The sequence below is a fragment of the Dipteris shenzhenensis genome, chromosome 16 (genome assembly GCF_047967505.1).
Source record: "Dipteris shenzhenensis isolate YYH24624 ecotype China chromosome 16, Dip_SZ_1.0, whole genome shotgun sequence".
NCBI lineage: Eukaryota > Viridiplantae > Streptophyta > Polypodiopsida > Gleicheniales > Dipteridaceae > Dipteris > Dipteris shenzhenensis.
In genome coordinates, this window is record NC_141611.1 from 45105359 (window position 1) to 45177447 (window position 72089).

Consider the following 72089-nt stretch of genomic DNA (forward strand, 5'->3'; position numbering starts at 1 on the left):
TTTTTTGTGCTCTATGCGTGTAGTGTATATTTATGTTTCAAGATGGTCAATTGATGGTGCTTTGCGGTGACCGAGTGCGAATGAGTATAGTGTAGAACAATGTATAGGCACAAGAAAGGGGAGGTACTCAAATTAGAAACAAATGAAAAGCAATGAGGAGTTTCCATGACAATTTTGGAAAAGAAACTTCTTGTATTAACCAAATCAAAAATCAAGATACATCTGGCATTAACACCGCACTCTATGCACATGACTTGCTTTGCCAACAAGACAGCTAGACTCTAGGACCTTATATACATGACATTCTAACACTATGAGGCAAGTACTACCCACCTACAATGATAATCCTTTTCATCCCTTTTATAAGGGTAGGTGCCATTACTTTGTCACCAAAATAGCCCTAGGATAGAATCACCTACATTATTGATAGAATCAGCTAGAATGAGATCACCAACCACACTTCTGGCACCCATCAAATCTCCTAATGATTGCACCCCCACCATTTTTCCCTTGTCATCTTGCAATGATGGCTACCTTGGATTTTGTGAAGCGAAGAGCATGTTGACTTGCAGGAAGGAGTTGCCTCTCACTTCGCCCTAACCATTTCCAATCCTTCGCTTGTCCATCGACATTCACTACCTCCTTTTCATCTATTCGTTATTGGCCTTTGCAGACCACAATTTGGTGGTATCCACTCGTCATGCAAGTAGAGAGGTGGAGTTGTACAAAAGTGTTGGGCAATACCTCATCTGACTGTGCATTGATGGAGTGGTGGGTGCCTTACACGCTCATCTTATAGTGTCATAGACATGATTCCACATTTACGCATAGAGTGCATAAAATTTTCAAGGTGTATAAAAAAATATCAAATAAAAGGGAAAGAGAACCATCAGAACCCATTTCCTGTTACACAGAGATGGAATATCCCCTTGCACCTAGAATGATACAAGCGGTGCCGTCTCTACTTACACTAGAGTATGATAGGGATATAGAAGAAAATATCAATGTGGGTAAGCTTAGCTCTATAATGGTATAGCAAGATGTTGGACAAAGGGAAACACACAGCGGAGGTAAAGAATCAACAGGGCTAGACATGGTCGTCTCTCAAGATCCAGTAAGACCATTCGCATGGAAAATGATCACATGTAAGTCTTATCCCTTAGAGAGGAAGAAGAGGACATGATGGAAGAGGTTCTACTATAAACTCTTCATATGTAATTATCGATATTCAATGTCACTAAGAGAAGATGAAGTGTTATCTACACTGTGCAATAGGGACAGCAATGTCAATTTGCTTCCCAAAGGAACGACTTATCCGATGGATGGATTTGGCAATGAGCTCTCTGAGGATCTGATCGTTTCAACATGGCAAGAAATGCGTCAAGCACCAATGTAAAAAGCCAAGTTCTGCGAAGTCCAAGCAACCCTAGAGATGGAGAGGCAAGTGAAAAAATAACACAAATCACTGCATGAGAGCCCTTTTCAACACCATCTATGAGCATTAATAAGAACTAAACATTGAATGGTAGAGGAGTTGAGCGAGAATAGAGTTCAAAACTCATATGATAACAGTCGCAACAACTGACTTCTATGTATGTCATTTTCCATTCATATGATTTGCAAGTTCTTTTCTTTGATGCATTGGATACTTCAATTATAGTCTAGTTTCATCCTCTTTCCTTTCATTAAACAATCATGTAGATCATCTAGAACATCATTGAGGACCGTTTATACTCCACCAATCAAAGCTTTACTTTCATATTTTTCATCTTTGATGTCTTCATCATAGTCACTAATAATAATAAAAGCTAGAAGGATACCATCGTATGTTCAATATTTCATGGCTTGATCATCATTATTAGTAATGATAAAAGCTATGGGTATACCAATGAGGTTGAGGTCGTGCTTCATATGTGTTTTAGTAAAGGTCAAACTTCATTCTTTTATTCATATTCCATGCTTATTGTTTATCCTTTACCCTTTCATTATTATTTCGTACTTAATTCATCACATTATCATTCACTACAAATCATCCCTTCAAATATATACGCAATTGTTAAGTATGTGATCCACCATAAAATAAATGACATGATTTTTATATAAAAAATCCCATCATGTAGAGTAAATCAATCTGGACACAAAAGATATGGACTAAAGTCTATCATCTATATTAGAACCAATAGTACACATAAGATATTAACAAATGACATCACACATGACCTTAAAGAATTTGAGGTGAATCAAAATTTTATCATCAAGTAAATATATGCTCACCACTATGTAATTTGAAGGGTGATGATGCTTTATGCCAAATGATGGACATAAAACTCTTGTGCCAAATTATGGATGTAAACATTTTAATATCTCATCATCATCTCACTAGAAAACATGCTTATGCATTGAGAATTTAGATTATTCTAATTACACAAAAAGCATCTTCATGTCCATCCCCTTTGTTATGTGCCCATGAAGCTTCATGACAACTATGCCTTTGACAATTGCAAGTTCTTCATAATCAAAATTAGGATCCTCAATAATCACATTTCATGTCCTTTAACTTAGGCATTTCATGCCTTTCGCTCTACCCATCACTCGCGCACACACATGCACATACACACACACACATACACACAGAGCATGTGGGAGTGTGTGCGCCCGTGCACGTGAGTGTACTTACAAGGTGATTTGCAATCTAGTAGATTTCTCAAAGCGATGATCGAGACATGTCATGATCTCTTCTATTTAAAATCTTATTATGTTAACACTCCTTTGATGCAATAAAGCACCTCCCTCGAATGTTTATAAAGTCAATTTTAGACTCTTCTATGGTTGCTATTCATGGGTTCACCCAACAACATAAGATCAAATAAAGTTTGAAAGGAAAAGATGTAAGATCACTCACTCTACTAACAAAGCAACGAAAGACATCAATGATAACGCGAGTCTTTTTATTTGCGATCCAATTCACAAGGCCATATGTAAGTAAAAGCGTCCAATGAAGACCAAGGCCAAGGCCAATTCTGTCCCCATGTGAAAACTACAGTAGCCTCATGAAGATATTAACACATCAACCAACTTGGTTAGCCTTCTTTAGAGCTCTTTAAGAAAAAACTACAATGTTGAGGTGTTAGGGTCAACCATGGAGCAAAGTTGAGTTCATATGGAAAACTTAGATTGAGATCAAGAAAAAATTAAAGTTAAATAATCAAAACCATGCTTTGATCATGAACACAATTCACCTCTGAGAAAGTAATCAGCAATGGACAATTAAAACTTTTTTAGTTTACAGTAGAGAGTTCAGTTGAGTTGAGAGTTCTTCCTTCTTCCTTATTCTTACCACATCCAGGTACATAGGAGATCTTTTCATTGTCCTTAATAGTAGATGGAATTTGCAGGATTCTACTACGAGTCTACTACCACCAAAAATTGCCTGCTATCCATTTACGGCTCAAATCTGTGCAAGAACAACAAGAGGGTACCACCTCCAAGTAAGCTATTCATCTAATTCCAGCACCCTGTAATTTAATTTTGAGTCTAGTATACTTACAAATTGTTTGCTATGGGTACATAGTTCATTTCTGACCAAGAACCAGAGCAGAAAATGGAGCTTTTCTTCCAAAAAACTGACCATCACAATCCATGCAAACTGAAATCGTGACAGGGATCTGAGAAAGACAGCCATGATGTTTAAATTTGGAAAGGAAAAGGCGCAATACAGAGATTTGGGAACGGAAAGATGAAAGAAGAGGGAGCCGCTGGGGCAGTTTTGGGATATTGTGGGGACGACCGGAATTGAAGGTAAGACCACGGAAGATAGAAGCAGAAACTTGCTGTCAGGTCATCTACAATCGTGTCAGCTCCTACCTGTGAACTGCCTGAGAGGAAGGACATGATGGAAGACCCACTGTATCTTGTCTTCATGCAATTATATGCCTTATCAATGTAACCTCCAGACCCCGTGCATCTGTAAGAATCTCATGAATGATGTAGTGGGTAGAAGCCCAACACTTGTATGTCCATTCACTTTTCCTAAAAATTGATCATCTTGCCTCATCAAATTGCAGCTCTCCCTTCTTTTTGTACTCCCTTCCAAAATCGTGCTCCCCTTATGGAATAAAAAGCATTTTCTTCTACCCTCACCTTTGTATTCTTCTTTACACAAATCATTTACAACATGACTAGTAGAATTAAGATTCTGCTCAGTGGAAGGTTAAATGCAAAACGTGCGCTTGTAGGTGCTTGTTATGTCAAAAGCAAGAATCTTCAAGGACTTGAACCTTGTACCAAGTATGTATCTCAGGGAAGTTACAGTAGTCTGATCATCAATGAAGCAAAATTAAGCAGTCTCAGGGAAGTTACAGTAGTCTGATCATCAATGAAGCAAAATTAAGCAGATGAGACTCCACCCCAGATACTGGTATCTGGCTCTCTTACATTCAGCAAAGATCAGCAATAATTTTGTAAGCTGCACACATAAAGTTGCAACGACTTTTGAAATTTGACAAAACAGCAAAAGATATACATTATGACAAGACAAATGCTCTAAATTGTTGTGTCAGTCAAAATAAGTGACACCATGCAACAGCGTGACCAGAGGATCAAGTGTTATGACATACTGTGATTTATTATCCAGAAGGACATGCATACCTATTTACAAATATATCAGAAGGATGCTACCTACAAAGTACTCTCATTTAGCCATAGTTCCTCACCTCATTATGTAGGAATAATGCATATGATGATGAGCTTCACTCCAAGGACGTGTGTGGCACAGATGTATAAGGAAAAAGTAAGCCGGATCGGAAGTAACTCAACAATGGAACTGCTGATGCAGGTGGTTGTATCATGGCCATGAGGCATTTGCCCAGCACTATAAAAAATAAATGTGTCCTGTCAATCAATGAGGCCACACTTTTGAGCCTCGAAAGCCCCTCTTCCAGTCTGAGGCCTGCATGTTCTCAGAATCATGCCACACGAATTCCATCTGCACAGGCCCAAAACAAACATTAGAATACAAGACGTTTTCAATTGTAAAATATAGAAACTTTGAGTACCATAGATTGTTTAGAGACAATCACCTGCCCCACGATAACAGTGTCACCCTCACGAACTCCACGTTCCTTAAGAGCCCTGTTTACTCCACTCGTACCTAAGACATGCTGGAATCGTTTGATAGCTTCAAAATATCTGCACAGATGGCTGTCAAAGTCAAACAGCTTCCAATCCAATATTCCAATTAACATTCAAGATGTATAACATCTAGTAAAATGGAACAGAAGTTCTTAACCACTGTTTCTTCCAGTAAATGGCCGAGCAACTAACCTAACGTAATACAAGAGCTCATAACCATCTGTCACTTCAGCGGGTATAGACAGATGTCCAAATCGACAAGCTCAGTGTTTACAGGACTGCACTTATCTAAAGTGCCTGGGTAATACAATCTCCAGCAAGAATTGAGACAAGAACTGGCCCTTTGGACAACTCATTACAGCTTTGCTGAGTCCTTCTAAATCTTTTTTGAGTGAGAAGAGCCTTTCTTTTAATACTTCTATTAATGCCCCACCAAAGAAATTATGTATCACAAAAATAAGAAATGGCAAGACAGCTACTGGGTTACCTTGCTATTATTTTAGCAAGTTATTTCACACATGAATGCCTCAAAGCAGCAACATGGGTAGTCAAACAATCGATGCAGAATGGTATTTGTGACGAAGCTTTCTGATCAGGACTGTAGAAGTGCATCGCCTACCAGAGGTCCCACTCCCTAGCAAGCATGCACCCGAGGGTCCCAAAATGCTACCCTCAGGTGGTGTAAGTGCCACACCATATTCCAGTATTCGACTGTGCACCCACCTGCCATATGGCAAGCTATGCTTCAATGACCACCTTAGTAACCCTCATACTGAATTGCACATGCTAAGGGTAGGACGCTCATGTCGCAAGAGTCCCACTCACCCGCATAGACCAAAATGTACGGTATATTGGTGAGAAGATCATTGGAAAGAGTGATAAACTATGGAGTTAGTTCACTAAATTACCCTTGGGATAGTTTTGTGTAAGGATTAATTGAAGGTCAAAAAGAGTTGTGGGTAGACATTAGGTCCTAGGGTTAGTGCCATTGTTATGTCAGATAGGGTTAGAGATCTTCAAGGGACCACATGATGTGGCAAGCCCCCACATACTCCATCATGGATGCAAAGTGCTACATGGCACCAATCAACTAGTCTGTCTCATGTAGCCTTGCAACTAGACACAAGTATGCACTCACCATGTCACTCACTCAAGGGCAAACAATGTTGTATCTATGCAACGTGGTACCATACGTATTGCACAAGTACGCATATGTTCCACCATATGGAAAAAACTTTAAGGTGCTCAAGGTACGCCAGCTTTGTAGATTACTTTTTTCCCCAAAGAAAGAGAAAGAGAGAGAGAGAGAGAGAGAGAGAGGACAACATACAAGTGGCTGTATATACCTAGATGAATCCAAGAACATTCCCAAAGTCATCCTCTAAAAACACAAAACAGTGCAGTTTCAATCTCACGATAGTCACTCATAAGATTGAAAACCATAAACTCCATCACTCATAGCAGGGACTAGCCACTATGACATCCCCACTTACGTCATCAACGCCTGCGGCCCAACAGTGGGTGTAGACCATAGTATAAAAATATGCTCTCACACATACAAATCCACACACCCACACATACTAGTGGCTGTAGTCCATAGAATGCAAATGATCAGTCGCATCAACAATCAAGTAGATTCTACCATAGTTGACTATTGATGTACATACATCATACTTGGAAATCAATAATTACAAAGAGATTCAATTGAAACTGAAAGTCCAAAGTTGAAACCAATTACTAGATCAAGATTATAGACCATACTAGAGTAACAACTCCTTACTTATAGTCTAACTCTACAGTCTACGAGACTGTGTGGACCATGGCAGTGACTACAGCTTGTAAGAGAAGGATGTACAGAGGGGGCAGTGTGAGCTGCAGGAAGGTTAGAAACCAGCCTTGAGGTAGGATGAGAAGGGAAGACGTGGCAAGGGTACACAGACAACTGCCAAATTGATTTCGTTCGGTATGTTTTATAAATGCAGGTAACATTTGAAGGAAAGGGGACATATTTGAACCTTCACTTTCTTAAACACCCCCCCCCTAAAAACCCCCCAAAAAAACAAAGGAAATCCTGCACGCATGACGCACTGTACCGAACACACCGTCTTGTTCCATACAAAAATTTCCATATGGTATGCATACAAAAACTACCTTGCATCTATGGCGTGTGTTTGATGCGCTTGCAAACACATACAAATTGTGCAAAAGAAAGAGCACAAAACAGGTGGTGGAATCGGCATCGGACAATACACAAGCAGTACTCATCAATGCTCTTGAATACACCTGCATCAAACTAGAAGAGCTGAAGTTCATCGTTAACAGCACAACGGCATGAGAGATGAAGCATACAAAGCCATTGGATTTGGGGTACGCATGCAAACAAGACAACTCAAAAAGAAAGAGAGAGAGAGAGAGAGAGAGATTACGAGACAGGTTACAATCACAAAAAGTAACTCATACAAGCCACTATGGACTGACACAAAGGGCTTGCTAGGACCCTTGCTGAGTGCTATGCCAAGAAACTCAAAAAAACTAGTCCTCAAAATACAAATAACTCAGAAATCCTGAGATAGCAAGATTGGAAATTCATCTATGACCTTGGTGCCATGACAGCTCTCCAATAGGATGTGTAGAAATCTCGAATCTGTGTCTGTCGCATCGTCTCTTGCTGCTGCAGTGGGGGACATGGTCTCCATGATCTTTATATTGGTGGGCCATATCGAAAGTGACACCTCAACTCTGCAGCCTGGTCCAAGTAAAGCTGAGATAGGCTGCATCCATCGTGCGTGCTCTGATAAACCTTTGCACCATGCATGGTCTCTGGCTCCACCCTGTCTCCAATGGCACCGTCACCTCATGTTGCCAAGTCTGTCTCGGTGGAGTCTCTATGTGTCACCACCGCACCTAAACCAGATAGAGACCAACGCAATCCTGGTCATGAAAGTGGATCAGTAGAGAGAGTGGCACAAAATGTGCCCTGCCTAGAAAATTGCGATGGTATCATCCACAAGTCTCATAATAGATTGGGCAAAATACATAGGAAACGCTCCTCTATCTCCACCTCCCTCAAGTGTGCATCGCATGTAAACTTGTTGCTCTCTCTAGGTGTGCCTATGGCTCAACCTGCCTCGATATTCAACTGATGGGACAAGACCAGCATCTGTCCAATAGCAATCTTCACTATATGTGAGACTCCTCCGTCCTCCAAGTACTAGCGTCTAAATAACCTAGCTCGCACACCATCTTAATATACATGCATGCCAGGCTGTGCTAACCCCTCTATTTGTTAGTCATCTCTCTGACTCTAGTGCCAACTTCGGTAAGTCTCCACCTAGACAAAGCCCAAATCTTATGGAGGTATATCACAATACGAAAGATAGCATCAATCTGGAGTGGTGTCACGGCGAACTCTGCTTGTACTATCTAATCAAAACTCACTCCAAATCATCCATGATTCCATAATCATCCGTAAAGTCGGTTGCCAAGAAATCACTTCCCTAGAAGAGTGTTGTGCACATGGTTGTCAATATCACTTCTCTATCAAACAACCATCCCTTAGTCAAAGGGTCCTAAAGTGTGCCTAGGAGGATTGTCGCTCTAGCCGGGCCAGAGCTCCCTGAGATAGTGTAACCCGTGCCCTTGCTACATAAATTATCATGAAATTTAATCCCATGAAGACTGCCCTAGGTATGTGTAGGACTGCACTCTATGCACCAACTCCCCTCTGTAAGTGAAATTGTGTTAATAAAGTACTACTGCTCATGAGGTGTCGAAAATCATGACCTTAGTCTTGCGAAAGCTGATTGTCAAGTCTCTCTCCCTTTAAAACATCTCCAAGGCTTCTAGGTGTCTCTATAAGCATATTGCTGAAGAGGACATGAGGACTATATCATCGGCATACAACAATATCTATATCAAATCAGCCAATAGTGATCCCTCATCATCAGTGTGGACAGCATCAAGGTCTCGATATTGGTTGGCGTTGCCTCTCAGGTCTTTGGGTCCGCTATACATGTGCACAGTGAGCTCTTTAGAAGCGCGTTCCGTGCTCTCTCGAAGAGTGTTCTTTGTATTTCTCAGTTCTCCAAGTATAAAGCATTCTCCCCTGATTGGGGGAGGGGACCCTGAGTGGGTAGAAGGACCCAATCGGTTGTCGACTCTACTCTCTCTCTACCCTCATCTCCTTTCTATCTCTATGGTAAACAACGCTAATTCCTCGCTAAGGTTTAAAGAAGGTCTTGCTGTGAATTACACGATCAGATTACCGTTGCATGTTACATATAAAGACACCAATGAAACCCTTGATGTAGTATTTTGGTTGGCTAGTTTACATAATATAGAAGTTCAGCAAAGAGCTTTTGAGCAGCGACTGATCCTGATGGAACTAGTTATCTCAATTTACAGCTCATGGAATTTTGTAGGTGTCTAGCCTTGAGATGTCTAGTTGTAGAGCGAAATTCAATCATTCAAAGGACTGATCCATGTCTACGTTTGAATTATCACAAATCAGCATGAACAGCATAAGGCATTAATATGTCCTTATCACAATAATGATTTTACATACGTCTTTATGGCATGTTCAACTTCTATTCAAGTGTTCTAATAGCTTGTTTGGTTGTGAAGGATGCAGTGATACACAAATAGGTGTCACCACAGGAGATCTGAAGACAGAGCCTTGATGTGGAAGTTATATCCTAGAATAATCATGGCACACTTTAAGTTTGTTGAGTGAAAGTATGCAAGTATTCTTTACAGCAATGGCCCTCATGCATGAGGACTAGAACTTTAGCATATAAGGGGTGGTTAATTCTGCTATAGACTATATCAACCAGAAGTTCTCTCTCCCTTGGACACTTGAATGTTTTCGAGTTATATAAGAAAGTATTTCACCAATAACAAACCTACTAATGGTCAAGATTGAGGTCTCAAGTTTTTCTTCCAAAAATGACATATGCAAAAAGTATGCATTGTTAAGGCTTGAAATTCAAGGATTCACAAGGATCAACCATTCAAAATTTATTGCCAAAAATGCATGCATTGTTAAGGCTTGACATTCAAGGATTCGTGGTGATCAACCTATTTCAAATATATCACCAAAAAACAAGAGGAAAATGAACCATGTACAGTACACAACTAGACAAATATTTCACTGCACATTTTTTTTACTACAAGAGTATCTAAATTAATGTCTTATATGGGTGCAGTGAAAAGAAAAAGGTTCGTAGACATACTCCCAATTCGTCATTTGTGTAAAGCGTTCCAAACCAACACCCTGAACTTGCCAAGTTCTAGAATCCTCATCAGAAAATATCTCAAACTCCTCGATGGGTGCACTGCGTTGCTTTTTTATCAGTTCTCCCACTTGTGACTTATTATCTGCAAATAAATAAGAAACTTTAATTGAGCCAATATGTTCATACAAAAAAATTTGAAGTTCATCAAGGAGGCAAACTCAAAATCTAATGGAATTTGACTCAGTAACACACCTGCATTCATTTCATCTACGAGCCTTGGTAGAGATTGTACCATGTTGTATGCTATATTGACAACCTCAGATGTGCCCACTTTAGTGGCTGCACTCATACAGATAGGATTAATTCCTTTTCTTTTGAGATAAGCCTGAAATTTTTCCCAACGTTCTGCTGCCTCTGGAATATCCATTTTATTAAAAGCCACCACATAGGGCTTCTCTGCAAGACTAGGATTGAAGAGCTGAAGTTCTAGTCGTACTGCCTCATACTCATGCTCTGGCTGTGGGCTCATGCCATCCACTACATGCACCTACAAAGACAATCGGGTCATGACTTGCCCGTACACCAGGCTCAGAGAATATTCATTCCTACAACTTTGAAATATCTATAAACTACAATATGGCATTACCTCTTCAAGCCATTATTTAATTCTTTTTCTATTGTTATCTACAACCCAATTGTACATGTGATTGCATCCACATCCATATGTGCATTTTATCCATATGTGCATGTGCATTATCAAGTATGTGCATGTGCATTATCAAGTATGTGCATGCACATGTGCATGTGTAGATACATGAATGTACTTTGCACTAGCAAGTATGTAAGATGGTGGTACACCGCAAGTTACAGACATCCCTAGATGAAAACAGTATACAGATAATCCCCATGAGGGTGGCCATAGCATTGTAGACTATGTAATATGTGTCTTGGTTTGACCTCACAAATTCCTGATCCCATAGTTCACCCAAACTTGCCTAGAGCCAATCATTCACATATATAATTTTATCTCACAAATAAATGATCTCACTATTCATCTAATCTTGCCAGGGCTCTAATCATGCACATATAGAATTTTATCTAGCCTTGCCTCACCCATTCAACCCTCGTCAACCATTTCCACATTCACATGATACCACATCTCTTTGACCACTCAATAGATCACATATATTTTAGTTACTCATCTGCACTTCTAGAAACCATAGACAGCCAACCAACCCTTAACGCAAGTTTGGTAGGAGGACATAAAAATATCCTAGGACACTTTTATGTTCTGTTAACTTAGACACTCCCTAGAATTGTTCTAAGGAATTGGTAAGGTATTTTGGGGTTTTGATTATTGACCATCATAGCTTAGGTGCACGAAAAAACTTGGAATTATTAGGGATTGAAACTCGTGCCTATGACTTTGAGTTTAACCTAAAGTTTAAACGTCAAGCTGTTTTTAACTTTTCTCTACTATTAGACAAAATGGTCATGATTCTTGATTAGAATGAAAATTTTTTAGTTTTAAAGTCTCATAGTCCAATAATGACCATAACACATGTTTATATTGCTTTGGGAGTTAGATAATCATACTTATTATGATTTATGGATTCAAAATTAAATTTTGTGAATCCTGATAACAAGGCAAATTTGATAACAAGCTCCAAAATCAACCATACTTTGTATATGTCCCGTATATGTCTTTAAGATCATATTATGGAGTATCATGAGTTTTTAGGGGACCTAACATGATGTAGAATATCAAAATTAAATCAAATTCAAGCCTTATTTTGATTATTGATTATGCTTCAATTTGTGCTAATTTTAAGATACATGGATTAATTGATATCATGCAAACCTTCAAAGGTCTAAAATATTTTTATAGAGTGGCTCTAGTCATGAAAGAGTGATACCAACAAAATGTTTATATATATAACACTTATGGATACTTCAAAATTATAAACATTAGACTTGCTGTGAAACCTGTTTTTAATCCTACCTGGCTGAAAAGTTGTGTTACTTTACTTTTGTGGGCACTTTGTAATCACATGTGATGCTATTTTTTGTTTCCTATATTTTTTACAAAGTATTATGAGTCTACCTTAAGGCCAAGAAAGGGAATTCTCAAAAGATATACATAGATCAAGCTGTGATTTTTTTGTCAAAACATCAAAAGGACACTTTTATGTCTTGTTTTGCTACCAAACTAGAATTAATGCTAAGCACATCTTCTCACCCACTCCATCCATTTAGCCATAGACTACTCTTTACCCTACAGAGTCAAGCTTACCAAGAAGCCGCTTCAGGGGTTTGTTCCTTACAAATGGATAGTACAATGTAAAGTGCAAAGCAATTAGCAATGCAAGCAAAGATGGAATAAATTGGAAGATAAGGCAATTAAGCATGTCTTCATTGGTTAAAGTTCCAAGACTAAAGGTTATTGGTTATATCAGCCACTCACCGGCAAGATTATTGGTTGTAGGGACGTGATATTGAATAAAACTATGTTATCCCTTTGCTGGACTGTCATAATAAACCAATTGTTGGCACCTCAGATGTGATGCTCAAACTGAGCCACTTCCAATTGATCCACAGCCACAACAATATGCGGATTTTCAACCTGATTCTCCACAACTTGATCAAGCCATCACTGAAGAAGCAGTGACCGAAGACAGACTGTTATAAAGCAGAATAACACAATCCCTAGATGGCTATTGGATACCTTGAAGAACAGCAAACAAGCTGAATCTTTCCCTATTGGAGATTCCTTTGATTGCTACAGCTTGCAATGACGAACCACTGTATAACAAAGATGCCTTTGACAGTAAGGATTCGATGACTACTGCAGTAAGAAGGGATGCAAAATAATCTTAAGCTACACGCATGACAGCAACGGCCCTGTATGTTCTAGCTGACTATCCTCATCGACAGGAGGATGCTGGATGGAAAGGCTTACCCGACCTAGTAGAGGAGACCATCTTCCCCTAGGCCGAAACACTCCTGCTGAGGGCAAGAAACTCAACAAGTGAGAGGATCCCCACACCTGCTGAAGGGGAGGCCCTATCAAAAGGAATCCCCAAGACCGGGACCCCTAAGGTGGAGGGCACAAACTCATCATCATCCATGAAAGTCGCCGAATCTGCCAGTGCCGAAAAAGAGTTCCTGATAGGCAAGTCTGGCCAAGGAGTGCGAAGAAGACTTGCACTCGTGGAAGATGGAGGAGAAGGACCTACCAAGTCTCTATCAGCAGAACTAGAGCTGGCTGCTGGAGAGGCCTGTGGTTGGGCTAAAGAGGAATCTGAAGTCCTCATCTGTGCCTGCACTTTCTCGGTCGTCCTAACTATGGCAGGAACAATCTGCGCAGAAGAAGTGCCTGTAGCCCCCTCGTAATCAGCAACCAAGGTGACTTGGGCTGGTGCATCTAAAGGCCCCTCCTGATGTGGAGCTGTAGTGTCTTGGGCTGCAGCAACATCCACCTCTGGAGTCTGGAAGGTGTCTGTTTGATCAGGATCAAAGGTCTCCTCCTGAGGTAAGGGAGCAGCTCTGATAGCTCTCCACCATGGTACTGGTTGTGCTGCGGGCGTTGGGCGCTCTGTTGCCCCTGGTGGTCCTAGGGTACGCGAAGCAGGGCGCCCTACTACTCCAGGGTGCTAGGAAGGTGCGGTCGGGGTAGTACGTGAAGGAGCCGCACCAGAAGACCTCTTGGGTCTTTTCCTCTTCCTTGGACAGTCTCTAGCAAAGTGCCCAAGTCCTGCAAATCCTACACTGGTCCTGTCTACCTGAAATCTTGACTCTCCTTCGAAAGAGAGAGCCGTCTGGAAAAGAGGGGAAGCAAAAGCGGGGGGGGGGGGGAGCGGGGGAGGGGGGGGAGAGCGGAGGAGGGGGCTAGGTAGAGCGGGGGAAGGGCGGGGGAGAGGGGGCGGCGGGGGGGAGAGGGAGGGCGGGGGAGGGGGTGGGGAAGGAGAAGGGGACGGGGGGGTTGGCGGGTGGGGGAGAGGGAGGGCGGGGAGGGAGAGGGAGGAAGGGGACGGGGGTGAGGGAGGGGGGGCCGGGGGGCTGTCGGTGGGGGAGAGGGAGGGCGGCGAGGGCTGTCGGGTGAAGGAGAAGGAGGGAGGGGGCGGGGGTGGAGAAGGGGGGCTGGCAGGGAGGGGTAGGGAGAGGGAGGAGGGAGGGGAGGGAGAGGGGCAGTGAGGGGAGGGAGAGGGGGGGCAGCGAGGGTGAGGGAGAGGGAGAGGGGGCTGGCTGAGAGAGGGAGAGGGGCCGGGCGGGGGGGGCAGGTCCTCATGGGGAGAGGAGCAGCTGTCGTCTCTATTTTACAAGTTGCATGATCATGATATTCCACTACCCTTTGCCAAAAACTCTACCAAGGGTCAAAGCAAAGGGTCTCTTAATGAGCTCATTTAAATCTGCACAATTGGGTATGAGACACAATGCAACTTTTATGTTCAATTCTTTCAAGGTTGAGCCAAAGGATCTGTGCTCATTATTGCATATAGATAGCCAAAATATGTCTCAGCCCTTGGCCTTCTCCTAAGGGAAACATTGCAGGAAATTTCCAAAAAAGTTAGGAAACACTGGTTCCTAACGTTTCCAAAATTGGGGCGTTTCTGAAACTTGGAAATGTTTTGGAAACGCCTAATCTACAAGATTGCCCGTCTCAATCCATCAACAATTGGATGACATGTGCTTTCTATGATTGCTTGGTGATCCTTCATGCACGCTCACCTTGCTCACACGTCTAGCTTATATGGTGCATAGTTTTTTAAGTTGCTAGCTTTTGTATGTGAGCAAATATATACTTTATTCAGCCTACCCTTGCCGTTTCCTATTAATTCAAATGGCGTTTCAAAAACATTTCAAAACTACCACATTTCCTGCATGGAAACGTTTAGTGCAACTTTGCTAAATTATTGATGGCTCATGTTGATGCTAAGATGTAATCACAATGTGTTGTTGCAGATTGCATCTCCCTCTGAGGCAAAAGGGTACATTACCCTAAAGGAATCTTGAAGCTGCTTGGGATCTAAAAGCACTAAAGCATGTCATCATGGACAATGTCTCCCGAGTCCAAACTATGTGATAACAAGTAATATGCTGGAAGGAGTTCCATCATACTTGTTTTATTATGCATGTCAATTTCTAAGAAACAGATGCCCAAACTCATCCTCTGAAAACCCAACACATAATGTACTTTCAATCTCATGATCGTCACTCACAAGGTTAAAAATCATCAATTCAATCACGCATGGCAGGGCTAGCTACTATGGCATCCTACCAACATCACCAATGATCAATAGTGGGTGTAGACTATAGTATAAACATATACTCACACCACATCCATATCCACACCCACACAACAAGTGTCGAATGTAAACGATAGTGTTGGACGAGTAGAGTCACTACCACACCTCTAAGCCACTAAAACTCCAAACAGAAATGAAGATCTCAGGAGGTATGTACATTAATATGGACAGCCAAAATATCAAGTGTAATATTGCTCCCAAATGGGGAAGTGAAGTACTTTGAGAAGACAGAGGAAGAAACTTTTGGCAAAGGCATTTGGAGCCTTCCACTTGTTGTTGAAGAAGGTGGCATCACACCTCTGCAAAAATGTTGGTGCTAATGAAAGCAACTAACTTGAGGACTTTTCACATTGATCAAAGTCCATGATGTGAACCAATTATGTGATAAGTCCCATTGAAGACTCTATTCTAGATTCCACATATATGGGGGTAGTGTGGAAAGGCGTGGAGAGTATTTAGGTGAGAAGCTACGGTCAAAGTGAACCCTCATAAGTGGCGGAAGTGGATGGTATCATGGATTATATGATGAGGCAAGGGATGGACATACTAAAAAAAAAGATGAGTGTGAGATGCTACCAGAGGAGGTGCTGAGATGGAGAAATCGGTGTTGTGTGAGGCAAAGGCAGAGGATCCCATGAGATGGAACTACATTGGAGCGCCCCCCCCCCCCCCCCCTCTCTGCCCCGTATGGAAAACAAGTAAATCCACCAGAGGATGGCCATTGATTCCAGACACCCTTGTATATGATAGCTTATGTATCCCACCCATGTCCAAGAATGCATGCCCATATGATGTGACTCGGGCTCGACTATATCTAGAACCTCGGACATACCTGCTCTAGGTGAAGTTGGGTCACCGGTAATTGAATGATGAAGGCAATGAACACTACCAGCAATGGATACAAACCGAACATAAGGCTGGTATAAGGTAAGAATAGCCGACACATCAGCCCAAAAAAATGGTAGGATCCTACATTAAATAAATTTTAGGACACTGCAAAAGGGCCTTGTACAAGGCATGCACAACAGCAAGATTGGTCATGGAAACTATAGAGCTGCAACACGTAATTTTTCACACAGAATCAATCTATGTCCAGAGAGCCTAGAAATGCATTTGATAGCCTTGCAGACCTTTTGTGAGAGCAGGGACATGAAGGTCAACCTGGGTAGGACCAATGGTTTTTAAAACTAATGAGGGTTAGGTTAGCTTCAACGCAAAGCTTTCACACCCACAAGGAAACCGATTTAGATAGTCCAATCTTAAGTATACTTGAGATGCATTTTCCTTGGGCTTTGCTCACCATGCATAGGATAATGCCCCCAATGTTTGTAGACTAGTTCAAATCAAGAATCTAATGAAGGAGTCTAAAGTTCCCAAGAGAATAATGCAATAACCTTCCTGCAAAAAGTGATGTGCTTGCTAGCACCACTATCAAAGAACCAGGCATCACGAACATCTGAAACTACTATACAAGCATCATGAACATCAGGATTATACTGACATGTAACCAAGAAAGCCCAATGGTGGCCTTGTGCGAAATTAGCAGACTCATGTCAATCCTCTGTATACTAGAAGAACCAGATACTGAAGGACCAGACTCTTTCTTTTTCTTTTCAGATGCTATGCGCTTCCTACATTCAGAAATATCATGCCTAGGTTTCTTACAATAGTTACATCTCTTCTTCTTTTTGTGATCCCCTGAAGAAGAGGCACCATGTGAATGATCAGCATGGAAATGAGAGGGTTTTCCAACTGAAACCTTGCCTTTACCTTTGTGTTTATGATGAGCAGCAAATGCTTGATCACTAGCTATAGTAGCATTGCGAGTCACACGGCTTTGCTCCTCCTGAAGAAGAAGAGCAACAAGCTGGTCAAATGAGAAATGATTGGCATCACCCCTTGCAACCAACCTCAATGTAGTAGCAAAGCCTTGATATGAATCAAGCAACCCATCAAGGGTATTAGAAACCAGCTGAGAATCAGACATAATCTCATCAATGTTGGCCAACTGCTCTTTCAAATCCTTCACATTAGTGAGATAGGCATCCATGTTACCACCCTCATCAAGCTTTAAATCTTTCAACTGCCTACAGAGATAGGCAACCCTCGCCTCATTCCGCACTTGATACAAAGATGCAAGCTAATGCCATGCTTGCTTAGCTATCTTGCAAGACAAAATATGAGGGATAATAGCCCATTTCACTGAAGAGCAATCAAGGCATGTGCTTTGGCATCACGACCATCCCACTGAATTTGCTCCTGTGAAGGAGGCAAAGCACCTAGAGCAAGAGGTGTAGGAGTCTTGGCTGTAGCAGTAGAAGCATCACCTGAAGAAGCAAAGGCTGCAGATGTAGCACCAGTAACAGTGCGTGTAGGCCTGGCCTCAGAGCCTAAAACAATATGCCGTAGATTCTTGGCAACCAAAACATGTCCCATCATGTATGACCACATGGGGTAGTTGGTGCCATTAAGCTTTTCATCGGCCCCAATCAGCCCAAACAAATCATCTTTGCCACTAGACATGGTGCTAAAATACAAGGCAAATGCACCAACTGGCAAAGCAAATGAGAGAAAGGCAACCTCTTAGAATCAAGTGCCAAAAAACTGCCCAAGCTTCAAAGCTTATGTCTGCAAAACACTCTGCTGTCCCAAGGTGTACCTGTTGCAAGAAAATTCCCCAAAGGCTGAAAAATGCACCGAAAAACAGTTCCCTTTGCAAGAGTTACTCCAAAGTGCGGTCTTCTCGCGACAAACTAAGGTTTTTTGCGACATAAGTGCTTGGAAAGGTCTCAAACACTCGTGGAAGTGTGAAAACCAACAAGACCAGCAAGAATGAGAGCTCCAGAGGCTGCCAAACAGCTTGTGAAAGCTGTCAATGGCTGAGGGAATGGATTCCCGACCTGCTCTGATACCACTGTTGGGTGTTGGAAGCAATGGAAGCTCAAAAATGAAAGCACAATGCAGAAAAACGAGATGTTGTAATAGATTGCTGCAAAACTGAAGTGTGGAGGCCCAAGGGACAGCCAACATAACAAAACCCTAGGGCTAACTGCCCTAACTGGACTAAGTGTCCTAACTGACCTAGATGGTACATAAACTAACTATACCAATAGTCCTAACTGACTATAACTAGGCCTACAAGGCTCATACCAAGGTATAAGTGGCATCTGTGGATAGCCCATGAGATAGCCTACAGAGTCAATTCATGCAAAAGCCTTCCCCCAAGAGTCACCTTGATGTGCTCAGAAGAATACTCAGATATGTGAAATCCACAATAAATGTTGGCTTGTGTTATGCCAAGGAAGGAGGGATATGCTTGCATGGTTATACTGATGCAGATTGGGCTGGCAGCATTGATGATAGAAGGTCAACTAGTGGGTATGCTTTCTCTCTTGGAAGTAGTATGATTAGTTGGAGTAGCAAGAAACAACCCACGGTTGCTTAGTCTAGCACGGAAGCTGAATATAGAGGGACTACGATAGCAGCGTGTGAAGAAACTTGGCTGGGATTGCTTCTTTATGAGTTGGGAGTACGCATTGATGGTCCAGTCGTGATCTACTATGACAACATAAGTTCTATTATGCTGGCCAGGAATCCCATTTACCATGCAAGAACAAAACACATAGAAGTCCACTATCACTCTATCAGGGGGAAAGTGATAAGTGGTGAAATTGACTTGAGATATGTGAGGACAAATGCCCAGGTTGCGGATATCTTTACCAAGCCTTTGGGTAAAGATAGGTATTTCCTTTTTAGAGATGCTTTGGGTTTATGTGATGTATAAGCTCATGCTGAGCTTGAGGGGGAGATTGTAGATGCATAGCTATGTGTATGCATATGAATGGATAGTTGTGGATAAGTGGATGACTGGACTTGTTTTAAGAAGTGATTGTAAGATTTGGAGGAGAGAGTGAGCTGAGAGCTGAAAGCTTAAAAGCTTAGTTGCAATGAAGAGTGTGAGAGTACAACTGAAAGAGTGAGAGATAAGGTTTTGTCCTAGTGACAAAACCTTAGTAGTCACTAGCCATAGTTGGTGAACTAACTGCGGTTAGGGGGAAAAACCTCTTAAAGAGGGAAAAGTGTCCCTAACTAGCTTATTAAATTACATCTGAATTATATCTATAATTCAGATGTAATTTAGCACTGCTGAATTATATCTATAATTCTAACACCCCCCTACGGTGCCAATGTCATGTACAAGGCTGATCAATCACCAAACGGATATAAGTTCAGGGCACCGCGAAATGCCTCAAACTTTTCACGTGGTAGTGCTTTGGTGAAAATATCTGCAACGTTGTCATGTGTGGACACAAAGATCATACTGATCTCTCCTGCATGCAACTTCTCTCTGACGTAGTGATAGTGAACCTCAATGTGCTTCGTGCGAGCATGAAACACTGGATTCTTTGCCACTGCAATGGCACTCTGACTATCAATGAGAATTGGAGAAGGACCCTCCAATAACAGATGAAGATCAGCAAATAGACGTCGCAGCCAGACACATTCAGCTGTTGCTGTGAAAGCTGCCCTGTACTCAGCTTCACATGATGAGGTAGCCACTATAGATTGTTTCTTGCTCAGCCAGGAAATGCAAGATTTACCCAAAAAGAAATAATTGCCACTAGTGGACTGCCTAGTGTCATAATCACCAGCCCAATCTGAATCACTGTAGGCATGCATCTGCAAGTCACCCCCCTTGGGAAATAACAAGCCAAAAGACTTCGTGCCCTGCAAATAACGGAAGATGCGCTTAACTGCCTGCCAATGCATAGGTTTTGGGCTGTGCATATACCTGCTCACCTGAGATACTGCAAACTAAATATCAGGTCTAGTGTTGCAAAGATATATGAGGCATCCAACAGCCTGACTGTAAGATGTGGCATCAACTGATTCTCCTGCATCATGCATTGTGAGTTTCAGCCCCGGCTCCATGGGAGTGGCTATGGGCTTACAATCATGCATGTTAAATCTGTCCAAGAGTTTCTGCACATACTTGGACTGAGACATAACAGTGCCACGTCTCTCTTGAGAGAATTGGATCCCCAAATAAAAGTGAAGCAGCCCCATATCTGACATGTCAAAGTTAATCTGCAAATCAGCTTTGAAATATGCAATATCATCTTCATTGGACCCTGTGAGCAGTAAGTCATCGACATAAAGAAGGATGACTAAAATTTCCCCCCCATCCACCATCTTGATGTAGAGGGTGCTCTCAGTAGGACTATTGTGCAGCCCCTTGCTGGTCAAAAAGGCATGAATCTTGGCATACCATGCACGAGGGGCCTGTTTCAGCCCATACAACGCTTTGTTTAGCTTGCATACCTGAAGTGCATTTGCTATAATTACAAAGCCTGGAGGTTGTTTGACATAAACCTCTTCCAACAAGTCTCCATTTAAGAAGGCTGTTTTAATGTCCAACTGATGAACATTCCACTCAAAATGTGCAACCATTGCAATAACAGATCAGATGGTGGTCATCCGGGATGTAGGAGCAAAAGTCTCCTCATAATCTATGCCCTTTTTCAGAGCATAGCCTTTAGCAACCAGCCTTGCCTTGTATCTATCAAAGGAGCCATTTGGCTTCCGTTTCACCTTGAAAACCCATCGTGTGCCAATGGCATGTTTACCAAGTGGCAAGTCTACAACATCCCAAGTCTGATTTTTCTTAATGGACTGCAACTCATCGTGCATGGCATTCATCCAATGCACATTGTCCTTTGCTTCTTCGAATGTTGCAGGCTGCTCCTCATCAAGAAGAGTACCTGCATATGCTACTTCCACTGAATTAGCACCTTCCATGTGCCTTGCTGCACTGCGAGTCCTGCCAGGTAATGGAGCATCAATCTTACTCTCCCTGAGAGTCTGTAACGGCCAGTTTGGGACTGTTTCTGCTGCATGTATGTCAGCAATTTCTTGCTGAACCACCTGTTCCACTGCCTGTGGAGGTGGCACGACATCTTGTGGATGAACTGGAGCATCGGGAGGTGGCTGTAAATTCTGATTTGCATCAGAAATATCAGGGGAACCCAAGGAAATGGGTAGCAACCCCTCAAAAACATCCTCTGAAGAAGAAGGCATATGAAATTCAGCCTGAGTGTGAGCTGAATTTTCTGCAAATATCACATCTCTACTGACAATGATCTTGCGTGTAGCAAGATTGTAGAGACGATACCCCTTGCTTTCTGCACTGTACCCAACAAATATGCACTTAATTGCCTTATCTGACAACTTATGCCGAAATTCAACTGGCACATGAGCATATGCAAGGCATCCAAAGACTCGGAAATGATCCACTGAAGGCTTTCTCCCATTCCAGACCTCATAGGGAGTTTTTGTTTTCAAAGCCTTAGTGGGAGCCCGATTTAAGATGTAGTTGGCACACATCAGACCTTCAAGCCAGAATTTGTGAGGCATGTGTTTGCTTTTCAGCATACATCTGTCTATCTCCATAAGAGTTCTATTTTTCCTCTCAGCTTTGTCATTTTGCTGAGGGGTCAGCCTCACTGTGAGCTGATGCACAATACCCTTGCCTTTTAGAAAAGCATCAAAATCTGCAGACAAGTATTCCCCACCTCTATCTGTGCGCAATGTCTGTATCTTGAGTCCAGTTTCATTTTCAACCATGGCTGAAAAGTGTTTAAACACCATGAACAATTCTGATTTGCGCTTCAGCCCAAATACCCAAGTGAAATTGGAGTAATCATCAATAAAAGTAACAAAGTAGAGATGACCACCCAATGATGGAGTCCTCATGGGACCACAGACATCACTGTGTATAAGCTGTAATTTGCGGACAGCTTTAACTGAACCATCCTTTTTGAAGGGGAATCTATGCATCTTGCCTAAAATGCACCCTTCACAGGCATGTGAAGGAGGTATCTCAAGAGGTGGCAATGCATCAACCATAGAGTGCTTTTGAAGTGTCATCAAGCTGTTGTAATGCATGTGACCATATCGGGCATGCCATAATTCTGCATTCTGCATGGCAGCAGTAGGAGTAGAAACTGCAAGAGCATGGGCTGCTCTTTTCTCAAAAAATCAAGCTGAAAAAGCCCACGCAACAGAGTACCAAATAATCTCAAGGCATAATCATTTTCCCTGTCTCAGACAGCACATTTGTCATCCTCAAAGATGACCTGAAATCCAGCCCTGTTAAGAGTGGACACTGAAATGAGATTTTTGGTGATACCAAGCACATACAAGACATCTGAAAGTCTGAAAACTGAGCCATCAATGGCAGTAAGCTCAACTTCTCCTGTGCCACATATTGAATATGACGAGTTGTTGGCACAAGTGACTTTTTTTCCAACGGGAGGTGGATGCAAGGAAGTAAAGAGACACTTCCTAGAAGTGATATGCTTGGAGGCACCACTGTCAAAATACCAAGTATTCAATGTTTCACTGACACTGAAAGCTGATGCATCCGTAGAGGGGTCATAACTGCAAGTCAAAAAGACATGTGTATCATCATTACAAGTGGCTGTACTATCCCAAGCATCTGGAGCAGCCAGCCTAGAATCTGAAATGCGAGATAAAAAGACATAATCCTATCCAACAAAGTTGGCTGCAGCATCCCCACTGTCAGATGCATGAGGAGCTGAATCTGAAACAGCCATACCGGAGCTGTTTTTCTTCTCTTTTGCAAGCCTTTTCCTGCATTCTGCAATGTGACGACCTAGCTTTTTTCAGTAATGACAAAAACCCTTCTTCTTGGGCTACTTGCATCATTTTTAGCCTTTTGTGAAGGCTGTCCTGACCCACTGGAAGGCTGATTTACTGATGTCTTTGCCTGTCCCTTTGTTTTTGACTTGAACTTTGAGAGCATAGCTTGTTCACCTGCACGTGAAGCCAAGTTTTTCCTGGTCTGCACTTCCTGAAGCAGAAGTCCTATCAACTCATGAAAACTGAGAGGATTTGCACCCCCCCTCAATGATAAGTTCAGCGAGGTATGAAAGCTGAGATAAGACTCAGGAAGAGAATTCAGAGTGGTGGTAATCATCTCTCAATCAGGAATAATCTCATCTATGTTCAATAATTGCTCTCTGAGATCCTGTAGCTTTGTGAAGTGGACTGACATGGAGTCACCCTCTTCCATATGTGTATTACTTAACTCTCTTTTCAAGAAAGATACCCATGCATCATTCCGGGCTGCATACATGCTTTCTAAGATATCCCACGCTGCCTTCGAGGTCTTACACGACCGGATATGCGGAATGATAAATCTTTTCACTGAAAGAGAGATGCATGACAAAGCTAAGGCATCCCGTGAATCCCATCTCTTCTGCTCTAGAGTAGTGGCTATAGCTGCACCAACAACCTGTTCTGCAGCTGCACCCTGTGCACGACCTCTTCCACCTCCTTGCTGGGGAGGGGTATTAGGTGCCATACCTGCTGGTCGGCGGATCTCACCCCCATTCACATAATCCCATAAATTGCGAGAAATCAGAATATTGCGTACTCCAGAGGGAGTAGTTGGTACCATCCAACTTGTCTTCCTGTGAAAGACCACCGAACTGGAAATCATTCTGATTTTGCTGGGCCATATATGAGAAAGAGATTTTAGCAGATACAAGACTGAATTCCCTTACTGGGAATGAAATGCACAACTCCCAAAAAACACAGCCAAGCACTGGCTGTAAATGCAACTTAGATTTCTGCACCTGCACTGTCAGAAATCTGTCCAAGCATCAAAAAACTCTCCAGAATCTACCAAAAGTCCTACAAAACACTTCAAAAAAGGCAGTATGAACTGAAATCTCCAAAATTGCTCTCCCAACATAAAATCCCCAAAATAGGCCCGAAATTGCAACCAGAAAGAGGCAAATTGATCAAAAGCCCCATATGTTGCAAGAATTGCGCTCTGTCTGCAAAAGCCCCAAATTTCACTGCGAAATTGCAGTGTAATCACAAAATCCCCAAATTTCTTCAAGAAATTGTACTGCAAAATTGAAAGCCCCAAATTTCGAGCTTGAAATTGCAACCAGAAAGGGGCAAAAGCACAGAAAGCCCCAAATTTTGCAATTTCAGCTGAAAGCCCCAAATTTTTGGGCTAAACCTCTGAATCTGCCTGCAAAGTCTGCTTCACAAGCAACAATGAACCCAAAATACCCAAATGACTGCAAAAGACTGCAAATGTCTGTACAAATACCACCAGATCTGCTGGTACGGTGAGTACGGATAAGCAAGTACGGTTGTACAACAGATGTACGGACTAGCAGATTCGGGATGTGCGAAGAAGTACGGATGTACGGAATCGAGACCTGTACAGAAGCAGGTACTACGATGAGATTGCAGGTACGAGCTGTACGACGACGCTGGTCTTGCTGTACAGTATGCGTAGGTACGTACGGTACGATTGCAAGTACGAGCTATACGGCGCTGACGCAAAAAGGTACATCGAACGTACGGACGACGATCAGAAAGGAAGCGCAAGTACGGCGAACGTACGGACAATCACGATCAGAACGGACAGCGAGATTGCAGGGAGATGTTGGGCTAGAGCTAGAGGTAGAGAGCATGAGCTGAAGGGAGCAGGGAGCACGGAGCTCTTGAACCCGCTCTAATACCAAATGTAAGATTTGGGGGAGAGAGAGAGCAAGAGAGTGAGCTGAGAGCTGAAAGCTTAAAAGCTTAGTAGCAATGAAGAGTGTGAGAGTACAACTGAAAGAGTGAGAGATAAGGTTTTGTCCTAGTGACAAAACCTTAGTAGTCACTAACCATAGTTAGTGAACTAACTACGGTTAGGGGAAAAAACCTCTTAAAGAGGGAAAAGTGCCCCTAACTAGCTTATTAAATTACATTGGTCACTGCTGAATTATATCTATAATTCTAACAGTGATGTGAAGAGCCTTTTTGGACTCTCTTGTATAAAGAAGAGTGTGTTGGCATCCTAGAAGATAGATGAAGGATTCATGAGCATCTCCCTTGTCTTCCCCCTTTGCATTTTCAAGAGGGTGGTGGCAAAGCATATCAGCCATAATGCACAATGGTTAAGCAGTGGAACTAAGTCCTACAAAAAGATCTGTCAGTAAACTCAACAAATTAGTCCTAATCTTTCAAGCCACCTCTTAAGTTTGTCTATAAGGTTTATACGAACTCATCCTTCATGGTTGCTCCTTTATGTTTTCTTCCTTTTTCTCCATTTTGCTGTGGGCCAGAGTTTGTCCACAACAGAAGGACAGCATGCATGATGGTAAGAGACAAAATGAGCTTTTGATGGGGGTTAAATTAGGAAAGAAACTAAGCAGATCAACGTAACATTGTCCATTTGAATAAAACCTCTCACAAACGGCTAGTCAGAAAGAAATAAGCTGAGGTTTTGAATAAGTAGATAAAAACAAGGCCCAAGCCTCTCCACAAAGCCCCTTCTAATACAGCAAGATCAAGATCAAAGATCACTTCCAGCATGATTTTCAGCAAGATCGAGATCAGACATCACCTCCAGCATGATTTTTACCTGATCCATACGCACGTACAACAACTAGATTGTAATATTGAGACATTCAGATATGAGGAAACAAACGAACGTTACAAAAGGAGAGACCAAGAAAGTGGGGATGGTCTTTTCTGTATCCTTTCCACCGGTCAACAAAAATCAAACTTAGAAAAGATAACTACTTGGAAAGTAGCAAAACACTTATGATCTCGCAGTAACCAAGAACAAGCTGTATAAATTTGAGGAATCCAGCATAATTGGAAATATACCTCCTACCAGAGGCAAGAAATCTTACCAAGACACGACATCGCTCTGTGTGTCGTAGGAACTCATGGCCCAAACCAATACCAAGATGTGCACCTTCCAAAAGTCCAGGCAGATCAGCTACCACCATCGATGCATCGAATCCTATAGGTACTACCCCTAAGTTGGGCAGAAGCGTGGTAAATGGATATGCTGCTATGGTAGGTTGAGCTGCACTGATAACACTTAAGAGTGTACTTTTCCCAGCATTAGGCACTCCAATAATCCCAACATCTGCAACTAGTTTCAACTCCAATTCTAACCACCTAATACAAACAGCGAGAGAAAAATATATTAACATGCTGACAAACGTTTGGAAGACCTTTACAAGTAGCTCCTGCATAAGCTTATGGCAAACAATCAGAATATCAAAGTAAACAGCTGCTGCACATGAAAGACTGCCATCACAAAAAGACAAAGAGTCGATATACTCCATACCCACCAACCCAAAAAAGGAATAACATGATGAGACCCAGTGCAAAAACCATGGGGCAGGGGGCAGTCCTTATGAAAATTACAAAGACTTCTGTCACAATGGGATTCAAACGTGCAGTGAAATAAATCATAGCTGAGATGATGCCTTGAAGCTTTACAAAAGAGCATGAGTTTTGCCCTTCTCAATACCATACATTTTGTTAAACCTTGAAAGCCCCTCTAAAAACAGAGATTACATATCCTACCAAACTCCTTGAACGTGTCTATCAAGATCTAAGCTATAAAATATTGCATACAATGCATGTCAGTTAGTCCAGGACCAAGTCAAGCATCAATTGAGGACATTCGTGACTTGCTGACAGAGTATTTTCCGGTTATAACTCGCATCAAGAAAACAGCCCCTTCCACACCACCATACCCTTGAGAATAAGTGTTAGGGTCCAAGTGGACAGCTGCTTGCAATTATCAGTGAGATCTGCAAACTAATTCCAATTCATACATCATTGTGGCCTTGCATAGCTTAGGAAGCAAAACATGTACCATTACATTCCCCAATCCATCAGTTTGTGTTGGAGTATGTAGCTCATTGTCCCACCTGTAAGCCCTAAATGAGGAGAGCACAGGGACATGAAGCCTGCATAGGATTAGTGGGTGAGAGGCACTGCCATGTGGACATCAGAGGAAGGTGCCACATGGGTCGAAAGGATTGTCCACTTGATGGTCACATATAGGCTGACATGTGGACAGAATGAAAATGAGCTGGGATAGCTGTGTTTAGAACAGCATGAAAGTATGTATGGTGCAGCAGTTGAGGCTCGTATGTGGGCAGAGGGAAGGCTGCCCCATGAGTAGCAGAAGCTTCAGCATATGAGAGAGGAGATTGGCCTTGAGCGAGCCAAGTCAAAGCTCCTTCTCACTCAATACTGCCACCACAATTCCACTATGAGGCTTGGACATGCTTCACGAGGGGTGACTTCATGCCGGGCTGACTTACAAAATAGAACTAAGTATTATAGCGCTTGCTGAGTACAGAGTTTGTGACCAGGAATGGCAATTATAATTGATGATTACTAAAAATCCTTTGATTGGAATACTACGAAATGTCATCTTTGAAACCCTCCTCAAGTACACTGATGATTACTACATTTCCTTTAATCGGAATACTACGAAACACTTTGAAACCCTCAAGTAAATTTCACGACTTGAGTTGCATGTGCACTGCAGCCTTGGATTCCCTCACCTTTTCCAGCTTGGCATGCCTTGCTCGACACGTTGCAAGGAGGGGGCTCATAGACAAAGAAGCCCTGAATGGATTGCCATTACGGGGTTAACGAACTCACACTAATACTAAAACTTGTCGCAAATTGGGAAAAGTTTCAATCGGGAATAATAATTCGCAACGGCGCTTTTCATTCGCAAGAATGAGAGAAAGCAAGGCGAAGGAAGAGAAACGAAAATCTGAATTTTTTACAGCCTCCTCAAAACTTGACGGCTCAAAATGTTGCACTTTGCTAACCATGTATGCATAGTGCATCCTCATATATCCATTGTAAGTCAATCTATCCACGGGGTGTCTCACCCTTTCCGATCTTCTTAAGGGCTGTGTACTTGCCATTGGCTTTATAGCATGCGGTGAAATATACTTTGAAGCATGCTTAGTCTCTTGAACCTTTACAAGCTGTAAATCACTCCCTTCATCACTACTTGCATCCTCAATACTCTCTTCCACTTCAGCTTTTTACTTGCCTTTCTCCACATGCTTGCTCCCCCTCAATCTACCACTCCATGGGCTCACACTATCCACACTTTCCTCATGTTGTGATGGCCCTAACATCACTTTACTTCAAGGTCCAACTTGCTGTAATTTCATCTTTTCACCCTTTGGCATATGCTAATCCATTACAACAATTAGTTTGGACTGATACCATGCTTCAAGTTCACTAAACTTCACATCCATACTTTCATACACTTGCGTAGTGATAGGATCATAGCAATTATATCCCTTTCTCTCAGACAGGTATTGCCCTTGGCTCCAACTTCTTCCTTATCTCAGTTGGTACATGCACATAACACACGCAGCCAAGCACCTTCAAATAAGCCGAGGTTGGCTTGTACTCATAAAGCTTTTCAAAAGGTGTCAACCCATGTATGGCATCTATGGGTGTTCTATTCATGATATATACAGCCATATGCACCGCTTCAGCCCAAAAACTCAATGGCATATTCATCTCATCCATCATAGCTCTGGCCATATCACCAATCTCTCTCTCTCTCTCTCTCTCTCTCTCTCTCTCTGACCACATGTCTATGTGCGCTGAATTTCTAAAATGGACAAGAGACAAAGCAAGAGAGTGGCTATCACAGGTGTTAACACACGCTTTACAACATGGTTTCCCGCTTGATTGGCAGGAAAATTGGGTTCAGCCCCTTTTCAAGGGAGGCGACAGAAATTCAGTTACCAATTATCGAACTATAATGGTCAGCTCCACCCCAGCCAAACTTTTTAGTACAATACTTGAAGCAAAAATCAGCAGCTGGGCAGAAGAAGCCAAGAAAAGGGCTATTGGGCAAGCAGGCTTCCGCAAAGAACACAGAACTGCAGACCACCTCGTTACACTGAGGGTCCTCATGGATGAAAGCAGATTACACAGAAACACTCTACTCTGTTGCTTTGTTGATTTCAGAAAAGCATTTGATACAGTACCACGAGGAGGTTTATGGGATAGAATGCACATCCTGGAGGTCCCTCTGACACTCAGAGTGGGCATCTCCCGGATATATGAAAAAGTTCTATGCCGATTGAAGCAATCTCAGGGACTATCGACTGCATTTCAAAGCAACATGGGAGTCAAGCAAGGCTGCCCACTCTCACCCACTTTATTTGGGATATGCATTGACAAGCTAGAAGAACTTGTAAAAGAAGCTATGTCAACAGAAGACATACAAGGCCCCAAAATAGGAGTGTGGGTAATATTGTTACTGCTATATGCAGATGATATAGTTCTTTTTGCATATGATCCCGACCACATGCACAAACTATTACAGATATTGAAGACCTTTTGTCTAGAGAGCGGGCTGCAGGTAAATGTCAACAAAACCAAAATGATCGCAGTGTGCACCATTCAGCCTTTACATCCCCAGACATTATATTCGATGGACAGCCCCTCGAATATGTCAATACTTTTAAATACCCAAGAATTGATATTCCAGCAGATCATAGATGGTGGCAATGTGTCCAAAGAAGACTAGACACAGGCTGGGGTAAATACTATCACTTTGAAAATGACTGCAGGCACACCGACACTCGCAATTGGAAGATTCGGAACATTTTGTTTGATGCATATGTGGTTCAAACAGTACTCTATGGAGTGGAAGTATGGGGAGGCAGCATTCCCCCATAGACATGGAATGAGATCGAAAAAATGCAGAAGGCTTTCTTACGCCGCCACTTAGGTGTAAAGGCAACTACTCCATACTCGGTGCTACTATTAGAAACAGGCAGGAGACCTATCGAGTTCCATGCTTTGGTTAGAGTACTGCAATACTTAGTGGAGGTACAACAAATGCAAACAGATAGATTACCTCACAGGGCATGGATGGCCAGCATGAAACTTCAAAAGAACCATAAGAGCAAGATCATTTGCACAGGATGGGGGACAGATATAAGGAAGTGGTTCAGCAGATGGAATGTAGACTCATACCTGACTATGCCACCCGCAAGAATTGATATCCAAGAGTTTCAGATGTCCCTACTGAGCACTCTACAGACTCAATGGCTAACAACAAAGAAGAGGGTGAAGCTGGAGTATTACCAAGATCACATCAACCCCACATGTTGGTCCACATATATGACAAAAGAGGCCCCTGCTCAAGCATACATCAGCACTTCCATCCCCTTGCTCTATCGCAGAAATATTGCTAGATTCCGGACTAGATCTCACATGCTTGCAATTGAGAAGGGAGCGTGGTTGAATCTTCCGCGACATGCCAGAATATGCAGATTTTGTGACTCTCAAACAATGGAGACAAAGGCACATATAGCTCTGCAGTGTCCCAGTTATGCACACATTAGGGAGGACCACCGGAAGTTACTGGGAGACTCCACACAGTTAACATCAGTCCTTTCCACTGCCTCGCCGGCAGCATTAGGATCTTTTGTTACCCGCCTCTTTTTGTACCGTCAAGAACTTGAAAATTCTTGACCCCTCCACACCGGAGGAGACTTTTCTTGTACACCGTTCGGGTCCCATGGGTCGTTTTCGGCCCCCCGTGGACGATAATAATTTCTACTTCTACTTCTACTTCTCTCTCTCTCTCTCTCCCTCCTACGGCACAACCCACAAGGGTTATGATAGCCTTGGTCAGGAGCAGAGTCATTGACAGGAGACCGAGACAAGCAGCACCCACAGATAGTCGCCAACGCTCCATCACTCGCTACACATCAGTGCCTCCTTGACACACATATACTCTTGGGGGGGCGCATTGAATGGACTAGAGTCACCAGCCCTGATGGTGATTTACTCGAGGATGAGGATGAGGATGAGGATGATGTTGATGATGATGCCTTTACTGAGGATATGACTATGTACTACTTAGCACTTAACATTCAGCATGGGTGATGATGCTCGTTTAGTAGCTCCACCCATTCTGCTTGTTGTATCAGTTTTCTATCAGTCTCATAGACCCATCGGTCTTCCATAGACTTTAACAAACTTTCTTTCTTTCTTTCTTTCTCTCTCTCTCGACTATAGCTCCCGTCGACGTACAACTCCGCAGCCAATCAATTAACTGCTTCAACCTCTCGTCACTGATGTGCCTTTACCCTTCAACCTCCAATCTTCTGTCGTTGTACAACCCGTACAGTAGAGGCCGTACAACAACAGAGCAACCTTTTGTCCAAGTCATCACATATCAACAGAGCAGAGGGAGGATGACCTAATACACCTCAAACTAGGTTGATCCCTTGGCCCAGTTTGAGGGGTTAGCTTCAGCTAAAGGGTCCATAGATTTGCACAAGCTACTATTATGGAGTCCACCTCTTTCCCTAAGATGAAGCAATTTGCCACCACACCAATCAACAAGCCCTCGTACTCTGACATTGCAGCCTCATTGCGAAGGATTGGATCAAGCCCGCACAAGCAAATCTACTATCTACAGTAGGAAGTAAGAGAGCTATCAACCGAGGCTAAGCCACTCTTGCCAAGCTGGAGCGACAGTGCTACCACTCCCACTTCCAGGACCTGCGGACCAAGCCTCTCCTTTTTTATTCTTTGGTCCGCCCAGCAGGCATGTACGGTAGCCCGTGGTGGGGAGTCGACCTTTCAGACACAGAGTGCGCTCGAGTCGAGCGCCTACAGATACAGATGTTTGCTCAGATGATCCACAGCAAACCATCGGTACCACACCAGATCATTCTAGCAAAGTTCGGCGCCTCACCCCTACAGCTTGATGCGGCTTTCCAGGCTATCACTCATCTCCACAAAGTCAAGGATTTCAGCTCCTCCGCCGACGGTCGCCTCCGCCTACCTTGGCTAGCCCTATCCTCCTCTATGGCCTTATCCGTTGATGGGGACCAACGATGCTGGTATAGTCATCTTTCCAATTGGTTCACCCGACTGGGCCTCGACTTAGACCGGTTGCCTCCTTTCAAGTACAGCCTCGACGCTCCACCATCTCCCCTCTCCCCCACTGACCAGGAGGTCAACCGGCTCATTCGAGCGGATCTGCTCCAGCTCCACACCTGGCGGACATGGTTTCTTTACTCCGAGCTTCCTGTGAAGCTCGACTTCTACCGCCGACACTGCCTCCAGATCTCACAAGAGGGCTTCGTCACACCTCCGGGTTACACACGGCTTCATCTACCACATGCGCTCCGGATCTCCCTCGGTCAGTTCAGGGTTTCGTCACACCAATTACGGATCGAGAGAGAACGCGCAGAAGGTATCCCACGAGAGGGCCGCCTTTGCCCACTTTGCGACTTGCAGGAGATCGAGTCGGAGGAGCACTTTGCTTTCAGATGTCCTATCTATTATGCCATCCGAGGCCGGTACCACTGCCTCTTCCGCGACGGTTTCGGCCCCCTTCCACACATGCTGCAGTTCTCGGATCAGCGATGCCTAGCCGCTTTCTTACGTGAGATGACTCGCCACCAAGATATACCTCTCCGAGCACGGCGACACGCGCAGCACACATAGCGTGAGGACACCCAGCGGCCCATCACTGATTTCTTCCAGTCACAGGATACCTCTCCTCAGTCTAGCCGACGACGCGGACGTGAGCGAGAGCCAGAGCCACGACAGCTGCGCCAACGGACAGACTCACACATCCGGGTCCATGACATCTCCTCTCTGCTCTCTTCCCACCCCACCGGGGTTACCGTTGCCCTCATCCACAGGGCCACCCGCCGCCCCCGACGATCGAGCTCGACTAGGCCGCGTGACGTCAGAGGCCAATCATCTATTGCATGGTTTTTTCCGGCCTCCCATTTGACGGCCCCTCTATGATTAGTCTCTGACGATCACCACCTGCACATATATTTTGTATCTCCCCCCTCTGCCTCATTTTTGGTACCCCCCCCTTCTGTTTTGTATCATCTGGAGGTTGACACATATTTTTTGTATCAGGACTAGACACACCGTCCTTCATAACCTCTTTTTTGTAGAAACAGTTGGCTGGCCCGTTTTGAGACCGCCACCGTTATGCTCATTGTATCAGTTATCTTTAGTCTCATAGACCTTCACGGTCTCCCGAAGACTTTAATAAACTTTCTTTCTTTCTTTCTTTCTTTCTTTCTTTCTACATTCCGTGGGTCACTGCTTGAGTTGAATTTTCCTTGCCTCCGTGCTTGTGCCATATAATTTGTGAATGATATCCCAAGCTTCTTTAGGCATGCTAGCCTTCTTGATGTGAGGGATGAGTATATCGGAAGTGCATAAAGATATCCAATGCAATACCTTTCCTAAATTTTCCACCCATCTTTTGTATTCCAATTTCCGCTCATCCAATGGTTCATCCCATGGCAACTCCGAGCATTCATCTTCACCCGTGATCAATCCCAAAGCACCCTTTCCCATGAGAAAATTTTCCATTCTATAAGACCACGCATTATAATTATCCTTTGTCCACTTTTCACCCACTATTTGGGTCACTTGAGTGGTCTCACCCATGCTTGATTGACAATCCTTGCTTCCAAATGCAACTTAGCAAGTCTCAAATCAATGGCGCTTTTCTGATTTTTCTAAGCACACTCACTTCAAATAATGAGGTAAATGGCATCCAAATCTAAGAAGTGCTTACACTTGCTCAAATTTTAGGCATCCAACAGTATTAAATTTAAGCACTAGCAGTCCACTTTTGAGCACCAATTCAAGCATGTACTAATGCACTTATGGCATTTCCCACTTTCTATAAATGAGCATATTTTGGCATCAAACGGCCACCAAATGCCTTCCAAACTTGCTCTTCCAATGATTTGCCAAACTGAAAATTTATCCCAGGCTTTTCGGCATCACATGCATCCAATTCCGGGGATACACACCCTTATATGCATCCCCCAATTCAAATTTACTGGCAAAAGCTTATTTCAAGTGCTCTAATGCATCCACGCTTTACCAACCAGGCATATGAGCTCCGGTATCAACTCTTTTCAGCCCAAATGTGCAATTTTCTAATTTTTGCATACAATTCCTGCAACAAATGCTATCCCAAATGGCAATTCCTTCCACCGTGCTACCCACAGGTACTATGCCAATTTTGCAAAGCAAAGTGGCAATAAGTAACCGGAAGAGAACAATGAACACTTACTTGACCTCAAACGGAATGGGCATCAAACAGAATAGGCATCGACCTTATCAAATAGTCCCAAATCCATTTCCAATCATCAAACACCCTTCTTTATCCTCTATTGAAGATGAAGCACTTGACTTTGTTTTCAATTTGGACCACTCACAACAACATTTGTGTGGGATTAAAAAGGAAACCACCTTGATGTAAATGAAGAGCGGTTATATGTTCAAAGGTTTTAAAGCCTGTTTACACCACCTTTTTCCTTATCCAAGGGCTTTAAATAACCTTGGAAACATTAAGCAAATCAGCGTTCTACACAACAACTTCTGGATACGCAGACTGGAATTCAAACTACTCCTTGTTTTTAATTGACCTGCAAACACATACTGCATGTGTGAATCTGCATTCAAAGACTTCTCATCTTTGTTGTAGCCTGCGAACTTCTTCTCACTGTGAAGGATGTCGAAGCAATAAACTGACCTAATTTGATGTAGGTTGCTCCCAATCTCTCGAACAAACGACTAAGCTGATATGGACCTAGCAAGCCAATCTGTACTCCAGAATCCACAGCTGATGGAGTCTACAGGTTCCTCGTCTGTTCGATTAACCATTCTCCACCCACGGCCACCACAGTGTGAATACCTTGAGCAAAACGAACAGCACCTCTAGGCCCAGTATCCACTGTTGTGCGAATGATATTCTCAATTAGCCCCAATAAATTCTTGAGCCTCTCTTCTCAGTGTTTTGCATCACATAGCTAGCACAAGGATGGGGTGGTTGAGGCTGACCGGGCCCTTACATCAAGAGATTTGGAGGAAGGTGCCTTGGGCGAACTCCACTTCAGTATCAAGCATTTTTTTCTAAGATGAAATCCTTTCCTGCAGGTGTGCACGATTCACAGGGAACTCCACAGGATGGGAAGCTGTGCACTCAAACACTCAGCTCGCAACAGCATTTTTTTATAGCTTCATTTCGTTAAGTTGAGCTTATGCTTCCTCATTTCTTTCTTCAAGCATTCAACCAGAGATTCACTGAACTTGTCAAAGGTTCTTCCACTTGTACCACTGGCTTTGGGATCGCATGTCCATCTCTTCTACAGAAGCCTCGCCTTACAGATCTCTTCGAGGCCTCTTTGAAAAAAAAGTTGCTATTTTTCCCGTCTTTTTGTATTCATGGATCTTCAAATTTTCATATGGCATCTTGCAAGCTGGACATACAATCCTGAAACCAACTGGTTTGTAGGATCCCTGAGGATCATTTTCCTTAACGGCCACTTCCTTACGGTTTTCTTATCCGCCCCACGATCTACTTTAAGCTTCCAAGCAACACTGTGCAGCGTGAGAAGGCTCCAATTCCAGTTCCACCCACAGCCTAATACACGCAAGCAATGCCTTCTTTATTTGTAACTTTAGTGCGCCTGGCGGAATACACACAGTCGAGTCACCAACATGCTTCCAACTTCTAGCCAATTGTATACTCCTCCACTTAGTCCATCAGAGCTTGAAGCAAATGCAATTTAACCCAAAAGTCTCGTCATGCAATGGCTCTTTTGCTTAGCATATACAATTCTCTTCAAGCTTTTAAGACCTCCAACACATTTATTTGCTGAGCATTCACAGCTCACTGGCTCTGATACCACAATGTAGAGAGAATCATACAACACAAGGGGAGAGTGATGCTCATAAACTCTCATCTATTCCAGGATGCCAAAGTCTCCATACATTCCACAAGCTTACACCTCATACATCTATGCATCTAGAACTTTTGAAACCAAATTGCTGCACATGCAGCACAGTTGATGCACTATATTCTACATTAGTAAATAATTCTCTATATTCTACTTCAGTTATCATATGCAGCACTAGTTTAGTAAATAATCCTCTATATTCTACTTCAGTAAATAACAACGCTATTGTTGGTTGCTTCTTTCTCTTTAATGACAAGTCCTAATTTGTTGACATGGGACCATGTCACATCAAACAATTTGATGCGTCCCAAAATATCGAATGTATATTTCATACAAAATTATATTCAAATTATATGTCTTGCAAAATATATTTTGTATGAAACAACTATATGCCTATATATTGCTGATGAATCATTGCTTCCACAACATTCCTGTTGTGAGCATTCTAGAGCCCCTTTGGTATGGAGACACCAAGTGTGTCAAAACACAAAAATAAAATCTTGTTCAGCAACAGCCCAAGCAAAAATGAACTTGAAAATGAATCTTGTTGAGAAATTTTTCAAAAGGATTTCGTTTGTGACCGCAAAGCCCTTTACTTTGCCCATTAAAAGAGACTTTTACTATGGGAACCTCCTATGATATTATAATCATACTCAAAACACTTAGAGAACCCTCTTCTATCCCAACTAGACGCCTTTAAAAGCTTTTATTATACTTTGAAACTCAAAACGCTTAGAAATCCCCTTCCTTAACACTCAAAAAAAGCTTACCTTTACTAGACTTTTAGAAACCTTTATTATGTTTCTATGGTAACAGAAATAAAAAAATTGAATTGAAATGAAACACCAATTAGAGTAACTTTTATCTCCAATAACTAGAAACTAAAAACACTCTGAAACCCTTGAAACATCTACAAACTTTTATTGTACTTGAAACACAAAAGCCCGGATTCCTTAATCTTGTATTGAAACTCATCCAAAATCCCAAGCTCCCACAAATTTTGCTACTTGCTCACGTAGCATTTCAGCACATCAAAAGCTAGTTAATTGCATATCTCTATCTGGCCATCAAAGTCACAATTGACAAGACATGGAAAATGAAGACTATATATGGAAATTGTCCAACAAGGCCCACCATAACTGACTAGTGGACTTGGTGTCCCTACCTCATGTAATGGCACATGGCATCCCACACACTAGGTACCAATGCTTAAGAGAAAACCATGCGGTGCCCTTTGCATCAATGGTTCCTTTGCAAGGAATTAAACATACTTATTGAACCATTCGACGATGGTAAGGCACATAATATTCCCATTCAGTTTGCCACTCCCAACAACAGGCGGACGAAATCCAAGCTCATCTGCTTGAACAACTGTCTAGGGTTTTGAGAGGCATAAGGAGTCCGTCTTGCTTGCACCTTTACCTTCTCGCAAATCTTGCACTCAAAGATGTAGCTGAACACATCTTTCCTCATCTGCGGCGGCCAATAAAACCATTGTTCAATCTTTCCCAAGGTACCCTGCATGCCTCAATGGACACCTACTTTTGAATCATGCAAATCGTGGACTAACGTACGTCTGTACTGAGGAAGGACCCACAAACGCCCTTTGAAAAAACCCAGCTGTCGTGCACGACAGTGTACTCAAACGAGACCAAACTCCATGGTATTGTGTTACTCGTTCTGCATGTCAAATAGCATCATCTTGCTAACAATCAATACTCTTGCCACAAGGCCTTTGGAGCTGAGCACATCCACTACCACGTTCTCCTTGCTCGCAGCATATGCTCTATCATCCAACCATATTGGCAAAAGAACTAGCTCCAAGGCATCGGTCTCTCAGTCTAATAGGTTGCTGGCATGGCTTGTAACCAAGTCAAGGAATGGTGGTATGTCTTAACATTGAACTCATGGCCATACAACAAATGCTTCCATGTCTTCAACATGTGTATCACGCCCATCGACTCCTTGTCATAAATGCAATAGTTGTGTTCTAGTCCACGAAGCATCCTCCTCTTAAACGCAATAGGGTGGCCTTTTTTTTGCAACACACCACCAATCGCATGATTACTAGCAGTGGTGCTTACTTAAAATGGCTAGTCCCACTAAACTAGTGCTAGACAAAGTCGTGTCACTGCCTCCACTAAGGCGGTGATAACTACCAGAGTCATCATGATCTTATGCTTCTTAGTCTTAACGCCTTTTACCAAGTTTGTCAAAGGGCGATCTTCTTGTTGTTTGCGGTATGCCTAGCAAATATCCATAAAAATCCGCAATTCTTGTGCATTCGTCAAAATCTCCTACTCCATGATCACTTTGACCATGGTTGGGTCCAACCGAACGCCTAAGGCATTGACAATGTACCGAAGATAATGGACCTCCTCGACGAATAAATCTCACTTCTTGGCATTCAAGTACAAGTGGTTGGTCTTTAGGAGCCCTATCACTTGGCAAAGGTCCTCCTTATAGTGCTCCATAGTTCTAGAGAAAGCACAATGCCATCTACACAAGTATTGATGAATGCTTTGAACACTCTGAGCACGATGTGGTTGATGGTCCGTTGGTCAGCCCGAATGGTAAGACCACGAACTCGTAATGTGCCTTCTCGGTGCAGAAACCAGTCTTTGGAACATGCAATCCAAACTTAGTGGTAACCACTCTTCAAGTCGATTTTTGAAAAAACTATTGCGCAATTCAATCGCTCCATAAGAGATGGGAAAATGACTTCACTGTGGCTTTGTTAGGAGCCCGGTAATCGATACACGTGCAAAAGGGTTATGAACAGCCATGCATGGGAGGAAGGGAGGCTGAGGCAAAGGAGAAAGGAAGGAACTAGAGGCAAGCCACGCAATCGGGGGCAACAAGCAAGGGGCGGGTGGAGCAGGTCAAGTAGGCACTGCATATGCATGTAAAGCTTTGGTTACACATTCATATAGACATGCTCAACTTGAAGGGGCACCAAACGAACCGTGCTATCTAATTGAGTTACGACCAGATAACCGTTGGTTCCTTGACGCAACTAAGAGGCATCTGTAATATTATTAACGAGGAGTGCAAAACATCCATCGGGGTCAAACACAGTCAGTCCTCATTGGCTTATCCAACAATTAAGCTGATCTATCAGTAGTCGACATGCAAAAGGGAAACTTAAGACAAGTAGATGTTGCAAAGAGGCGGACACTCAAAGTGGAGCACTAAGGTTGTCTCCCTCCTCTTCCAGCTTTGGCATGGCAAGTTCTCTACATGGAGCAATCTAAAGGCACATCGCAAACTAGGCACATGGTATTATTGTAAATATACTAATCTTAGCCATTGGCAAAGACTACAGCAACCTTTGATCAAAAGTTTATTGTCACCAAGCTGTAAATACTCCAAAGTCATAGTTCTAGTTGACCATTTATTGATCGTAATCAATGAGTTCTTCATTTATTTAATTATGTTCAAAAATTATATTTATTCGGAGAAAGTATTGACTTTGTTCAAAGATACTTAACTCCGATAAGTAAGCCTAACCCCGATTAGGAATACTTGGCTTCGACCAAGATGGTTAAGTACGGTTAACCAAAGAACCAAGGCACTGACTTCGATCAAAGAGTATTGACTTCGGTCAACGAACCTTGGCTTACGCCAAGAGGGTTAACTTCAGTTAACCAAGATGTATCAACCTCGGTTGGACAGACTTGGCCAAAATTAAGGCGCTTTGACTAAAGAAATTGTTTAATGTCTATGTGCACATGTTTCCTTGGTGAAGACGCCCACAAAGACTAGGATTAGTCTTGAATTGATTTGCATGCAAAAGTGCTAACGATTAATGGGTGCCATGGCTATGTGCGCTTTAATTAATGGTTGCAGGTTCCAAGAGGGGTTGATTGCCCAAGCGCTATGGAGCCCAGTGCATAGCCAAGAGATGTCCATGTGACCGAGCGCTACGAAGACCCTAGAATTTTGCCCTTTGAGGCATGTAGCTAAATCTTAGTTAGTTATATTGACACTTGGCATGTTGCCCAAAAGGAATGAGCTGAGAGCTCTTGTAAATGGGATTCACGTTTGAATTTTCTGTAACACCATCAAGCACTGAGCTTTTATACTCAATTTTCATTAATGAATAAAAACCTTCGCTGGGGGGTGGGGTTCCAGCCCAACAAATTGTCCTAGGTCCTAGTGTGTGTGCGCACACGCGCGCATGCATGCATGCGTGCGTGTGTGTATGTGTGTGTGTGTGTGTGTGTGTGTGTGTGTGTGAGAGAGAGAGAGAGAGAGAGACTCACATAGTTACCAAAAACAACTATTTCTTGCCTAGAAATGAAAGCGTTGAAATGAAAACGGTGTTTCTTCTAGAAACGTCGTTCGTAATCACTGGGGGGGTTTTTTTTTTGGTGGGTTGGTTTTTTAGGTGGCCTCCTTTTAATTAGACTATTTTTTCCTTCTTTTGATTAAAACGTTTTTCGCCGATTCATCGCCTCCTGTCATCGTTTCCGCTTCCTCCCGTGTGTTGCTCTCCATCCTGCTGCTTTCTAGCATCTCCGTCTTTGATTTCCAAGCCCAGGCACCCGTAGCTTGCTCTCCTCTCCATCCCTCTATCATGCAGGCTGGTAGCTGCTCTCCATCCTCAGCCTGCTCTCAGCTCTCCATCCCTCCACTACCTCTCCTCTCTTACCTCTCCATCCTCCTCCGACTCCTTCTAACTCTCCATCCTCTTTCACCTCCCCATCCTCCTTCTACCTCTCCATCCTTTCTCACCTCTCCATCCTCCCTGTCAAACTTCAGATTGTTGTAACTTCAAACTCGTTAGAAGTTAAAACTTAGAACTTTGTTCATGACACATGTTGATTGTTGAAGCATCATTCATGGATAATAGAAGATACTAGATAGATCAATCATCATAGGAATTTAGAATCATAGAAGCATGCATGATGCTTCAAGTATAGATAATTGTATTATGTATAATTTGCATTATGTATAAAAAATACTTTTTATACATAAACTATACCATATTGTCGTTTCTTCTGTTTTCGTTTCGACGAGGGCCGGAAACTCCGTTTCCCTGGTTTTTCCCGTTTTTGTTTCTTCCGTTTTCGTTACAGCTGGCAACTATGAGAGAGAGAGAGAGAGAGAGAGAGAGAGAGAGAGAGAGAGAGAGAGGGGGGGAGGGAGGGAGGGAGGGAGGGAGGGAGGGAGAGATGAGGAATTCTCAACGGTAATAGTTCAATCAGCAGAGAAAAGAATTCGGGAAAGGGTTTCAATAGAGGAAAAGAACTCGGGAAAGGGTTTCAATTGGTATCAAAGCGTAAGGCTACCATTCCCTCCCAGGAAGTGACGATCCAAGTCAATAATTCAATCGCCAGTAAATGAATAATCAGTTCGGCCAACTACGAGGAGATTCGAAATATGCACGAGAGTGCTAAAGCCTTGAGTAGCTCGACAAAGCAGGCCAGACTCCCACACGTAGTAGGGTCTTGTCGCCTTGGATGGTCTCGACGATTCAAAATGCAAAAGAGGAAAGATTATGTCATGAAGTTCAGCGCTGAATCTACGGCGAGCAAGTTTTTTCTTCTATGCCTGAATTTGCATCAGATTATAGCATGTTGGCACAGGTCTAGCGTGATCGCGTGTCGCTAATGCTATCCAACGATTCACGAAAGTTTTACGGGATCAACGCAACATGACAACCCTTCACGAAATCTCGCATGGTGTCGTTCATCCTCACGTTGTTAGGCGTCGTGAAGGCACAATACAGACGAAGATCTTCGTTGATGGTGACACGGGCTCAAGCGTCTATATGGACCATAAATCCTACAAGAAAGTCTCGTGGCGAGCAGGTGTTGAGAAGGCATGGGCATGAAGAATCGTGCGTGTGACGGATCTATGCGACGGCGACCATCACGTTGAGAGATGTCCCCCGTGAATTCACTCAGGCGCACGTCGTTGCCATACGGGGAAGGCTGACGTGGTGCAGAGCTGACAAATAGTGACATGGCAAACACATAGCAAGACTTACAGTGAGCCTAATCCTGATCAACTAACTCAACTCTAGTTAGGGATGTAGTTACACTTAACTAGTGAAATGCAGAAGCTAGCTATAAAGGAGGTGACCCAAACTCAGCCTGAATGATCTGGAGAAGAACGGATGACTTATCACGAATCATCTGTGATAACATGAGAACCTGTAGCCGCTCCACACGGGCCCACTCTATATCCGACAAGTCTAGCCCCCAACAAGGGCTGCCGTACATCCCCGCTGGGCGAGCCAAGGAGTCAAAAAGCAACCCCTTGGTACGTGGATCCTGAAAGTGCGAGCAGAAGCACTGCCTCTCCAATCTGGCCAATGAAGCATACCCTCTACTCAAGTGTGCCTGCATCGCGGGTCTCATAGTGAAGCTGGGTCTGCCGGAGAAGATAACCCCAAGATAAGTGTATAATGAAACTATCTCAACCGATGACCCCGCAAATGTGAACTGCTCCTGACGCATGATGGCTCGAGATGTATTGAAGATCATGACCTTGGTTTTATCTAGGTTGACCTTCAAATCATGAGACTCACAAAAGGACTGTAGTGTGTCTAGGTGCCTCTGAAGCCCCTTTGCTGAGGAAGACAAGAGAGCCACGTCATCTGCGTAGAGCAAAATCTAGATCAGCGTGCCCGCAAGAGAGCAACCTACACCCCCTGTGTCTACATCACTGTCTCAAGCTCGTCAATGTAGAGGCCAAACAAGGTAGGCGATAAAGGATACCCTTGTTTGACCCCGATGGTGCTTATGATCTTGTCTGTCTACCCGGATCCTGCCCGAACTCTGCTAGAAACTCTCTCGTAAAGTGCCATGACAGCCCAAATGATCTCCTAGTCATAACCCAAGTCCTGTAGGCGCCGTATGAAGTGGGCTCTCCAGACCGTGTCATTGCTTTGCGAAAATCCATAAAGCAACAGAAAACCCTCTGTTTCCGTGACCTCGCCTCCTCGATGATACATATGAGCGTGAGAATGTGGTCCATGGTTCCATGATCACGTCGGAATCCGGCCTGTCCTGCTGCTCTAAGTCCTCGACACTCTACAAGTTTGCTAACCTCGAAGTCAAGTACTGATGCATAAATCTTGAACATGACATGTCCAATCATAATGGTCATGTAGTTCTCCGGGCTCATGGGATCCCTTGCCTTGTGGATGGGTGAGATAGTGTTAATGGTCCAAGTGTGTGGAAATCCCAAACAAACCACTTCATTAAAAAGCTTTGCTACGATCGGGGCTAGGAGGTTAGTCCCATATGCAATGAACTCAGTGCATAGCCCCTCATGATCCTTCGCTCGGCCATTATGAAGTTTCATTTCGGCATCCTTTACTCCTCCTCTAGTGAAGAGGGTGCAGGATGTGGGAGCTACGATTGGAACTGGTAGAAGTAAAGTTTCGACTTCACATTATGTACCTCAAGGCATAAACCACAAGGTTGCCTGAGCATTAACTAGTGTGTTTCTCTTTGCTAGCTACTGCAAAAGGCACTCAAAATGCATTTATTTTCCTTTTTCTCTGCTCAAAGGCATGCATTTCCATTTAGCAAATCTGTGGTTTTTACTCATTTTCTGCTGATTTTCTTTTATAGGTAAAATCGTCTCTGACAGACGTAAATTGACAGGGAAAAATTCTGCCCTTTTTTTTCCAAGTAACTGGATTGGCTAAATGGAGTAACTGAACGAGACTAAGATCTAGTTTTTGGTCTGGTTAGAGTGACCAAACTAGTTAACTATAATCTGGTTATACCGAGTTAGGGAATATGGGGATTGTACCTCGGGCGTAGCAAGCTACCATGGATAGCTCTATCCTCTTCTATGGCACTTGCAGCACGAGGAGACCAGAGGTGCTGGTATGCACATACAGAGAGATGGTTTGAGCAATTGGGGCTCCATATGGATAGACTACTTCCCTTCCAGTACAGCATGGATGCTCTGTTTTCTCCCCTCTTATCACACGAGGTCAACTAGGTTATCCATGAGGATCTACTACAACTACACATTTCGGACCTGGTTGGGACCGAGTGAACTCCCAATGAAGCTTAGCTTCTACAGAGATCACTTCTTACATATCACAACGGAGGGTTTCATTGACCCACCAAGATACACACAGATTCACCTACCCCACTCGCTGTGGATCTCTCTTGGGCAATTCCGGGTCTCTTCTCACAGACTCCGCATCGAGAGCGGCAGAGCAAAGCGACTACCCAAGGAGCAGGAGGTTGAGACAGAGGAGCATTTCATCTTCAGGTGTCCTGTGTACTATGAGATCCGAGGACGTTTCCACTGCCTCTTGAAGGATAGTTACCGGATTTTGGCATGTTTCCTCTCCTACCCAAACCAGCGGTGTTTGGCAGGTTTCATTCATGAGGCACTTAGACACCGTGAGAGGATACTTCGAGCACGGAGACAGGAGCAGACTTCTTCCTCGGTTGATCCCTCTCACAGCTCTATCACGGAGTTCTTCAGCTAGATCACATGGACCCCCACGAGATGAGGCCTCGACACAACCGTGACCGAGAGCCTGTGACCCGACAGCTCAGACAACGGGTCGACACACCATCACACTCAGGGACATCCCCTCCTTTAGAGTCGGAACCCGACCGACAAGGGTCACAGCAGCCCTAGTCAGACGCAGAGCTACGACCAAGAGACGTGCCAGGACCGCACCTCTAAGTGGCCAACAGCATTCTATTGCCGACTTCATGCCTCCACTGCCCCATCCATCGTGATATCTTGCTACTGATGATGATGATGATGATGATATTGATGACGATGCTGAGACTGATTTATAGTCGACCATCAACATGACTATGTTGTACTTAGGACTTAGTACTGTTATTCTGCATTTTTGCATTTTGCATTGATATGGATGCTCGTTTAGTAGCTCCACTACCACAGCTTGTTGTGTCAGTATTTTCACAGTCTCATAGACCCATCGGTCTTTCGAAGACTTCAATAAACTTTCTTTCTTTCTTTCTTTCTTTCTTTCTCTCACTGCTTGCTGCACATAAAAAATCCAATCCTGTTGCCCAAGGATGGGTTGTTTTGAGTCTTCTTGTTGGTAATTCCGTGCATAAGGAGAGGGTGTCATCGCTGCAACTGTAGAGTACCGATTCCTGATGGAGGTTGAAGTAGTTGAGGGGGACTTGGAGGAGAGGGTAGCCCAGTTGGTTGTCTGTTGAACCCCCTAGCTGAACCTAACCCCAAGGTTGGGTTGGGGGTTTAACCCAACTCGGGCTTAGGGTTAGTGTGTTTGATGCTGGCTGAGGCGAAGGGCTGACGAGCGGCGGGCTGCTAACAGGCTGATGGGCAAATGATGGGCGACAGGTTGTATGGACGGAGAAGTACGGACAGAGAGGTACGGACGGGGCTGTACGGACGGGAGAGGTGCGGACAAGGGAGAGAGAGAGAGAGGGGAGGGGGGGGGGGGGGGACGACTAGTGCATGGTGGAGCGCACAGACTACAGTTGGCACTACTCCAAGAAAGTGGAAGGGCTTTAAGAAAGCCTTCTACAAACCGTTTATGCCCAAGCAATTCAAAGACCATGTCCTTGTCACTTGGGACAGCTTGCATATGGGTGCAGGAGATACAATAGAGACCTACAACCAGAAATTTTGGGATGCATTTTTGCAAATCACTCCCTTCAAGAAGATCTCAAAGAAGACCCTAACAAAAAAGTACAGGTCTGGTCTCACGCCAAAAATTCAAGCTGTGGTTAATACCCAACAGCAACATAAGGGCATACAGGATATCATGCATGCACCCATTGCAGCGAGCTTAATGTATATGAAGGATCCCACCACAGTGCCTTCTCTTTATGCCGGGACAGCAGAGAAGAAGCCAGCCACACCTCAATCAGAGAAAAAGGAGTTTCCAAAGGCTCAGAAGAGGGAATTCCAACCTCAGAAGCGGAGGGGAAACCAAGTACCAGAAGACTTCACAGTTTTCCCCTGAGCAGATAGCCATTTTTGGCAAAGAGGCAAAATGTTTCAGGTGTGGAAAGGAAGGGCACGTGGCTGCCCAATGCCCCGAGAAACCTTCGGATTCTAGGGAGTAGAGAAAGCCACCAGGACAGCAAAAGCCGATGGCAAGAGGAATTCCGGACATTTTGGGCCGAGTAACAAATCCAAAGGAAAGAGAGTTGCTACTCTCTTGGGGCAAGATCAGAGACTAGCAAGCACTTATTTTGTTTGATCCCGGGGCTACAAATAACTTCATATCAGAGAATTTAGCCCTAAGGTTGGGGATAAAGATGGAGGAGTTGGGCAGGGCTTTGGATGCTAACCAAATGTTCTATGGGAACCCTATGCCAGTTACTCCCCTCATAGGGAAGCTCCGTCTTCATGTACAACATCATGTTGACCAGGAAGACTTCTTCATCTCTCCACTAAAGCATCACGATGTGGTCTTGGGTATGCCTTGGTTCCATCACAAGGCAGTGAAGTTAACTCTTCCTGAGAGAGTGCTTGAATTTGTACATAGAGGTTAAACGCAGTGTGTCATTGCCAGGAATAGAGGGGAGACTATCCCATTGTATCAAATATTTCAGTTGGAAAAGCAATAAAGTCTGCAGTTTCAACGTACATAGTTTTTATAAAGAAAGAGATGTTGAAATGCATGCTGAAATGAGTGAGGCAGATCAGAATAAATTTCAGTTTCTTGTAAACCTTAAAGATAGTTTTTCTGACGCTTTGCCAGGGGAGTTACCCCTGAGAGACCTGAAGATCATGGTATAGAACTCATTCCTGGTAGTGAGCCACCAAACAAGCCCCCATACAGAGTTAATGTAACTCAGTGAGAAGAAATTATGGCCCAAGTGCAAGACTTGTTGGCCAAGGGGCTGATTCAGCCCAGTTCCTCCCCATTTTGCTCCCCTGTACTGCTTGTACAGAAGAAAGATGGTTCATTTCGTATGTGCGTCGACTATCTCGCACTGAACAAAATGACCATCAAGAACAGATTCCCAATTCCGCGCATCGATGATGTGTTGGACCAGTTAAATGGGGCTTCAGTTTTCAGCAGGATAGACTTAAACACTGGTTATCACCAAGTGAGGACACAGCCTTAGGATGTGCACAAGACAACGTTTTGCACTACTTTTGGGCTGTATTAGTATCTGGTGATGCCTTTTGAGTTAACAAATGTCCCAGATACTTTCAATAGAATCATGGATCGTATCTTCTGACCTTATAGACAGTTCACAGGAACCTTCCTCGATGACATCATTGTCTTCTCCAAGTCTGAAGAAGAGCACAAGGAACATCTTGCTACAGTTTTCCAAGAGCTGTGAAATCACCAACTCTATGCAAACAGCAAGAAGAGCAAATTCTTTCTAGAAGAGATCCATTATTTGAGGCATATAATATCCAAAGATGGATACGGATGAATCCGACAAAGATCCAAGCCATTCAAGAATGGCTAGAGCTAAAGACTATACATGAAGTCCGTAGTTTCCTAGGCCCGTGTTCTTACTACAAAATATTTATCAAGCATTTCGCGGACATAACCGCTCCGCTTCACGACCTTACGAAGAAAAATGCAGCTTTCAGATGGCAGCACACAGCACACAAGCTGCCATGTGGGCAGCTATCCAGACAAGGCCAATGGGCTAACAAGAAGAGTACTTGGCAAGCCGTGGAGCTCCTGATAGTGAAAGCAGTACGGAGCAAACACGTGGACATCAGGGACCTGCAGCAGCCTAATTGCGCAGGGTTTCCAGCAAGAACAGATGGCCCATGAATACGGAAGGGTACGGGAGTGCCTACGTGGCTGTACAGGCTTGGTAAAGGCCTGGCAGGAGGCAAGGATGCTGCAACAGGAAGGTGCCTGCATGAAGAAAGATGCAAGGCATATGGCAATGGCTATGGGCAGGTGAGAGCCCTGCAATAGGCACTAGATCTGAGGCAGTAGGGCCCTGACCAATGGCACAATGCCACATGACAGGTCGGCCCTGCAAATGGCCTTGAAGGGGCCTAGTTTTGTGAGCCCATGGGGGGGCTCTGGGTCGGCCAGTAGACCCCACAATGGGTCGGTTTTCAGGGAAGGCCTCAGGCCTCATTTATCATCCAGCCTTGCAGCTTTTGGAGGAGCAGCAAGGAGCAGTATATACACTACCCTTGGGCCTCTACACAAGACGTGAAGGAGAGAGGTGTTGCTGCAGACTTAGCTCCAGGGAGAGGCTGAACCTAGACTGTCTTCCAGGGCAGAAGGTTGCTGAGATCATTCTAGACAAAAAGTATGGAGATGCTCGAGGTGGAGCACGCGGGCTGGAGTCTAGAGATAACCGGCAGATAGGAGAAGGACCTTGTGGTAAGATCAAAGGCCCACGCCATTGGTGGCTCTCTCTTTTGTAATGTGTCCATAGCTTTGGATGGGAATATGTTATTTTGGTGGTTTCTTTATCTGGCTGGTTGATTGTCTATTGATGAGTCTGCACATCTATCTGATGCACACTAAGTTAAGAAGTCTATGATTCCACACCCCCCACCACACTATGTGAGCTCCTGGGCTATTCTATCAATCTTCCGATGTGCGTACCCTCTATTGGTTGATTTCTAACAAAGTGGATGGATGAAGACATGTCTAATCATCCATGGCTTTTGGATATGTACAAGGAAGCTGTTCCATTGAGGTCAACTGAATAGAAGTGAAGGGGATGTCACCAAGTTATAAATACTCCAAAGTCAAAGTTCCAATTGACCATTTACTGATCATAATCAATGAGTTCTTCATTTATTTAATTATGTTCAAAATATTTGTTTGGTCAAAGTATTGACTTCAGTCAAAGATGCTTAACTCCCGTTAAGTAAGCCTAACCCTGGTAAGGAAGACTTGGCTTCGGCCAAGATGGTTAATTATGGTTAACCAAAGAACCAAGGCACTGACTTTGGTCAAAGAGTGTTGACTTTGGTCAACGAGACTTGGCTTACACCAAGAGGGTTAACTTCAATTAACCAAGATGTGCCAACCTTGGTTGGAGAGACTTGGCCATAATTAAGGCTTCGACTGATGGTCAAGCCCCTTAATTACGACCAAGAGGGTTGACCTCGGTCAACAAAAGAAGTTGTTTAATATATATGTGCACATGTTTACTTGGTGGGGACACCCACATAGACTAGATTAGTCTAGAATTGATTTGCATGCAAAAGCGCTAACGATTAATGGGTGCTATAGCTGTGTGCGCTTTAATTAATGGTTGCAAGTTCTAAGAGGGGTTGATTGCCCAAGTGCTATAGAGCCCAGTGGATAGCCAGGAGATGTCCATGTGACCGAGGGCTACAAAGACCCTAGAATTTTGCCCTTTGAGGCATGTAACTAAATCTTAGTTAGTTATATTGACACTTGGCATGTTGCCAAAAAGGAATGAGCTGAGAGCGCTTGTAAATGGGATTCACATTTGAATTTTCTGTAACACAGCTAAGCGCTGAACTTTTGTACTCAGTTTTCATTGAATCAATAAAAACCAAGGGCGGGCGGGGGGGGGGGGGGGGGCGGGGGGGGGGGGGGGGGGTCCAGCCCGACAAATTCGTAGTGCTCTGTGTGTGTGTGTGTGTGTGTGAGAGAGAGAGAGAGGGGGGGCGGGGGGAGGGGGAGAGAGGATGAATTCTCAGCAGTAATAGTTCAGCCAGTAGAGGAAAAGAATTCGGGAAAGGGTTTCATTTATGAGTATTCTACATTTTCATCTTCTTGTTAGATCTGTAAATCTCAAATAGTGGATTTCTACCTAGTCATCAATGGATAGTCAGGCTAATGTCAAATGCTGCATGAGCAAGCATTTCCCCTGTGGATCATGCTTTGGAAAGCAGCGCCTTTATGGAAAATATTTCAACACTTGAGACAACAACAGTTAAGCAACCTATGTCCTAAGGTAACAAAGCCATCTAGATGATGTGTGCAGTTTTGTCCACAAGGTGGGCATTTATTTAGCAGAAGACATAACCATAACTAGATCAAAATCCATCTCAATGCAAACCATAGTTCTTAAAAATGGAAACCTAAGAAAGCTAGGGAAACGCTTGATAGCTTTTGGTCAAGACTTCGATAGAGGATGTATGAATGATTCCCATCTAACACAATAGAATTATGTGCATGCCACAAACAACACATGCTAAATTTTCGAGTGTGCACAAACCAAAACCACAACAATCTTCCACAAAGCATACAAAAGCCATTGGATGGCTGGTCAGTGAACTTAGCAATGCTCAGTGAAACGGAAAAATCAAAAGTATTGGACTTTTTGTCGTGGACATGAAAGGATAGTGAAACACACATTTCTGCACCTTCTACTACCTAAATATTGCTCATGTTGTAAAAGCAAAGTGTATTAGGATCACCTGATAAAAAATCAAATTTCGATGGTAACCCTTTGAAACCAAATTGCTGCACATGCCACACTAGTAGATGCTCTATATTCTACATTAGTAAATAATCCTCTATATTCTTCTTCAATAGAGGATAAAACTATTGTTGGTTGCTTCTTTCTATTCCATGACAAGGCCTAAGTTACATTATTTGAATTTGAGGTTTCAAATTACTTAGACAAATCAAACGAATTATACAAAAGGCCCTATTATTCGTTAACATGGCAACATGCCACATCAAACAATTTGGTCCCAAAACACATATGTATATTTCATACAAAATTACATATTTTGTATGAATTACATGTTCAAAACATATATATCTTGCTAAATATATTTTGTATGAAATAATAATTTGCCTACATATTGCCCTTAAGTCATTGCGTCCACCACATTCTTATTGTGAGCATTCTACTGCCTTTTGGTATGGAGACAACAAGTGTGTCGGAATGAGCTTGTTGAGCAATAGCCCAAGCAAAAATGATCTTAAAGAAATTTCTGCAAAGGATTTGGTTTGTGACCGCATAGCCCTTTACTTTGGCCATTAAAAGAAACTTTTACTGAAGGAACCTCTTTTATCAAAAGAAATTATGCATCCCTCCACCCTTTAGACAAACTGTAATGGAAGAAATATACCAACCACCATATATGGGACATAAGGGAGTGACTGTCACTTTACAAGTGATAGCAAGATAATTTCATTGGCCTACAATAAGAAAAGATGTGGCTAAGTTTGTAGCCGAATGCATCACTTGTCAAAAGATCAAGAGTTACAAAGGAAACACTCCTGAACTGCTAATGCCTTTGCCTATTCCTACGCAACCCTGGGAACAAATATCCATGGATTTCATAACAGGTTTTCCTACTACAGCGAATCAAAATGATATGATATGGACGATAGTAGATCACTTTAGTAAGCAAGCTTATTTCATCCCATGCAAGAAGACTTTAACAGCTCAGCAAGCTACAAACACTTAGAGAACCCTTTTCTTTCTCAACTTAAGGCATTTAGAAGCTTTATTATACTTTGAAACTAAAAACACTTGGAAATCTCTTTCCTTAACACTCAAAAAAGCTTTTCTTTGCCCACTAGACTTTTAGAAACCTTTATTATAGTTTCTATAGTAACAAAAATAAAAAAATTGAATTGAAATGAAACACCAATTGGAATAACTATTATCTCCAATAACTAGAAACTTAAAACACTTAGAAACCCTTGAAACATTTAGAAACTTTTATTGTACTTTGAAACACAAAAGCCCAAATTCCTTAACCTTGTATTGAAACTAAACACTTATAAAAGGTATTTTCTCAGCCTAATAGAACCTTTTCAAAACTTTTACTATAGTTAGTCAAGCTAATGGTATCATCCAAAATCCCCTGCCTCCCACAAGTTTTTTCTCTCTCATGTAGCACCTCAGCACATCAAAATCTAGTTAATTGTATATCTCTATCTGGCCATCGTATTCGGGACTGAAAGGACATGGAAAATGACAACTTCATATGGAAATTGTCCAACAAGGCTCACTATAAATGATTGGTGAACTTGGTGTCCCTGCCTCATGCAATAGCACGTGGCACCCCACAGACTAGGTGCCAATGCTTGAGAGAAAACCATGTGGTGCCCTTTGCATCAATGGTTCCTTTGCAAGGACTTAACATACTTATTTGACCGGTCGACAATGGTAAGGCACATGATATTCCCGGTTCATTTTGCCGCTAGCAGCACGCTGACAAAGTCCAAGCTCATCAGCTTGAACGGCTGGTCTAGAATTTCAAGAGGCATAAGGACTCCTGCCTGCTTGCTATGAGGCACGTTTACATTCTCGAAAATGTTGCACTTGAAGATGTAGCTGAACACATCTGCAGCAAATAAAACCGTCGTTCGATCTCTCCCATGGTACCCTGCATGCCTCAGTGGCCACCCTACTTTTGAATAATGCAGATCATGAAGTATCATATGCCTGTATTGAGGAAGGACCCACAGACGCCTTTTGAAAAACAACCACCTGTCGTGCACCACCGTGTACTCAAACGGACTATCATCAATCATCGCTCAGAGCCAATAGTTACCAAAACTCCGTGGTGTTGTGGAACTCATTCTGCATGTCAGAGAGCATCAATCAAAACTTCTGCCACAAGCATCCACTACCGTGTTCTCCTTGCCTGGGATATGCTCAATCATCCCACCGTACTGCTGAAAGAACTGGCTCCAAGGCATCGGTCTCTTGGTCTAATGGGTTGCTGGCATGGCTTGTAAGCAAGTCAAAGGACTAGTGGTCTGTCTTGACAGTGAACTCATGGCTCTAGCTTTCTTAGGTTTCCTTTCTTAAGAACTATGGTTTGCATTGAGATGGGTTTTGAACTAGTTATGGCTATGTCTTCTGCTAAATAAACGCCCACCTTGTGGACAAAACAGCACATCATCATCTGGATGGCTTTGTTACCTAAGGACATAGGTTGGTTAAACTTAGGATATAGGTTGCTTAACTGTTGTTGTCTTAGTCTTGAAATATTTTCCATAAAGGCAAACTCTGCTTTCCAAAACATGATCCACAGTGGAAATGCTTGCTCATGCAGCATTTGACGTTAACCTAACTATGCGTGGTTGACCAGAAAGAAATCCACTACTGAGATTTACAGATTGAACAACAAAATGGAAATGGAGAACACTGATACACAAAAGGAATGAACTTTTGATCAAAGGTTGCTGCAGTCTTTGCCATATCTACAATAATGCCCAAAAGATGTGCCTGGTTTGAGACGTGCCCTAGATTTGCTCCATGTGGAAGAGGAGGGAGGAGACCTTTGTGCTTCACTTTGAATGTCCGTCCCTCTGCAACGCCTGCCTGTCCTGAGTTTCCCTTTTGGGTGTTGCCTACTGACAGATCAGCTTAACTGTTGGATAGGCCAACGAGGACTGACTATGTTTGACCCCCATGGATGTTTTGCACTCCTCTTTAATAATATCACAGATCCTTTCAGTTGCATCAAGGAACCAGTGGTTATCTGGTCCTAATGTAATCAGATAGCATGGTTCATTTGGTGCTCCTTCACGTTGAGCAGGTCTACATGAAAGCTTTACATGCATACGCAGGGCCTGCTTGACCTGCTCCACCCGCCCCTTGCTTGTTGCTCCCTACTGCCTGGCCTGCCTTTTGCTTCTCCCTTTCTCCTTTGCCCCGGCCTCCCTGCCTCCCATGCATGGCTGTTCATAACCCTCCTGCACGTGTATCGATTACGGGCTTTGTCAAAGCCACAGTATAAGGACATTCTGGTTTTTCCAGGACCATGGAGCAGTATAAGGAGGACCTTTGCCAAGTGATGGGGTTCCTCAAGGCCAACCACTTGTACTTGAATGCCAAGAAGTCAGATTTCTTCTTTCAAGAGGTCCATTATCTTTGGCAATGCCTCAGGTGTTCGGTTGGACCCAGCCATGGTCCTAGAGAGACGCTTGATAGCTTCGGGTCAAGACTATGATAGACAAGGTATGAATGACTCCCGTCTAACTCAAACGACAGAAATATGTGCATGCCAAAAACCATACATACAAAATTAGAGTGTGCACAAACCAAAACCACAACAATCTTCCACAAACATGCAAAAGCCATTGGGTGGCTGGTCACTTTGAACTTATCAACGCTCAGTGAAACGACAGATTCAAAAAGTATTAGACTTTTTGTCGTGGAAATGAGAGGATAGTGAAACACACATTTCTGCACCTTCTTCACCATTTTCTGCAAGTTGAGGTGTGTTGTTTCGTCCTGTTCGGAATGCTGCATTGCCTCGACCACCCCGACCCCCTGGGAGTAGCAATTCTCGTTCACCTGGCCTTATCAGTTCGAGCAAAACTTCTCCAGAGCCTGCGACACCGTCTCCAGCCTCTCGGACTACCGTGCCTAAAGGCACTTTTACAGTGCAATCAAGACCAGCTGCTCCATCCTGGCATTTACCCTGTCCATGGCTGCCTCTACCTGCTCGGAAGTGTACACTCTTTCGGAAGGAAAGAAGTGAATTAATGGAGGCATCTGCTTCGAGATAGAGGTTTCCTCCCCTACCACCACTACCCCCAGAGGGGCCACCAAAAGGCACATACTTCTCTCTCCTAAACGCCACAACACCATTGCCCCCATTGCCGGCCTTGACATAGACCTTCGCTCTGTCGAAGCAGCGCATCACTGCTGGAACTCCCCTTTTTTGTGGGTTCTCATCGACGTTTCCTGTCTTGCTCCCTCTCCTCTCACGCCTTTCCTCTGCTTCAATCTCCTTCGTTATTCGAGCAATGAATGCATCTTCATCCTCATCATCGTCTTGTATTTCACTCCCCCCATCCGACTCTTCACTATGTGAGGTTTCGCCACGATCCTGTATTTCTCCAATTTCCTGTGAGACATCCCCTGTCGAATGATTCCCTACAGTTGGAACAGCATCCCCCAAAATGGGGACTGCTTTTGAAGACGAGCCCTTTCCAGAAGATGTTCTGATCTGCCGACCATTAACGCTAAGGTCGTTGTTAGAAATCTTTACCTTCCTTGCACGTTTTTCTGCTTCGAGCTGTGCAAGTTCCGCCTCTGCTTCGCGGAGAACCTCCGCCTCTTCTGCTTCTGTCATAGGGGGCAAGTCTCCCTCCCAATACTCGAATTGATCTTCTTCTTCTTCGGAATCATCCTCCTCCTCTTCGGCGAGATGACCATCGAGCACAAAATCATCTTCTTCTTCGGAATTCACTTCCTCCTCCTCTTCGTCCTCTTCTTCGGTGCCATAAGCATTGGGCGCTGCCCCTTTGCTTGCTGTTCCTCCTAGTTGTTGGGAAAAAGCATTGCTGACCCGCTTCTTGTTCAAAGCTTTCTTTTCGAGTTCAGCGAGCTCCATCTCGGCTTCACGAAGAAGTTCCGCCTCTTCTTCTTCCGTCATGGGGCCCAAATCTCCTTCCCAATATTCGAACCGGTCCTCTCCTTCTTCTTCTTCTTCCTCTTCTTTTCCATTCATTTCCACCCACTCGAAGTCTTCCTCCTCATTGTCTATCCCCTCTTCAGCATTATCTTCCTTTCCAATCTGCTGTGCGTCAGAAAGTGCAGCCTGTCTAAAGTCGGCGGTACCATTGCTGGCTATCTGAAATCGCGCCAATGGGTCTCCGTCCTGCTGCAAATTAGAATCCGGAACGTTCCAGGATGACTGGCGCATTCTCTCTTGGGCAATCTGCAACGCCAGCCGCTGCCTCTGCTGCAATCCAGGATCGTCGTCATCGAGGCGAGGTTGAAGGGCAGTGAGGGTGGAAGCTCCGGCACCGATGCCGAGGAGGAACTCCTCGTCGGGTAGCTTGGTTTTGCTGTGTTTGGAAGGGGGGAGGGACTTGGGTTTGGCAGCAGATTTTTTGATGCGTTTACTGCAGGTGATGGGGAGGCAGCGAGGAGAGGGAAGGGACGGGCGGGAAGGAGCTGAAGGAAGCGAGAAGAGGGGGGTGGGAGAAGGCAGCGCCATCGCCATAGCCATAGCTCAGACAAAGCCTCTCTCCTAACATGGGTTTAAAGCTCATCCTCTGGTTTCAAACTTTCAAAATCCCAAACTTCCAAGACCATACATACCATACACTCTACTTATGTGCACATATATACTCTATACTCTAATTATATGCACATGATTCGTTGGCCCAACTTCTAAGAGCACCTTCCTCCGCTTGGGTGCTCCGGCTTCCCTGTGTCATGCCTGGAGCTAGCACACCTAGCTGCCGAACAGCCCACCGCCCCACATGTCAGCGTGTTGTGTGGACTTGACACAGGGTAGCATGACCTAGGTGCTCTTTTAGCCCAGCAGCCCAATGTTGCTGGTTGCAGATCGTGATTTTCCCCCAAGGCTAGACTAGTAGGCAAATGTTGAGTCTAGCCGACAGTAAATGCAGTCCAACACCATGGGACGGGAAAGCAAGGTGATAGTGGGGCTACAATAGCCCCCCACTGGCCGACGCGAGGAGCTGCTCTAAGGCAGGCTTCAAACCAGTCCAACACCCATGATCACGAAAAGGAAAGGATGAATGGCTGGAACATGTGGTCATTCACACCACCCGGCAGCATTGTCAGGCTGCACTAAAGTGTCAAGGATGCGTGATTGGCTTGGTGGTTGAGGGAAATCTTCTAGGCGATACGTTGTGGGTTCAAGCCCCATTCGTAGCATTTCACGATAGTCTTTTTGCACTCGGCCATGGGCTGGGCGGCCTCCATATGCCGCCCAGTATTTTCCTATGCCAGTGGCCGGGACCACTTTTTTTATTGGGCCACCTCAAATAACTACCCTTCACTTGAATTTCTTGAAGGTGGGCACCGAGTAATCTGAACCCACCCTAAGAGTGCTTCCCCATGTTGGGGATAAAGGCACAATGTGCTATCCCTTGTATAAGTGGTACTTATAATGCCATGTCATCACCTTATCTATTCTTTGTATAAAAGGCAATAATGGAAGTCACACAACTGACTTTTTGCTTCCCACAAAACTTGTGCTCTCTCCTTCCACTCTCCCTCTCCCTCTTGCTTCCGCTCTTTGTTCCCATCAATTGGTATCAGAGCTTCCCTACCCACCAGCTCCTCCTCCTCGTTCCCTAGCCTCCCCTCGCACGGTGTGACTTTTCCATCGCGGGAAGTCACTTGTTCTTGCTGCCCACGCAGTCCAGCCTCTCTCCCTCACTCCCCCCAGCTGTTTCGTGGAGTTTCATCGCGGGAATCACTTCTATTCTCGTGCTCCTAGCTGGAGACACCTTTTGGGTGAGTGTACTTGCTGTTTTTTAGCATTTTTGACTGGTTTTTGGGCTGTAGCAAGCGAAATACAGCGAGAAAGTGGTCAAGGACACTTTCCAGTTGGAGCTCTTGGTATTGCTACACCTCCTACAGCAGGGCGACTTCATTTGTAGTACTTTACATTAGATCCGGTGCAGTTTAAGCAGGGCGACACCTTTCAGCCACACAGGAGTTGAATTTCGCCTATCTTTTGGGGTTTTTTCTCCAATCTTTTGCACTAAAAGTGGTCGCCTACTCCTGGAGAGGAATTCTGCCAAGTTTGGTTGGATTCTACTTGACCGTTGCGAAGCTCTTGCTGATTCTCAGTTTCCAGCCACAGGGCAAGTTGCAGATTTGTGGATTTCGCACATTTTACTGCTGTTTTGACATCATAAAAGTGGTCGCCTACTTGAAGGGACACTGTCTGCCAAGTTTGGTTGACTTTCGCCTTCGTGGTGCTGAGATATCATCACTTTTAGGGTTCAGCCTGTCAAAAAGTGACACGTGGCAGTGGATAAGGCAGAGAAATTTGGGGCTTTTGCAATTTTATGCATTGGAAGGCTTGCTCTTGCACATTGAAGCAAGAAATTTTGTGTTTGGGACACATTGGAAGGGGGAATCTCAAAGAATTTAAAATATTCCAAGAATATTCCTCGAGCTCGATGCCAGAGGTTATGCCTTTGTGAAACAGTGCTTGGAGCACTTGGATGCATTGACATTGTTGCAAAAGTGGGGCTGATTTGCTTTATGCTTGGATTGTGCACATTTGTAGTGGTCAAAGTTTGACTTTTGACCTCAAAAAATTGGGGCTTTTGGTGCACAAGTGCTCAGCAACTCTTTGTGACACTGGAATAGTATCTTGGATGTCAATTTGGATGCTTTTATGTTGAGAAAAACAAGAATACTGTTTGCTGCAGTTTTATGACTGTTTTGATTGTCATTTTGGGACAGTTTCTCTGAGTTTTGGATGCCTCTATCTCTGTCACAAGTGGGGACAGATTTTTGAGTGAGTTGCACTCAGTCTTGCACGCATGTTTGACTCAGTTTTGGAGTCATAGTGGTGCAGGAAATTCATTACAGTTTTGGGACTATTTATGCATTCAAAGGTGGAAGGTATATTGGCTGCAAGTTCTCTCCTGTAGAGAACAAATTTTGGTTGCTATTTTATTTGGCTTTTGCTGTTTTTTATTTGCTCAGACATGGCTTCAAGTGGGAGTGAAGGTGGTTCACTTCTTAACATCAAGAAGTTAGAAGGAGCACACAACTTTGCCATTTGGCAAAAGCAGTGCTACAATGTGCTTCTTCAAAAGCACCAAGCCCGTCCTATCAAGGAAAAGGGGGTGAAGCCAAATAATATGTCTGATGATGATTGGGAAAGTGTTGATGAATTGGCACGTTCCACAATTATGCTTTTTATTTCAGATGTGCTCTTGTTCAATGTTGAGAATGAGGACATTGCATGGGATATGTGGAGAAGGTTGGAAGATTTGTATGCTCAACAAAGTGCAGCAAGCAAGGTTTATTGGCTCAAGAAGCTCATGGATCTCAGGATGAAGGAGGGCATGACTATGAGTGTGCACCTAAATGAGTTTAACTCTATCATCAAGCAGTTAGCAAATCAGAAATTCAACATTGATGATGAGTTTAAAGCAACTTTCTTGCTTTATACTCTTCCTGAGAGTTGGGATATTTTCAGGACAGCTTTGAGCAATTCAAATCCTATTCTTGTGTATGCAGATGTTGAGAGCCAGCTCCTCATGGAGGAGATGAATAGGAAGAATAATGCTTCAAGTAAGTCTTCCACTGCCCTTAACACAAGGGGAAGACCTCAGCATAGAGGTAATGACAGCCAAAGGAACAAATCCCGCAGTAAGTCACGTCCTAAGAAGGACATTGAGTGCTTTCATTGTGGAAAGAAGGGGCACATGAAGAAAGATTGCTTTAAGTGGAAAAAGGAGCAAAAGAAGGGCGGCAACAACAATCAGGATGCCAAAAATGATAAAGGCAAGCAACATGCAGAGAGCAGTAACAGTGGTGTGAAGTTTGAAGAGATAAATGCAGTCACTCATGAGAGTGAGGATGACATTCTTTTTGTTTCATCACTTGATGCACATGCTTTGATCACTGATGATGATAGTGATATGACCACTTGGATCGTTGATTCGGGTGCTTCTTTCCATGTGACACCACACAGGGAGTGGTTTTGCTCATATAATGGTGGTTCACAGGGTGTTGTGCATCTTGGAAACAATTATGCATGCTCTATTGAAGGGATTGGAGATGTGAAACTTGTATTTGCTGATGGCACACATTTTATGCTACATGATGTTAGGCATGTGCCAAAGCTTAAGAAGAACTTGGTTAGTACTGGTCAATTGGATGATCAAGGCTACTACACTGTGTTTGGTGATAGTAGGTGGAAGATAACCAAGGGAGCCAGAGTCATTGCAAAGGGGTATAAGTGTGATACTTTGTATGCTTTGCATGTTTCTGATATAAAGAATCATGTGGTTGCTGTAACTGAGGTGCCAAAGGTTTCATTGTGGCATGGCCGGTTAGGATACATGAGTGTTAAAGGAATGCAAGCACTGTCTCAATTGGGTTATTTACCGTCTCTGAAATTTTCAGAATTTAAGCATTGTGAGCATTGCATTTTTGGTAAGCATTCACAGTCACCACATAAAGTGACATTGCAACAAAGATTGACACCCTTAGATTTGGTACATAGTGATGTATGTCAAATGCCTCAGTTGTCTATGGGTGGTCATGAATACTTTGTTACATTTATAGATGATGCCACAAGGAAAGTGTGGGTCTATTTCATCAAGAGGAAGGATGAAGTTTTTAATGCATTTTAAAAGTTTGTTGCCTTGGTTGAAAATCAGACAGGCAAGAAGTTGAAATGCTTATGCTCTGATAATGGAGGAGAATATGTCTCCAAAATATTTCAGGAATTTTGTGACAAAAAGGGGATAAAGAGGGAATTCACAAGCCCTCATAATCCTCAACAGAATGGAGTTGCAGAGCGAACAAATCGGACTATTCAAGATAGAGTCCGTAGTATGCTGTCTCATGCTGCCTTACCCTATGGTTTTTGGGCAGAGGCTGTTCAAACAGCCATTCATGTCATCAATAGGTCACCGAATAAGCGGTTGGATGGTAAAGTACCTGAGGAACAGTGGTATGGCAAGCCACCCTCATATAAACACTTGAGAGTGTTTGGCTATGATGCGTATGTGCACGTACGAAAAGATCAGGGCAACAAACTCCAACCAATGTCAAATAGATGCATCTTTATTGGATATGGTGATAGTGGTGAAATGGGGTATAGATTGTGGGATTCCGTTGGAAGGAAGATTATATGCAGCAATGACGTGATTTTCATGAGGAAAGCATGCACAGGCAGCCCTCACAAAAATCAGAAAATAAGAAGGTTGTCTTTGAAGAAATCATTGTGAATAGACAGCAAAATATGCCCAATAATATGCAGCAAGGTGCTGCTGCAAATGTCCCTAATGCACAGGGAATAGAGGCTGAGAATCAGCCTAATCAAATTGCCTTTGATATGCCACAGATAGAGCCACACCTTGGTGATGTAGCACAGCCAGAAGAGGTGGTACAACCACATAATATGGCTGATATGCAGGCTGAACAGCCAGCCAATCAAGATGTTTGGATAAGGAGATCCACCAGAGTATCCAAACCTCCTGATAAGTTTGACGAACTATGTGGCTGATTTTGTCGTGTTGACAGATTGTGGTGAGCCTTCATGCTATCAGGAAGCAATGAGAAGGCATGATAAGAGAAAGTGGGAGAAGGCCATGCATTCAGAAATGGATTCTCTTATCAAAAATAAGACATGGGATTTGGTGAAACTACCAACTGGAAAGAATGCCTTACCATGCAAATGGGTCTATAAGATCAAGGTCACTCCTAATGCTGAGAACAAATACAAGGTAAGATTGGTTGCCAAGGGGTTCAAGCAACAGAAGGGCATTGACTTTGATGAAATCTTTTCCCCTGTGGTGAAAATGACAACATTGAGGGCTGTTTTGGCATTAGTTGCACATGAGGACATGGACTTGTGTCAGATGGATGTCAAAACTGCGTTTCTTCACGGTGATCTTCATGAGGAAATTTTTATGGTACAGCCAGAAGGGTTTGTCAGTGAAGGCAAAGAAAAGTTGGTATGCAAGCTGAAAAAGAGCTTATATAGGTTGAAGCAGGCTCCAAGGGAGTGGTACTTCAAATTCCATACTTTCATGCAATCTCAGGGGTTTAGCAGAAGTGATGTTGATCACTGTCTCTATACCAAGAAAGCAAAGGATGGTAGCCTTATTTTGCTCATCATTTATGTTGATGACATGCTTATTGCAGGCAAATCTCGGTATGAGATTGATGCACTGAAAATGGGATTGCATAAGACCTTTGATATGAAGGATCTTGGTGATGCAAATCACATCTTAGGGATGCGTATCATACGGGACAGAAATCGGAAATTGCTCTATTTGTCTCAGAAGGAATACATTGGCAAGGTTTTGCAGCGTTTCAATATGGAGGGAGGAAAGATTCTTAATACTCCATTACCTCCATATGTGAAACTCAGTCAAAAAGACAGCCCACAGTCAGATGATGAGAGGGCTGAAATGGCCAAGACTCCTTATGCATCCGTGGTTGGTAGTCTCATGTATGCAATGGTGGCTACACGTCCAGATATTGCCTTTGCAATGGGAGTTGTCAGTAGATACATGGCAACACCTGGCAAGAAGCATTGGGAAGCCGTGAAAGGTATCATGAGATATCTTAAAGGCACAATGCATGTGTGCATTTGCTTTGGGAAGAAAGACTTGGTTCTTCATGGGTTCACAGACTCAGATTTCGCAGGATTTGTAGACCAAAGAAAGTCTACTACAGGATATGTTTTCACCTTAGGTGGTGGTGCTATTTCATGGATCTCTCGGCTGCAAAAATGCATTGCTTTATCTACCACATAGGCAGAATATGTTGCAGCCACAGAGGCGTGCAAAGAATCCATATGGTTATCTCGTCTAGTGGGAGATATTGGTTTATCAGGAGAGGTTCCTATTTTGCATTGTGATAGTCAGAGTGCTATTCAGCTAGCACGGAATCCTGTGTTGGCTGAGTTTCTCATGTTGAGATTCTCTTGTATTTTGTGTATATGTTTTTTATGTACACTTCTTCCTCTTTTTGGGTGTTGGCTGAGTTTCTCATGTTGAGATTCTCTTGTATTTTGTGTATATGTTTTTTATGTACACTTCTTCCTCTTTTTGGGCACATTGCCTTTAAGTGGGAGATTGTTGGGGATAAAGGCACAATGTGCTATCCCTTGTATAAGTGGTACTTATAATGCCACGTCATCACCTTATCTATTCTTTGTATAAAAGGCAATAAGGGAAGTCACACAACTGACTTTTTGCTTCCCACAAAATTTGTGCTCTCTCCTTCCACTCTCCCTCTCCCTCTTGCTTCCGCTCTTTGTTCCCATCACCCCATGCATGCTAGTGGAGCTCCCGTGGAGCTCACCCAGCCCCACTAGTAGGCAAGTCTCACAACCCCATGCAAGGCCAAGCATGCTAGGCTAGCATTGCAGCTCTAGCTTAGCATTTTAGAATTCTAGCCCAACTTTGTAATGCCCAAACACTCTCATGGGCCTAGCTTTTGCACGGCTATGTGGGTAGACAGTTGCTAGAAGCTAAGTGCTAGCAGCCGCTTGGGGAAGCGCTCTAAACATTTGGGTATGTGTGTTCCATCTTCTATGGGGAATGTGCAAGATTTTAATAAGCCTTAAAGGATGGTCATGATGGCTTTAGTGACTTGTTTCGAAAATTAAGATGCTGGCAGAAGTGGCCTAAAGTTCACATTGGTTGTGTGGTTCAATTCCTTGCTTTGGCATTTGGTGGTTGTTTTGGTTGTTGTTCCTCCTGTTGTTGGTTTGGGCTTTGCTATTGGTGTCGCTTGTCGATGCTACATCCTTCATCATCTTGCTAAGGCTTATCGGTGGTGCTCGTCTATGCTACTGCTCCTCGTTTATGTTGGCTCATCTATGCTCTTGCCCAAGCTTAGCCTAAGGCAATCGAGTTTTGTGCTTGGTAACTAGCGATCCTCATTGATATGTAGGTTGCATGTTTGATTGATTGATTGAAGGCATGCTTGGTCATTGGTTCGTTTCTGTGATCGATTGAGATCATGCTCGTTCATTTCAGAGAGGCAAGGTCCATTTCTTCGCTGGTGATTTGCATGCCTATTGCTACTCTCTTCCATGAGTCGAAGAGAGGATCTATTTGTCAGAAGTGAATTCAGATGCGCTATTTTGGGAAGCTAGGTAGCTCACAAATTAGTGCAGAGAGTTGATCTGGTTGGCACATGGCTATCAAGCTTACTATGTGGGTGACTGTCATAGAGCTCCTTTCTTTATGTATCCGGTTTCAAGGTTGCTCTATGCATGGCTCTCCTATGCGAACCTCAATAATCAACAGCTCATTTTGGAGGTCTATTCATTGTCTTTCGGTTGAAACTGGTGTTTGACGATGCTCGTTGATCGGGTTTCGAACATTGTTAAATGTATGGTAGTATACTTTGATCTTTGATGTTTCTATGCTCTTCATTAGCTTTGCATTGAAGATGTTGGTTCCTTATCCCGTGTGATCGGAGTTTTGTTCGTGGTCGAGGATCTCAAGTGGTCACGGTTCCGTTCAGATACTTTTCTGTTAGTAGTCATTCTATTTCCTACAATCGGTGATGATGCTTGATTCCCTTATGATTTTTTTGCTCATTAGATTTGTGACAGAGTAAAGAAGGTGTTGAATGGGCTGTTTGTGCTCTTCATTCATTGGATTGATTATTTCTAACTTGGTTGACTTTGAGTTTATGTTGGTTTTTATGATGTTGGGCAGAGATTTTATATGTAAAGAGAAAGACAAAAGGGTGGTGTTTGATATTGGGAGATTCAACTTGTAGAGTGATCGGTTTGTAACTATTTAGTTGTGTATTTTTTATAGCTCAAAACATTTTTATGTTCATTATATTGAGAGATTCCTAGTTGGAAAGTTGGGATCTATGTTTGTAGTCTAGTTCCTTATTAGTGCAATTCGAGCCAAGCATTTGATGATGTTAAATGCTTGTTGGAGGAGTTTGAAACAAGTATCTAACATTATTAAATGATGTTATGTTTAGAATGATGTAATCTAGAAGAATCTGAGTGGTGGTCTATGAGCAATTAGTGGTGATTGTCAATATCAAACAGTTGTGCTTCTTGGCGCAATTGTAAGCAAGTATTTTGTTGTTGTAGCTTTAAAATGTTGTAGTTTGCAGTCGAGAAAGTGATTATCTATATAAAATATGTTATTATAGTTCGATTTGTTGGTGTGCTTTGAAAATAATAAGGGCAATAATAGCTTGTTTGCCTTTGGAAAAAAACTTTCCTGGAGTTTGATGTTGTGCTGCCAATTTTGATTGCTTTTGTTTTAAGTACTCAAATTTCTTTTTGCTAGATCCTATCTGTAGTTCTTTGAGGTGAGGATGTATGCTTATTCTGATGGGATACATTTGTTTTTGCAGAATTTGCATACAAATTTTAGCTGCTCTGTCCAGATTTCATGCAATTACAAATAGCGTTCATGTTTAGTGATTACTTCGGCTGCTACTGAGCTTCATGCTTGCATGCACATGTAAGTAGCTCTGACAAGTTTGAATGCAACTGTAAGCGACTGTGTCATCTAGTGGTTGTTTCGGTTGTGTTTAGTGATTAGGTGAGCTTCTTTCTTATAAATATGCTTTTGTGGTTTTGATTAGTTTTCAAAGAGTTGTTTCTAGTGCTATCCATATGGAGCAATAAAAGCATTAAGGCTTCCTTGCAGAACAATATTTAAATGTATGTGATGATGAGGTCCAACCTACGGATGTGACTTATGGTAAATCACACATCTAATTAGCATGTATTTCTTGGAAAAAATTTCAAGCTTGATTCAAAATATGTGAAATTCAAAATGATTTATGTTCTCGAAAAACTTACCTTGACTTCATTGATTGTCTACATCTTGAAAAAATAGACGCTGAAAAGCTCTGTACAATTGCTCTAGGCAGTTTTGATGACATTGACTCTAATAAAATTGTGTCGATGCCAAAGACATCATCTAGCTCTCCAATGGAACCTTTTGAAACAGACTGGTTTCAAGAGAAGTACTAGGTACTCTAGACTCAAAAGAACACTAAAGCTTGCTAAACGCCAATAGGTCTTCTTTGCTCCTAACTTCAATTTGACAATTTACAGTGTTGTGAGTAGGCTCCCTTAAGAAAATTGCATGTTTGCAAAAGCTAACAAGAATTTGGCAGAATTTCTACAATTATTCCAATTGAACTTTAGGTGGCTAATGCTTCTACGGAGACAGCAATTGTCCCATCACATGAGGTGGTTGAATGCATTGATGCCTTCCAGTCCAAAGAATTAAAACACCTTTTTGAGAACTCTCCAAGGTATGCCTTTGAAGGAAAGGTTCTAGTAAAATATGGCACATATCTTGTGTTGAGGGGACTGTGGCTTAAGCTTCTAAAGGCTAATATGTTTGATTGATTTGCCGAGCAAATTGTTACACTTGTGGTCATTGAGATTTGTATAGAAAGGTTCTCAGATATAGTTGAGGTTAATGCGTAGAAGGGGTTCTTGTCAAGTCAAAGAATCAGAAATGATGACACAACCTGCCCTTTTGCTCTGCATGTTGATGCCAAAACAACAATAATCAAATATGAATCATTTCCATGCAACATCCATTTGTTCCCTGAGAAAAGCATTAGCCAAATTCTATTGGAAGCCTCTTCTCCTTTGAGCATAGGGAGCCCTTTGATTGAACTTGCGACAATTGCCTTTGTTGTTGAAGGCATCGATGCTAGTTCGAAGGCATTGATCTCTCTACTATGCTTCATTGGCCTTGGTGTTTGTGCTGTGGGAACTCCTTTACAAACAAATGACAAATACTTTTGGCTTACAAATCCTATTGATATTTGCTCTACGGGTTCAATTATGCTCTTTACAGTCTAGAAAGCACTTTCGGATGTTGCAAAAAGTGAACACCATTAGATGACATCAAAGCGCATTTGCTTTGAAGAAATGGAGGTGTGTATTTTGCTTGCTTGTGCTTAGGGAAGATAAGACGTTTTGTAATCAGTTTTGGAGGTCAATACATGGAAGTTTTTCCTAAGTGATTCCTCTCTCACATGTTACTTGGTATTTTTTGGTACCAATATATTTGAAACATTTTGTAATCAATCTTTGAAATCAATCTAGTGAAACCTTTTTAGAGTCATTACTCTCTCAGCTATTATTTTTTGAAATGGATGTATTTCAACTTTTCTTGAGCTATTGTTTGTTGAAGAATAGCTCTAAACATTTTATTACATTTTGGGCTATTGTTAGAATAGCCATAAAGATTTTGTTGATTTTTGATGATGTTTAATCTCAAATGATTTAAGCATCACCTTGATTTTATTTTCGTAACTCTATTGTTTTTTGAATAGAAAAGCTTCAAATCATGTGATTTGAGAGTTGAGGTTGAGCACTTCATGGATGTTCAAAAAGACTGGGGATGCGTGATGTAAGTAATCTCCTTAGTTAAACCTTCTTCTATTTACTGCTCTCCAATAGTGATCCAAAATCCTTCCAGAATGCGCATTTGCTCTCTTTAATGGAAACTAGTGCTGCTCATTGCTCTTGCTATAGAAATCATGGTGTCAATTCTAGAATAGCTCTAATCATTGATGGAATCATAAAAAAGATTGCCTAACTTTATTTGCTCCATAATCTTTGCTATAGTTGTAAAATTTTATTTAGTTAGCCCATGCTTTGAGCTACTAAACTCTAAGGTTTAAATTGCTAATTTTCAACGGAAAAGCATGCACAATATTTGAATGTTCTTGTGAAGTTGTGTTGTTTCTTTAGAGTGCACAAATCATTGCTATTCCCTAAGGCTAGGGAGAATATGTAAACATTAGAAAGCTTTTGAGTTTGTTAGTCTGAATTCTAACAATAGCATGGTCCATTTGTAGATTTCTTCTTGAAATTTGGACTTATCTAGCTAATTGAATTTGTATCATGAAGTTTTAGAAAGAGAAATAAAGTAGCACATCTCAAACTCCATATAGAAGAATTCTATTTGGAATGAATAACTTCCAAACAACATATCATGTGCTATGAGGAAGTTGTGAAACATGTTCAACAAATCTTATTCTATGTATCTTTGAGCCAATCACTTCCACAGTTAACATTAAGCTATCCTTCCAAAATGTTGACTCTTAAACACATTGTTGCTTTGCAAATAAACTCTTCCTTTTGGCAACTATTTCCTATGAATAGAGATCTATTTCTTGTGACGGCATACTGACAAACAATGAGTTGTCTGCAAACGAGGATCCAATTAGTGGTACAATCAAGAATGCTAGTAGGGTTTGAACTTGGCAAAGATAAATCGACACATTTTGGCATTCATTCTCTCAAAAGGTACTAGAGTCCTTCATAGATCTAGATTTGCACAAAGACTTTTACTTTTATTGGGATGAATCTCAAACTCAAAGATGTTGATTTACCATGTCAGAAGTGTTGTCGCATCATTCATGTAATGAGCCTAGCAATCATAACCTACAATGAACTTCAAAGAGCTAATAGTGTAACCTACACTATCACAAGTGAAGCAAAGGATATCATAGCAATAAAATATGCTCTAGAGCATTGCCGAGACAAGCAACAAATAGGCACATTGGCTTGCAAAAGAGCAATCCTCATTTAAGCTCTTGTTGAAGCTAGTGGAGAAACAACTGAGTGCATGCTTGTGCCTCAATTCAAAGCATTGTTTCCTATGACAACACTAACGGGCCAACAAATTCAAAATAAGTCCTATAGGCTATGGCAAAAGGGAAAACAAATCAAAGTTGCACTTCCAGGAGCTGAGCAATACGAAGGGCCATCTTAAAAAACTAGAGTGAGACCCCTCAAGTACTTGAAAGCATCACTAATACACGTTCAAATTCACTATATACACCTTCAAATCCATCTTGTTGGTGTGATAGTCTAATGTTCAAGACAGCTACAATCACTAAAGACAATGGCGTTACAACTTTTGATTCTATATTTGATATAGCCAATAGAGCTTCCGATGCACAAAAAATAGTCACATGCAGGAAGTGTGTGCCACTTTGAAACTCGATATTCAAGATGAATCCACCAATCAAATCCATTCAAAAACTTAATGCTATCAAAGCTTATGCAAATTCCATTTGTGCAAATTCAAGAGCCCACTTATGAAGAACAATATGGCTTACATTATAGTGTCATTAATGTCATGGCATATGTGGAGCAGGTGCAACAAGTCTTGCCAAGATTTTTGGATGACAAAACGTCATTACTAGCTGGAATCAAACGAAGACTCATGTATAAACATTATTACATGAGTGGAGTCATCCAATCAGTACTAAGAATGAAAGCACTCCATGACCTTGTATGGACACCACTCTACATCAATAGTGACATATTTCTAAACAATGGAGGGGTTGACCATATCATTGCACTTTAACTAACCAAGAAACAATCTCACTTGATGTCGATGATGATCCCAGTGATGCTTTAGGGATAGACACATTGGTGCATTCATTATATACGTCATAGCAAGTTATATACCGCAATGACCCTCTGCTTCCATATTGTACCATAGGAAGGCTAGTCGCCACTTAGTTTATTAAAGGGCACATTTTGTGAAGATATGTCTTTTCCAACATTATTCTTTGGGTAAAGGAGACTGTACTACAAAATATCTGTTAGAGACTACCAAGTAGTTGCAAAGTGGAAACTAGTTAATGATTTGCAAGGTTAGAAAAATGGATTTTTTTTTTTGCATAAAGAAAAATGGGACTTAAGGTTTTTGTAACTGCCCGTGGAGAGGGAAAGGAGGCATAGTGGGGTTGATGATTAGCCCTATTAATCTCAAGGAGTTGTTCAACGACAATGAGAGACATCTCTTGGCTATACAAATTTCCCTTTTGAGTTTTGTATTTAATGTATTATGTCTTTATGCCCCAAATGGCTCCAAGTATTGAGTTAAGAATTGTTGGAATCTCTTAAAGGACAGGATGTCAGGAGGTAATTGGTTACTTGGGGGAGATTTGAACATGATAGAGAGGGCCTCAAATATGTTTCATGCCAAGAGAAGTTTGTACTCTTTAGATTTCAAGGAATGGGAGGCCTTGAGCCTCGCCTGGGACTTGGTGGATTGTGCCGACTTATTGAGATGGTTTGAGTGGCATTCTTGGAACAGTAAGAGGAAAGGGTTTGAGGTCTGTGCTGGTAGAATCAACAAGTTCTATGCCTTGGGGGAGAGGTAGTGGATGATAGCGCCAGTGGATGTAATTATATCTATGCTTTTGGTGTGTCTAATCATCTTCTTATGAAGTGTGTCTAATCATGTTCCTATGAATTAGTGGTGTGTCTAATCATGTTCCTATGAAGTGCTTCTGGTGTGCCTAATCATGTTCCTATGAAGTGCTTCTAGTGTGTCTAATCATGTTCCTTGGGGGAGAGGCAATAAATGATAGCACCAATGGAGGTAAGTACATACATTATGCTTTTGGTGTGTCCAATCATGTTCCTATGAAATGGTATTTCTCCTTCCATTGACAAGGGGGAGGTGCTAGTATTTATCATTTGAGTTTCATAAGGGGCACTTGAACAACAAGGTGTTTTGTGAATCAATTTCAAGGAGATGGATGAATTTCACTACATGGGATAGACAGTATAGAGCCTCGAGACTAAAGACTATCAGAGATATGATGAACCTCAAAGAGTCATTCCATGTAGCCCTAAAACTTCATTTGAAGGATCTTGTTCTTGCAACTCTAGTGGTGTAATTGGAGGATGCCTTAAATGTGTGGGAATTGGAAAGGGTTGAGAATGCTAGAACTAGAAGAAGGCAACTATGGTTATCTGTAGGGGACTTCCCCTTCCATGTCTTCTTTCAAGAAATTCAACAGAAGCATGGTAGGGAAAATGTGGATAGGAAGCACAAAGAGGAGGGATGGCCTCCACTAGCAATGGCGGAGGAGATAGGGTTGCCGCCACTTCTCAAGCTTTCCCTTCTGTAGCCACCAAAGATAGTGACTCCACTAGCGAGCCACTAGCAAAGAACTAGGTTCCCCTAGGGCAAGGACCAATCATGAGATGAACACTAACATCACATAGGATCTAGACATGCAGGAGCTTTCATGAGACAAGATGGTGGATCGATCAAACTTGGCTATTATAAACCATGGTTTCCCAAGCAGCATGGGATATGAAAAGTCTCCCTTTTCCATCTATAGTGCTACAAAGTTCACCTTAAATGGCATTCCTTGAATGATGATTCCTTGATTTTGGCCAATTCCAATTTATTGGACCTATCTTTGATCCAACTCTGTCAACCCCATCTTTCCATACATACTTTGTGGGAGGATATGTACACCTGATCCCCCATACAACAATGTCCCGGTATCTCTTGACCATTACAATGCATTTTGATCATTGGAACCTTTATTGCCCTTGGACTTCAATAAGGTCAACATGATTTTTTGACCCTCAAACTTTATGTCCTCTATTTTACCTTACACTTGGAAGAAAAGAACATGCAAAGCTTTCAAAAAGGCATAGCTGACAAGGGTCTCAGAAGATTGCTAGCGGATTTTAGATCCTCGCAAGACAGTTTTTCATTCTTCTAGCAGGATACGAGTAGAATTTACAGAACACGAAAGCTATATCTTTTGCGGCCCAAACTCTGAAGCACCCGACTCATGGAGCCCCAATCCAACATTATGTGCAGCAGGCTAAGAAAGGGAAGACTGTGCCAGAGATGCAGTGAGGGACCTATGTGGGTGCCGTCCTAGGAGGCGGTAGAAGTTTGTTTAAAGCCCTGGTGACCCCTAAACGATCGGCATGGGAATAGCTCATGCCAACAACCAGAAAGATCTTCCACGAACCTGCTATGAACACCTTAGTAGAAGCAGGAGCTAGAGATCCTAAAAGGGCTCGAACAGATAATGGCACTATCAAAGGTAAGATCCCAACAGTCAAGGTCCATAACGGTATTCTAAACGAAGCCACTAAGTGGCTTTGATCATGTGCAGCTGTGGGATACATTCATGGCCCTCAACCACTGGTGATGTTCCTAGAAGGCTGGGTTAGGAATTTTTGGTTGCGCAAAGGTCTCAACTTCACTAGTGTTTGTTTCCTCAGGAATGGGTATATTATTTTCCTATTTGAGAAGCCGGAGATGGCATCAGAGGTAGTCCAAAAGGGCACTTGGACAATTAGAAGTCAACCCTTGTCTGTCCAGATGTGGGATCCATCGTTTAACCCTGATGCACCACCACCTTCCAAAGCCCCAATCTGGGAAGAGTTCCCCGATCTACCTCTTTCTCTCTTTCCGCAAGTAGAGGTCCTGTGTGCACCTCTAGGTCAGTTTTTGGGTTTGGAAACTAAAAGATTCATAAGTCTGAGAGGTAACCCTCAAGCATGTGTCTTGATAGCTATAGAGCCTCCTAACACCATTCACATGTTGGATGGCGACGAAGAGGAAATGATACAAAAGATCTTCTACAAGCATATTCCCAATTCCT

At 43.0% G+C, this 72089-nt stretch overlaps 1 protein-coding gene across 2 annotated transcripts; it reads right to left on the reverse strand.

Annotated features, from left to right (window-relative positions):
• Window positions 1-4357: 4357 nt before the first annotated feature.
• On the reverse strand, window positions 4358-56241 carry LOC147893029 (GTP-binding protein OBGC, chloroplastic-like). 2 transcript variants are annotated; one of them, XR_015542360.1, is made up of 7 exons: window positions 54389-56241; window positions 26401-26674; window positions 10617-10911; window positions 10362-10506; window positions 5079-5187; window positions 4713-4984; window positions 4358-4465 (listed from the first exon to the last, which is right to left on the reverse strand). XR_015542360.1 is itself a non-coding variant. In XM_087387567.1 (6 exons), the coding sequence occupies exons 1-6, from the start codon at window positions 56167-56169 to the stop codon at window positions 4898-4900; spliced, it is 2691 nt and encodes an 896-aa protein (XP_087243693.1). In that variant the 5' UTR covers window positions 56170-56241; the 3' UTR covers window positions 4492-4897. The 2 variants fall into 2 exon arrangements, 1 of the variants encoding a protein (XP_087243693.1); XM_087387567.1 differs by lacking the exon at window positions 4358-4465 and having other exon boundaries at window positions 4492-4984.
• Between the last annotated feature and the right edge of the window lie 15848 nt (window positions 56242-72089).

Excerpts from the sequence above, each read along its gene's own strand:
- LOC147893029 (XM_087387567.1), bottom strand. The coding sequence starts at position 56,169 with ATGGCTATGGCGATGGCGCTGCCTTCTCCCACCCCCCTCTTCTCGCTT. Across the intron at positions 26,675-54,388 it reads GGTGAAGAAGGTGCAGAAAT|GTGGTTAGAATTGGAGTTGA; the intron begins GTGTGTTTCACT and ends TGTTTGTATTAG. Across the intron at positions 4,985-5,078 it reads ACACTGTTATCGTGGGGCAG|ATGGAATTCGTGTGGCATGA; the intron begins GTGATTGTCTCT and ends GGGCCTGTGCAG.